Here is a 60,948-nt window from a genome sequence, read left to right as displayed (position 1 = left end):
TTATATTAAGGTTCACTCTGTGTTGTATGGTAGCAGGGGTTTTGCCAAGTGCATAGTTATGTATCCACCACTAGTGTCATACAGAATAGCTACACTGCTTTAAAAATCCTGTTTCAACTACTCATCCTCTTCCTGTGCTCTATAAAATCCTAGCAACCACTGATCTTTTTCATCATCTCTACAGTTTTTCTTTCACCAGAATGTAAAATAGTTGGAATCATGAAGTATGTACCTTTTTCAGACTGACTTTCTCACATCTCTACTTAACATTCGTCCATGTCTTTTGTGTGTGTGTGTGTGTGTGTGGCTTGGTAGCTCACCTATTTTTATTACAGAATAGTAGTCATTGTATGGATGTATCAAAGTTTCTTTATCCAGTCACCTGTTGAAGGACAGCTTGGTTGCTTCTAGTTTTGGTGGTTACAAATAAAAGTTGTTATAAGCTTACTTCCCATTGTCCACCAAAGAAGGTGACCCAGCGGCCGTTCACTGCCATACACTCTCTCCCCATGTCTGTATCACTAATGATTCCCGAGTAATTCCTGAGCAGCACCGCCAACTGGCTGACATTTTCTCTGGGCCCTAGATCTCTCTGAGAGCCAGGACAAGGAGCTTCCTGTGGACGGAGCAGAGGAAGAGTCTCCACTTGATTCTGAGGTAAGTTTGCAGGTCTTTGCCTGAGATAGAAATGTTGCTTTCTTGGTTCCCTTCTTTTTGAGTTTGGTTCAGATACAAAAACATGACAGTGTACATTCTAGATGTTAGATACTGTGTTTTTGGTGTGGTGGAAGGGGAGGTTGTAAACTGTATGGTAGGGGCCCTTTTACTCAAAAAGCATTTTTTTGTCCATGGATTAAGAGTTCTGCAATTGCTGCCTTAATGGACTTGACATATACATCCTCCAGGAAAAGCTCATGCCTTTTTCCATGGGTGTGCTCTATGCTTCTTTTGGGGGTCTTTGACTTACTACTGTTTCTCATTTGGATTGCCGTAGTCGCCAAAGAACCAATGACACAGTACACACATAATGTGATACCACCGTGTTTTCTGTCATTGCAGGTGGCCTCTAGAAGGGGTGGAAACAGTTAAGTATTCTGAGAGTACTCACTTGCTAAGACAGGTGGTGTGCCCTTGCTATCTCCAATATGGAGAACTATGCCGATTCCATTTTCCTGGTAGGAATAAGGATCAGGAGTGTGGTGGTGTGGAAATGGATTGCCCAGGTGAAAAACCATGCCCTTGTTTCTTCAGCACTTGGAGGCAACAGTGTTCCTTTTATGCGGTGTGGGGTTGTGTGCACAAGGCTGGGGGGTGGGGTGTTTTATATGACTCTACATAGTATGATTGTGAATGAGTGGGTGTGTGGGTGAGAGAGAAAGAGAGACAGACAGCGGGATGGGGATTGTCTGTTTCCCCAGGGGATGTGTCCCACCTACACTTAAATTGCCAGCATCAACTTTCTCAAAAAAAAAAAAGTCCCCCCACACTGCACATTTTACAGCCATATTGTCAAGTATGGCCCAATAGCAGTGGTTCAGTCATGCTTGATAACCACCTGCCTCTGTACATTCTAGCCCTGTGTCCATATCAAGCATCCCTCCCTGAGTTATTCTTGAGCAGCACCACCAATGGACTGACAGCTACTCTGTGTCTTTTGAGATATCCCTGTGGAAGTAACCAAGGTGCTTCCTATGCACCAGGCAGAGGAGACCGTGCCTGTTGCCAAGGAAAATTTCCTTGTGTCTGAGGTAGAAATGTTGCTTTCTTGGTGTCTTTCCTTTTGTTAAAAAGCAAAATTCATCCAAGTAAATTTGAAGATCTAATTGACTTCATTAAGCAATTCATGAATTGGGCAGCATCCCTTGTAGCAAGTACATAGATGCTCCCAAGGGCTACGGAAAGGGAGAGGATTTTACAAGCAGGACAAGAAAGTCATAGAGAGAAAAAAAGAGACTACTTCAGATGAGGACACCTTCATGTGGGGTCAAAAGGGTCCTACTGGATGGATTCCTTTGGGGAATGGAGAGGACACATGTGACATTACCATATCGGTGCTGACCAGAAAATTCCTGACTTGACTACATTTTGCAGGGAGGTTGAAACTGCCATCAAGTTCGGTATAAAACTCTGGTTTGGTGACCTGAACTGGCAGAAGTTACACCATGTTTGGCCTGTGTCTTTTTAACACTTTTCAATCAAATTCAGTAGAAAATCTCACAGTGTACATTACAGATGATACATCCAATTTCCTTGGTGGGGAGAGTGTTGGGTGGATGTCTCTTGCCAACTGACACCTGATTCAAGAGGACATTTGCCATGGGTCACACCAAACCTGCTTAGAAATGGTGTGGTTAGGGATCCTTTTCCTCAGCAGCAATTTCTCCTCCTTGGAATTAGAATTTTGTCATTGCCAATCTCAATGGACTTGAGAGACAGCCTCCAGGAAAAACAGCTTTCCACCTGCTGTGGGGGCTTTTGACTCAGCCTTGGTGTCCTATCTGGTTTCCTAAAGTCACCTAGAGAACAAAAGAGCTGTGCAAACTCTGTGTGGGGTGAAATGATTCTCATGGTTTTCTTTTCTGTAATTGCAGATGGCTTCAGGAACAAGGGAAAGTGGTACGTATTCTGAAGTCACTCGCTTGCTGGGGAAAACCCTTGCTGTCTTTAGTTAGTGGAGCCATCTGACTCTGGGATCCCATTGGAATGAGGATTAGAGGTGAAGAAAACAAAAAATAGGATTTTTCCAGGCAGAGAACTATGGTCATGTTTCTAGAAGCAGTGGTATAGTCTCCAGGTAGTGGGTTTGGGTGCATGGAAATGAGGTGTGTCTGTATGTCAGTCGATAAGGTGGGATTCTGAGTGTGTACGTGTGTGTGCTTCTGTTTCCCTAGATTTATAGCCCCCTGAGCAACACAGTTACCAGTATGAACTTTCCCAATAACAAAAAAGTCCCATCACCTTGCTTCATGATGTTTGTCAAAATATATAAAACTGTAAGATTTCAATATGTGTAGTTCATTATATGCCAGATATACCTCAAGTAATCTGAAAAAACAAACAAAAAATCCCATCCCCACCCAGGAAAGTGTTGGCAGGACTTTCAAAAGAAAACAAATTGTGTTTTGGAATCGCCATGACTCGGTCAATAACAACTTCATTTAATAATAAATCTCACCACTGTGTAGGCTGTTTAATTCTCCTCAAGGCAGTTTGAGTGATGGCAGTTAAAGACAAGCAGCCATAGTGGTATTTAATTGGCCTGTGGGAAATGGTGAAATAGGGTCTTGGTTTCCTCTGAAGGCCTTTGCCTGGAAATAAGTCAAGAGGAGTGCTTTAAGTCAGTAGAAATGTAAAACAAGGTAACTTATGGTTTTCGTTTCCTTTTGAATAATGACTCCTGTGTGAAGTACATTGTAGTTTAGTAGAATTTCATTGTCCCGTAAGTGTTCACCACATGGAGAGAACATCTCCATCGTCCCAGAATGCTCACTGAGTATTTCCTGTGAACCTGCCTCAGCGCTGTCCATTGAACTCATCCAATCTAAAGCATGCCCATTACAGCTCGACCTTTGGGATGATAGGTGTGCAGGTGAAAGCGAGGATACAGTAGAAACGGGCCAAGTGGCAAGTTGAAGGGGGATCCTCGCTCTCATTTAAAGCTTTGCATCTGTGATCAATGTCTTGTTGAAGGGCTCTGTTCCCACGGAGCCCAGGGAAGGTCTGAGGACCCAGGGAGAAAGCAGGGCGATACTGTGAGCCGGTGTGGTCTCACAGGAGGAGGAAGAGTGGGAGCCCCTCTCTCTAACAATCTTTCTGTTTGCGTTTGTGTCTTTAAAGATTGCATTCTGGAGTGCATCCACAGGTACAGCAGTGACGACGAGGACTCCTCAGGTAGGGAACTACCTTGGGCCGGAGCCAACGGAGGGAAGTTACACCTGCTGCTCTGGAGAGTGGGGGTGGGAAGCATGACATCCAAAAGGCAAAGGAAACACGTGTGGAGGATCATTTTGTTCTCATATTTTAATGACACAATAGGAAGGGCTACGATGTCTCTGGATCTTGAGAGTGCTGTATGTGCAATCAGCTTTTCTTGCTTTCCTAATTAAAGATAATTTTTCCTAGACCAAGTCTTGTTGGCTTTGCCTCTGCAGAGCACCAAAGCTTTTTGGTCCTGGGGTGGCATCTGCTGGGAACTGAGCAGGAGGCTATTGGGTTGGATGTTCCTCTGTGATGGAGGCAATCTGGGGGGACACAGCTCTGTCACTTGCACTTGAGCCTGGAGACAAGTTCTCCTGTGGGTGCCAGGAGGGTGGGAAACGGAACCTTCCCCTGTACTTTCAGGGCCCAGTGGGCACCTTCCTGTCCTGTCCTCATGTTCCTCATCAAAAGAGTGCTCCCAGGGCTGGTGGCAGAAACATTTCCTCTCAGCCTCCTGCATGTGCTCCCAGATCCTCATGGAGAAGTCAGGTAGAAGCACATCCTGGGCGTGTTTCTCCTCTCCTGCCCCAAATTCCACCCTACACCTGCTTCCCTGGGAGAGATGCACTTGCCCTGGGGGCCCCCAGGGCAGCAGGGATGCTAAAGGGCTTTGGGAAGGGGCTGCCAGGTGGCACCCACACCTGCTCTCACAGCCCCACTGACCTGGCTTCAGGTGACCAGGCCCAGGACAGAGCCTGGGGCAGCAGGGCAGGGGGGCCACTGCTCCTCTTAGATCTCACCACTCTGGCCACACAGTGCCACCTTGCCTCCAGACCCCAGCCATACCCTTCATCCTGTGACCTTCCCTCAGACCTCCAGAGGCTCCTCCCTCCAGGTCTTTCCAGGGCCCAGGGCAAACCCCAGTGGGTACCCTGTGTTTATGCCACCATGTTGGCTGTAGGACTCCTGTTGCTTCACTTACAGACTAGGGGTATTTGGACAAGTTCCTTTACCTCTAATCTTGTGTTCATTTTCAAAAAATGTATGGGGTTGTGAGGTTTAAATGTCCTTCAAGAATCTAAGGTCATTCCAGACACAGGGGTCTCCCCACAGGGCCCAGCACACCTTGGCAGGTGTTCCCCATATAGGATGAATTGGAGAAGGTGGGGTGCATCGCTGGACTCCTTCCAGTAGAACAATATGAGCTGTGGAGGCTGACAAGGAGGAAGGAAATGAGTGCTACTCAGGAGAGATGGGAAAGGAAGGCAGCAGGGAAGAGAAGGAGGATTGAAGGCAATGACAGGTCCAGAAATTCAGGGACACAGGGACAGGGTGACAAAGGCCTTCCTTCATGGTCATTTATCGAATCTGAGGTCTGGGACTGGCCTGGAGATCAGGGACCTACTCTTCTTGGCAGTGGCAAAGCAACTGCAGCCTGGCAGGGGAACTGCAGAGTTGGGGAAGGAACTGAGTCTGGGGTGGGGCCACACAATCTCAAGAACAGTGGGGCCCAGGTTCTCTCCTTAGCCTTGACACTTCCTTTTCCTTCCCTAAGCCACAGCATCCTAGATCTTGCCTTTGCACACATAGGAGGTCATTTGGGGGATGTGGAAGACTACAATGCATAGATCCACAATCTGCACATAATTTTTCTTTTCTTATGTGATGGTCATCCTGAAGGACTAAATGCCTATAAAATCTCTCCAGCCCTGATCACGTATTTGCTTAGCATTCACCTGGTTTCTGACCACCAGTCTACAGTGAGACACTAAACATTCTAATGATCCATAGCCATCACATGTAAAAATAGGTCCCTTGACCTGCAGCAGTCAACCCAAGAACCAACCCACTATCAATAGTTTTCAGCCCAGGAGGTTGGCCTACTCCACGTACGTCAGGCTTGTAAGAAGTCTGACCACAGTATTTAGTACCCAGCTAAGGACTTTAAATAACCCTTGTAACAATTGGCCCCAAATGACCATATTTATAACTGAGAGCTTCCCTATTGGTCCCCATTCCCAACTTAGGACCAACAAGAGTAAGCCAAATATATACCCCTGACAACAACAGATGATGCCCTGCACCTAGACAGCTCACTACAGCTTCCCACTGCGAATGGCCTCTAATCAGAGCAGAGCTGAGGCCTTCCTGCTCCCTGTGAGGACGGCTTCCCACTCCTCTGCCTGATTTTGCATCTCTGCCAGAACCCAAGTGATGGCAGTTGACTTCCTTTCTCCAACAAGCTCTGAATAAATATCCTTTGCTTATTCTCACTTGGTTGGCCTTTGTTTACCAACAGTTCATCGTGGAGACCTCCCAAGACCCAGTGTGAGCTGCTCGTTGCCGCAAACCCCAGCCCTCAGGCGAGTGTGTCCCCACCAAGGCCCCCTGTGTGTTGCAGCCTGCAGCTTGTTGAGGCTGGGATGATGTGGTAAGTCAGCACTGGGGGTCCCAACTGTGTTCTATGTGTGAGAGTTTTCAGGCTATTTGTTCTCAGTTTAGGGCCTGGGTTTTGTTCTTGGTCCCCAGGTGTTTGACCTCCTTGGTGGGATCCGGACATTCCTTTTGGCTGTCTTTGGTGTTATAGCTTTGTGTTGTGCTGGGCAAAGGTGTTGTGTCATGAGGAGAATCAGAGGGTAGAACAAGGAATGGGCCTTATGAGTCTTGTTTGAGCTGATCTCTAGGACCAGTGAGTTTGACTGACATCTACCTGGATGAACTTTGCTGAAGGCCACCAATCAAGCCTTCAGTCCAGGTCTCCTTCCATCTAGATGCTGTATCCTGAGAGAGAATTCTCTCTGGTTTTCCACTGGCTGAGGACACTGTAGTGTCTGTGTTCAGAGAGGCAGCCAACTTCATTTTGGGGCCCCAAAACACAAGGTGCATAAATGTTACATTTCTACCAACCATCACCAGCTCTTTTGGGGTCATCTAAACCTAAATCCTCTCCTCTAGCAGGAAAAATCCCTACTTCTCCTGTGTACACACTGCAGTCCTAATTCTTGTGCCCTTTGTAAATGGCACACTTCACCAAGGATGATTTGGGTCTTCAGTGCCAACTCCTGAGAACACTTGATTTCATCAAAATTTTTATTTGAGAGATTCCTTGGAAAAGTAGAGAAATAAGGATTGATAATACTGAGGTCTCCAAAAGAAATTGTTTTTCTTTTTTTCCATTGGTATATTCTTTTAATTAAAAAATGTTTGACTTGATTCTTCTATTGTTCAAAAAAGAGTCTGAATCAAAAATTGTTTCTATAACAGATTGGCCACAGCAAATGAACAATTTGACAAACTTAAGCATGGATAAACTAGACTCATTTCCCCATTGAACCCTTCTCTCTTGTCCTTCAGTTGTTCCCTCTATGCACTTCTCCTTATTATCTTTATCCTTCTGATGTTCCTCCTTCCATACTTCTTCCCTCTTCTTCCCTTTGTCCAAGTCCCTTACCTTTCCCAACAATTCTCCTAAAACATCAAATGCCAGCTACCTCCAAGGATCCATCCCTCCCATCACCAGCCATGCAGGCAAATGTAGAACTTAAACCTTGAAACTGAGCTTAATTAAGGGTTAAAAATAATTAAAGGTTTCTTTCATTTTAGGAGACTTCAACACACCACTCACTCCAAAGGACAGATCAACCAGACAGAAAATAAGTAAGGAGACAGAGGCACTGAACAACACATTAAAACAGAAGGACCTAAGAGACATCTACAGAACACTGTACCCAAAAGCAACAGGATACACATTTTTCTCAAGTGCAAATGGAACATTTCCCAGAATAGATCACATACCAGGCCATAAAAAGAGCTTCAACAAATTCAAAAAGATTCAAATTGTACCAACCAACTTCTCAGATCACAAAGGTATGAAACTAGAAATAAACTGTACAAAGAAAACAAAAAGGCTCACAAACACATGGAGGCTTAACAACATGCTCCTAAATTATCAATGGATCAATGACCAAATTAAAACAGAGATCAAGCAATATCTGGAGACAAATGAAAACAACAGCTCAATGCCCCAACTTCTGCAGGATGCAGCGAGGGCAGTTCTAAGAGGAAAGCATATAACAATTCAGGCCTATTTAAAGAAGGAAGAACAATTCCAAATGAACAGTCTAAATTCACAATTATTGAAACTGGAAAAAAGAAGAACAAATGAGGCCCAAAGAGAGTAGAAGGAGGTACATAATAAAGATCAGAGAATAAATAAAATTGAAAACAATAAAACAATAGAAAGAATTAATGACACCAAGAGCTTGTTCTTTAAGAAAATAAACAGAATAGATAAACCTCTAGGCAGACTTATCAAGAAAAAAAGAATCACTGAATTCAAGAGTAAGATAAATATCATTCTCATCACTACCCTTTAGCAGTGCAGGGAAATCTCAAGCAATACAATCCCATAAGAAAAAAGGATTGGATAGGGAAAAACAAACCTCTCATGATTTTCAAAGTGTCCATCAATAGAGGAATGGAGAAAGAAGAAAAAAAAGGCAGAGAAAAAAAGAGAATCTACACACATGAGAATCAGAAATGAGAAAGGAAAAATCACTATGGACACCACTGAAATACAAGGAATTATTAGAGAACACTGTGAAAAATTATATACTAACAAACTGGATAACCTAGAAGAAATGGACAACTTTCTAAGAAAACACAACCTTCCAAGACTGACCCAGGAAGAAACAGAAAATCTGAACAGACCAATTACCACCAATGAAATTGAACTGGTAATCATAAAACTACCCAAGAACAAGATACCAGGACCTGATGGCTTCACCACTGAATTTTACCAGACATTTAGAGAAGACAGCATACCCATTCTTGTTAAAGTTTTCCAAAAAATAAAGAGGAGGGAATACTTACGAACTCATTCTATGAAGCCAGCATCACTCTACTATCAAAACCAGGAAAAAACACCACAAAAAAAGAAAACTACAGACCAATATCCCTGATGAACATAGATGCAAAAATACTCAACAAAATATTAGCAAACCATATTCAAAAATACATCAGAGGATCATACATCATGATCAACTGGGATTCATCCCAGGGATGCAAGGATGGTACAACATTCTAAAATCCATCACCATCATCCACCACATCAACAAAAAGAAGGACAAAAATCACATGACCATCTCCATAGATGCTGAAAAAGCATTTTGACAAAATTCAACATCCATTCATTATAAAAACTCTCTCAACAAAATGGGTATAGAATACAAGTACCTCAACATAATAAAGGCCATATATTACAAACCCACAGCCAACATCATACTTAACAGTGAAAAGCTGAAAGTTTTTCCTCTAAGACTGGGAACAAGACAAGGATATCCACTCTATCTGGGTTTCACAAGAGAAACAATGTGGTTACTACATTCACTCAGATTATTGAGTTTCCCCCTATACTCCATTGCAGTCACTGTCCATCACTGTAGTAAGATGCCACAGAGTCACTACTTGTCTTCCCTGTGCTACTTCCCCATGATCCCCCCCACACCATGTGTACTAATCATAATACCCCTCAATCCCTTCTCCCTCCCTCACTCCCCACCATCCCATCACCACCCCTCCCCTTTGGTAACCACTAGTCCCTTCTTGGAGTGTGTGACTCTGCTGCTGTGTTCCTTCAGTTTTGCTTTGATGTTATACTCCACAAATGAGGGAAATCATTTGGTACTTGTCTTTCTCTGCCTGGCTTATTTCACTGAGCGTAATACCCTCCAGCTCCATGCATGTTGTTGCAAATGGTAGGATTTGTTTTATGGTTGAATAGTATTCCATTGTGTATATGTACCACATCTTCATTCCTATCCATGGCAATCAGACAACACAAAGAAATAAAGGGCATCCGGATTGGTAAAGAAGTTGTTAAACTGTCACTATTTGCAGATGACAAGATGTTGTATGTAAAAAGCCCTAAAGAATCCACTCAAAACTACTACATCTAATATCTGAATTCAGCAAAGTTGCAGGATACAAAATTTATACACAGAAATCTGTTGCATTCCTATACACTAACGATGAACTAGCAGAAAGAGAAATCAGGGAAAAAATTCCATTTACAATTGCATCGAAAAGAATAAGATACCTAGGAATAAGCCTAACGAAGGAAGTGAAAGACCTATGCCCTGAAAACTACAAGACACTCATGAGAGAAAGTAGAAGACACCAATAAATGGAAATACAACCCGTGCTCATGGATAGGAATAATTAATAGTGTCAAAATGGCCATCCTGCCTAAAGCAATCTACAGATTCAATGCAATCCCTATCAAAATACCAACAGCATTTTTCAACAAACTAGAACAAATAGTTGTAAAATTCATATGTAACCGCAAAAGACCCTGAGTAGCCAAAGCAATCCTGAAAAGGAAGAATAAAGCCGGGAGATTACATGCCCCAACGTCAAGATCTACTACAAATGCTGGTGAGGATGTGGAGAAAAGGGAACCCTTCTACACTGCTGGTAGGAATATAAACTAGTTCAACCACTGTGGAAAGCAATGTGGAGGTTCCTAAAAATTTTTTAAATAGAAATAACATTTGACCTAGGAATTCCACTCCTAGGAATTTACCCAAGAATACAAGTTCTCAGATTCAAAAAGGCATATGCACCCCTGTGTTTAGTGTAGCACTTACCTTGAGAAGAGTACATATCAATAATATCTTAATAAAAAAATTGTAATAAAAAAAATAAATGCAAGTTGTTGTGCCAGCAGTCATTACAGCAGTGGGAATTTGGTACCTGCTGGGTAACTGAATGAATTCATGAGTCATCTACACTGAGGCATTGAGGTGATAGCTGAAATCAAAAAGAAATGAGCCATCCAGGGGGGAGAAGGCAGAGAACAGCTACGGACTGAAATCTGGAGGAGACAACCATGTGCCCTAATGCATACTTGGATGGTGCTCAACGTGGAAGTGACTGTTCTCATAACCTGCAGCTGAAGCAAATGTTTCTTCCAGGACTCAGAGTTTGGTTCTCTTTAAAACTGTTTCTCCCACTTTATTTCAAAGCCTTGTCTTCCCTTTCAAAACATTTGCAAAATGGCAAACCCTACTGCTAAAGAGTCCATTGTTGTAGGCTCCCTATGTGTTGCAAACATAAGTGCTTTTGTCTGCTAAAGAGTAAGATGTTTCTGATATGGACAGTTCTGGTTAATACCTGTTGAAACTGCTGAGCTGAATTGTCAAAGCTGGGAAATGAACTCTTAAATGTACTTAAAAGACAAGAGGCTGTGTATCCTTGAACATAATCCAATCAAAGACACTGCAAAGGAAAACAAAAGAGCCAGTATTAAATTCATGATGAGGTGAAAGATCCTTCTTTTGTTTGTATAAAAAACTAACCAGGGGGGGCGGGAGCCAAGATGGCGGCGTGAGTAGAGCAGTGGAAATCTCCTCCCAAAAACACATAGAGCTATGAAAATATAACAAAGAAAAATCTTCCTAAAATAGAGACCACAGGACACAGGACAACATCCAGACCACATCCACACCTGCAAGAACCCAGCACCTTGTGAAGGGGGTAAGATACAAGCCCCAGCCCGGCGGGACCCGAGCGCCCCTCCCCCCGGCTCCCGGCGGGTGGAGAGAAACCGGAGCAGTTTTTTTTTTTTGGCGAGCGCTTTTTGGAAGCCTTAGAGGGACGGGCCCCCGTTGCTGGGGAGGCAGGGTGGCGGGACCGGTGAGGAGGTGCCTGGGAACGGCGCCGGAGGACAAAGAATATCCCGCGTTTCTCCCTGCGAGACCTGGGGGCGGGTGCCTGAGACCGGTGCCTGAGGACGGAGGAGGTCGCGCGTTTTTCCCCTTTTTTTTTTTTCTCTTTTTGGCAAGCGCTTTTTGGAAGCCTTGAAGGGACGGGGACCCCAGTGCTAGGGAGGCACGGTGGCGGGACTGGTGAGCGGGTGGCTGGGACCGGCGCCTGAGGACAAAGAATATCCCCCGTTTTTCCCTGCGGGACCGGTGGGCGGGTGCCTGAGACCGGCACTTGAGGACAGAGGAAATCGCGCGTTTTTCCCCTTTTTTTTTTCTCTTTTCTGCGAGTGCTTTTTGGAAGCCTAAAAGGGACAGGGACCCCGGTGCTAGGGAGGCAGGGCGGCGGGACTGGTGAGCGGGTGCCTGGGACCGGCACCTGAGGACAAAGAATATCCCGCATTTTTCCCTGTGGGACCGGTGGGTGGGTGCCTGAGACCAGCACCTGAGGACGGAAGAAATCGCGCGTTTTTCCCCTTTTTTTTTCTCTCTTTTTGCCAAGTGCTTTTTGGAAGCCTTGAAGGGACAGGGACCCCGGTGCTAGGGAGGCAGGGCGGCGGGACTGGTGAGCGGGTGCGTGGGACCAGTGCCTGAGGACCAAGAATATTGAGCGTTCCTTCCCTGCGGGACCGGTGGGTGGGTGCTTTTTGGAAGCCTTGAAAGGACAGGGACCCTGGTGCTAGGGAGACAGGGCAGCAGGACCAGTGCGCGGGTGCCTGGGACCGGCACCTGAGGAAAAAAAAAAAAAATCGCGTGTTTTTTCTTTTTTTTTTCCTTTCTGTTCCCTCTCTCATTGTTGCTGTTGTTGTTTTGGTTTGGAGAGTGCTTTTTGGAAATCTTAAAGGGGCAGGACAGGTCACTTAGACCAGAAGCAGGGAATCTGGGGATCTCTGGACACTCTAACCCCCTGGGCAGCAGGGAGCACAGAGGCCCCTTACGGAGATAAATAGTCTCCTGGCTGCTCCCCCTCTAACGGGGCTCCACCATTTTGGAGGAACAGCCCCAGCCAGGCCAAGCCCACAGCAACAGTGGAGATAAACCCCAAAGCAACTGGGCAGGAAGCAGAAGCCCTGTCTGCGCACAGCTGCCCAGCACAAGCCACTAGAGGTCGCTATTCTCCCAGGAAAAGGCTACAAACCAACAAGAAGGGAAGCTCTTCCAGCGGTCACTTGTACCAGCTCTGCAGACTATCTCTATCACCATGAAAAGGCAAAACTACAGGCAGACAAAGATCACAGAGACAACACCTGAGAAGGAGACAGACCTAACTAGTCCTCCTGAAAAAGAATTCAAAATAAAAATCATGAACATGCTGACAGAGATGCAGAAAAAAATGCAAGAGCAATGGGATGAGATGCAGAGAAAAATGCAAGAGCAGTGGGATGAGATGCAGAGAAAAATGCAAGAGCAGTGGGATGAAGTCCGGAAGGAGATCACAGATGTCAGGAAAGAGATCACAGAAGTGAAACAATCCCTGGAAGGATTTATAAGCAGAATGGATAAGATGCAAGAGGCCATTGAAGGAATAGAAGCCAGAGAACAGGAACGTATAGAAGCTGACATAGAGAGAGATAAAAGGATCTCCAGGAATGAAACAACACTAAGAGAAATATGTGACCAATACAAAAGGAAAAACATTCGTATTATAGGGATACCAGAAGAGGAAGAAAGAGGAAAAGGGATAGAAAGTGTCTTTGAAGAAATAATTGCTGAAAACTTCCCCAAACTGGGGGAGGAAATAATCGAACAGACCATGGAATTATACAGAACCCCCAACAGAAAGGATCCAAGGAGGACAACACCAAGACACATAATAATTAAAATGGCAAGGATCAAGGACAAGGAAAGAGTTTTAAAGGCAGCTAGAGAGAAAAAGGTCACCTATAAAGGAAAACCAATCAGGCTAACATCAGACTTCTCAACAGAAACCCTACAGGCCAGAAGAGAATGGCATGATATACTTAATGCAATGAAACAGAAGGGCCTTGAACCAAGGATACTGTATCCAGCACGACTATCATTTAAATATGATGGTGGGATCAAACAATTCCCAGACAAGCAAAAGCTGAGGGAATTTGCTTCCCACAAACCACCTCTACAGGGCATCCTACAGGGACTGCTCTAGGTGGGAGCACCCCTAAAAAGAGCACAGAACAAAACACACAACATATGAAGAAGGGAGGAGGAGGAATAAGAAGGGAGAGAAGAAAAGACTCTCCAGACAGTGTATATAACAGCTCAATAAGCGAGCTAAGTTAGGCAGTAAGATACTAAAGAAGCTAACCTTGAACCTTTGGTAACCACGAATCTAAAGCCTGCAATGGCAATAAGTACATATCTTTCAATAGTCACCCTAAATGTAAATGGACTTAATGCACCAATCAAAAGACATAGAGTAATAGAATGGATAAAAAAGCAAGACCCATCTATATGCTGCTTACAAGAAACTCACCTTAAACCCAAAGATAAGCATAGACTAAAAGTCAAGGGATGGAAAAACATATTTCAGGCAAACAACAGTGAGAAGAAAGCAGGGGTTGCAGTACTAATATCAGACAAAATAGACTTCAAAACAAAGAAAGTAACAAGAGATAAAGAAGGCCACTACATAATGATAAAGGGCTTAGTCCAACAAGAGGATATAACCATTCTAAATATATATGCACCCAATACAGGAGCACCAGCATATGTGAAGCAAATACTAACAGAACTAAAGAGGGAAATAGACTGCAATGCATTCATTGTAGGAGACTTCAACACACCACTCACCCCAAAGGATAGATCCACCGGGCAGAAAATAAGTAAAGACACACAGGCACTGAACAACACACTAGAACAGATAGACCTAATAGACATCTATAGAACTTTACATCCAAAAGCAACAGGATATACATTCTTCTCAAGTGCACATGGAACATTCTCCAGAATAGACCACATACTAGCTCACAAAAAGAGCCTCAGTAAATTCCACAATATTGAAATTCTACCAACCAATTTTTCAGACCACAAAGGTATGAAAGTAGAAATAAATTCTACAAAGAAAACAAAAAGGCTCACAAACACATGGAGGCTTAACAACATGCTACTAAATAATCAATGGATCAATGAACAAATCAAAATAGAGATCAAGGAATATATAGAAACAAATGACAACAACAACACTAAGCCCCAACTTCTGTGGGACGCAGCGAAAGCAGTCTTAAGAGGAAAGTATATAGCAATCCAGGCACACTTGAAGAAGGAAGAACAATCCCAAATGAATAGTCTAACATCACAATTATTAAAACTGGAAAAAGAAGAACAAATGAGGCCTAAAGTCAGCAGAAGGAGGGACATAATAAAGATCAGAGAAGAAATAAACAAAATTGAGAAGAATAAAACAATAGCAAAAATCAACGAAACCAAGAGCTGGTTCTTTGAGAAAATAAACAAAATAGATAAGCCTCTAGCCCAACTTATTAAGAGAAAAAGAGAGTCAACACAAATCAACATAATCAGAAATGAGAATGGAAAAATCACGACAGACTCCACAGAAATACAAAGAATTATTAAAGACTACTATGAAAACCTATATGCCAACAAGCTGGAAAACCTAGAAGAAATGGACAACTTCCTAGAAAAATACAACCTCCCAAGACTGACCAAGGAAGAAACACAAAAGTTAAACAAACCAATTACAAGCAAAGAAATTGAAACAGTAATCAAAAAACTACCCAAGAACAAAACCCCGGGGCCGGACGGATTTACCTCGGAATTTTATCAGACACACAGAGAAGACATAATACCCATTCTCCTTAAAGTGTTCCACAAAATAGAAGAAGAGGGAATACTCCCAAACTCATTCTATGAAGCCAACATCACCCTAATACCAAAACCAGGCAAAGACCCCACCAAAAAAGAAAATTACAGACCAATATCCCTGATGAACGTAGATGCAAAAATACTCAATAAAATATTAGCAAACAGAATTCAACAGTATATCAAAAGGATCATACACCATGACCAAGTGGGGTTCATCCCAGGGATGCAAGGATGGTACAACATTCGAAAATCCATCAACATCATCCACCACATCAACAAAAAGAAAGAGAAAAACCACATGATCATCTCCATAGATGCTGAAAAAGCATTTGACAAAATTCAACATCCATTCATGATAAAAACTCTCAGCAAAATGGGAATAGAGGGCAAGTACCTCAACATAATAAAGGCCATATATGATAAACCCACAGCCAGCATTATACTGAACAGCGAGAAGCTGAAAGCATTTCCACTGAGATCGGGAACCAGACAGGGATGCCCACTCTCCCCACTGTTATTTAACATAGTACTGGAGGTCCTAGCCACGGCAATCAGACAAAACAAAGAAATACAAGGAATCCAGATTGGTAAAGAAGAAGTTAAACTGTCACTATTTGCAGATGATATGATACTGTACATAAAAAACCCTAAAGACTCCACTCCAAAACTACTAGAACTGATATCGGAATACAGCAAAGTTGCAGGATACAAAATCAACACACAGAAATCTGTAGCTTTCCTATACACTAACAACGAATCAATAGAAAGAGAAATCAGGAAAACAATTCCATTCACCATTGCATCAAAAAGAATAAAATACCTAGGAATAAACCTAACCAAGGAAGTGAAAGACTTATACTCTGAAAACTACAAGTCACTCTTAAGAGAAATTAAAGGGGACACTAATAAATGGAAACTCATCCCATGCTCATGGCTAGGAAGAATTAATATCGTCAAAATGGCCATCCTGCCGAAAGCAATATACAAATTTGATGCAATCCCTCTCAAATTACCAGCAACATTCTTCAATGAATTGGAACAAATAATTCAAAAATTCATATGGAAACACCAAAGACCCCGAATAGCCAAAGCAATCCTGAAAAAGAAGAATAAAGTAGGGGGGATCTCACTCCCCAACTTCAAGCTCTACTACAAAGCCATAGTAATCAAGACAATTTGGTACTGGCACAAGAACAGAGCCACAGACCAGTGGAACAGATTAGAGACCCCAGAAATTAACCCAAACATATATGGTCAATTAATATTTGATAAAGGAGCCATGGACATACAATGGCAAAATGACAGTCTCTTCAACAGATGGTGCTGGCAAAACTGGACAGCTACATGTAGGAGAATGAAACTGGACCATTGTCTAACCCCATATACAAAGGTAAACTCAAAATGGATCAAAGACCTGAATGTAAGTCACGAAACCATTAAACTCTTGGAAAAAAACATAGGCAAAAACCTCTTAGACATAAACATGAGTGATCTCTTCTTGAACATATCTCCCCGGGCAAGGAAAACAACAGCAAAAATGAGCAAGTGGGACTACATTAAGCTGAAAAGCTTCTGTACAGCGAAAGACACCATCAATAGAACAAAAAGGAACCCTACAGTATGGGAGAATATATTTGAAAATGACAGATCTGATAAAGGCTTGACGTCCAGAATATATAAAGAGCTCACACGCCTCAACAAACAAAAAACAAATAACCCAATTAAAAAATGGGCAGAGGAACTGAACAGACAGTTCTCCAAAAAAGAAATACAGATGGCCAAGAGACACATGAAAAGATGCTCCACATCGCTAATTATCAGAGAAATGCAAATTAAAACTACAATGAGGTATCACCTCACACCAGTAAGGATAGCTGCCATCCAAAAGACAAACAACAACAAATGTTGGCGAGGCTGTGGAGAACACTGCTGGTGGGAATGTAAATTAGTTCAACCATTGTGGAAAGCAGTATGGAGGTGCATCAAAATGCTCAAAACAGACCTACCATTTGACCCAGGAATTCCACTCCTAGGAATTTACCCTAAGAACGCAGCAATCAAGTTTGAGAAAGACAGATGCACTCCTATGTTTATTGCAGCACTATTTACAATAGCCAAGAATTGGAAGCAACCTAAATGTCCATCTGTAGATGAATGGATAAAGAAGATGTGGTACATATACACAATGGAATACTACTCAGCCATAAGAAGTGGAAAAATCCAACCATTTGCAGCAACATGGATGGAGCTGGAGAGTATTATGCTCAGTGAAATAAGCCAAGCGGAGAAAGAGAAATACCAAATGATTTCACTCATCTGAGGAGTATAGGAACAAAGGAAAAACTGAAGGAACAAAACAGCAGCAGAATTACAGAACCCAAAAATGGACTAACAGGTACCAAAGGGAAAGGAACTGGGGAGGATGGGTGGGCAGGGAGGGATAAGGCAGGGGAAGAAGAAGTGGGGTATTAAGATTAGCATGCATGGGGGGGAGGGAGAAAGGGGAGGGTGGGCTGCACAACACAGAGAGGACAAGTAGTGACTCTACAACATTTTGCTAAGCTGATGGACAGTAACCGTAATGTGGTTGTTAGGGGGGACCTGATATAGGGGAGAGCATAGTAAACATAGTATTCTTCAGGTAAGTGTAGATTAAAAATTAAAAAAAAAAAAAAGAAAGAAAGAAAAGGGGGATTACTCCTTAACAGGATAAAACTATTGGTAAATCAAAGATCAACGCATGCTTTAAATATCCTTAATGTTGATCACTTAAAGGGTGTCAGATGATCAGCTATGGAGGTACTCTTTTCTGATAATATTCCTTTCTCTTAATTAAAAAAAAAAAAAAAAAGCAGTTACTGTGTGCTGACCTCCAATGAGTTCTGCACAGTGGTATAGAGGGCATGTCAAAATGTGGGCAAAGGGTCTGTTTGTTTCTACGCAGAAGATCAAGGCCTAGCTTGGATACCCAGAAAATGAACTAAGATACGATATGAGGAGGAGCTTCCGGCATCAGCACTCTCTGGAGGACTCGTGCCGGGGGATGATCATCAAAAAGCCTCCACAGGGATCCGGACGATGCTGCGGTTGTGGCTGCATCCAGCCCACCATCTCCTGGACTTGCCATAAGAAGGAGGAGGGAGATGTCTAGGCTGGCATGTGCATACAGTGAGACAACGAATTTGACTGGATCTGTACTGTTGGAACTCAACCAGGAGTTGGGAGGGGTGCAAGTTGTAGCACCCCAAAATCTCATGACTATAGACTATCTATGGTTAAAAGAACATATGGGATGTGAACAGATCCCAGAAATGGGCTGCTTTAATTTGTCTGATGGTTCAAGTACAGTTGGAAAATATCCATCATATCATAGATAAATTTTCACAAATGCCTAGGGTGCCTAAATGGTTTTCTTGGCTTCACTGGAGATGGCTGGTAATTATAGATTTGCTTTGTTTATGTCACCGTATTCCTATTATGTCAATATGTGTGTGCAAATTAGTTAGTAGTTTAAAACCTATACATACTTAAGGTACTATACAAGAAGATATGTCAAAGAAATAATCAATCCTCCCAAGTTTCCTTCATATGCTACATCTATAGCTTTTCTTCTTCCTTCCTAATTACAAACTTTAAATAGAATTCGTGCCTCATATCGAATTTACCGAGTATCATAATTCCTCCAGGTGGTAAAGATACCTCGAGACAAGTGCTGGGCATAGAAGCCACAGGGCATAAATCTGCAAAGAAGTAAAAAGCTAACCTTTGCAAACAATATGGCTTCTCTCTCACTTACCAACTTTACATTTCCCTGTATGGCCCCGGAAGATGACTGGTTAGCCAGAGACGGGTAAGATTCCTCAAGGGAGGAACAACCTAAGACAGGCACAGTCGCAGGGGGGCCATCAGGTGAGAATTTGGGGATCAACAGAGGTGAGGCTCAGAACCTCACCCCCCCCTGCTTTGAGAGAAATCTTCTGCATCCGTGGATGTCTTGCTGCCCTTGTCTAGCCTGGATTAATACTTAGTCCATAGGCACACACCTGATCATCTGATCATCTACATTTGCCTTCTTACAGCACTAAACTATGTTTTCTACCTTTATCTTGCATCTACCTACCACTTCAGCATTTTATTAAAAATAAAAATAATAATAATAATAGGAGAAATGTGGGACAACATATAAATCAAGTACAAAAATCAAATGAATATTCATATTTGACCTGATGGTTTATAGGTCATATTGCATGATCAAAACCGAAAGTTTCTGTGATGACTGCCCTTGTACTGTTCACCATGTAAGAATTTATTCACTCTGTAAGAATTCGTTCACCATGTAAGAACTTGTTCGTTATGCTTCAGAAGATTGGAGACTGACGAGAATTAGGCTTGAGATGGATTAATGATTGTACATTGAGCATTGACCCCCCTATACTGAATTTTATTGTTGTTAACAACCATTTGATCAATAAATATGAGAGATGCCCTCAAAAAAAAAAAAAAAAAAAAAAAAAAAAAAAAAAAAAAAAAAAACTAACCAGGTCATCATTCTCTAGGAGACTTTCCCTTGATACTGACCTGCCTGAACTGTGAAAAACAGTCTGAAACATAACTTTTAACTGCACTCATTGAAACATTTGTCAGTCCTCCAAAATTTTTCGTTTGCAAATCTTGATGTTTGGTCATATTAAAAGAACCAAATAAAAACAAAATCCAGTCCATTAAAAAAAAACAAGAAAAAAACTAAAGGTTAAAGCCAAATAGCCAAATTCTTCCAAGAGTACAAGTTCTCAGATTCAAAAAGACATATGCACCCCTGTGTTTAGTGCAGCACTTACCTTCAGAAGAGTGCATATCAATAATACCTTAATAAAAAAATTGTAATAAAAAAATAAATGCAAGTGGTTGTGCCCTAATGCACACTTGGATGGTGTGCACATGAGGAAGTGTGCCACAGACCAGGTGATCAAATGGCAAAAAAATATCACATCCTTTGTATCCAATAATGGTTGCTTGAATTTTATTGAAGAAAATGAAGTTCTGATTGCTGGATTTGACTGAAAAGGTCATGCTGTTGCTGACCTTCCTGGACTCTGCTTTAAGGTTGCCAAAGTAGCCAGTGTCTCTCTTTTGGCCTTATACTAAGTCGTATGTTTTTTCACGTGTAGATCATTTATCAGGTCAACCACTAAAGCCCCCCTGCATCCTGCCCTCGTGCCTACCGAAGATTATTTTGCAGACTGGGAGACAGATGCATTAATTAAAATATGGCACACTCCCTTCCGGCCAGAGTGCACTGGGCAGGCGCAGCATGGAGCAAACGGCCCCTACCAACCGCTGAGCAGGATTTCCTATAAAGAATTCTACTTGAAATAAATTTGGAAAACACTGCATATTATAACTTCACCTTCCTCCACCGTGCACCAGTCACAGTTAATGTTAAAAACTTGAGAATACATACGAGAAAGAGAAGCAGGTGTTAATACCACTGGAATTTGGCCTTACAAATTATTTACATAATCTGGAAAGTTCCAAACTAATGAGGACCGTAATGAGGCACTGCAGTATAAAGTAATTATCATCTTAGTGGTACAGATATGACTCACTGCTCTTGGTGTAATCTCCAAGAACCAGAAGCTCTACTGTAAAGAGAAAAAAGAATAAGAAAAAAACTTAAGTATGGGAATCTTTTCAACTGTTACAATGCTTGCAGACTAAGATGCTTAGTGAAGCAGCTGCAAAAAGGTGATGTTAATGTCATAGACTTAAAGAAGAACACTGAATATGCAGCATGTGTTGGAAGCTGTTCATATTGATGAAACAAGGATGTACAGAAAGTCCTATCACATGGTTGGTTTGGCATGCCGGAAGCTGTCATAATTACATTAAAGGATGTTGATAAATGGTCTTTTGATATACTTGCCTTAAATGAAGCAGGTGGAGAACACAGTCTGAAGCTTATGATTTATGAGCTGTTTACCAGATATGATCTTATCATTTCAAGATTCCTATTTCTTGCCTAATTTCCTTTGCAGAAGCTTTAGAAGTTGGTTATAGCAAGTACAAAAATCCTTATCACAATTTGATTCATGCAGCTGTCACTCAAACTGTACATTACATAATGTACTTCATACAGCACTGGAATTTTTCCTACTGGAAATTTTAGCAATGGCCTTTGCTGCTACCACCCATGATTACAAACATACAGGAACCACAAACAACTTTCATATTCAAAAAAGGTCAGATATTGACATTTTGTACAATGATCACTCTGACCTTGAGAATCACCATGTAAGTGCAGCTTATCATAATGCAAGAAAAAGAACTGATTGTCCTGATAAATGTATCCAAAGATGACCAGAGGGATCTTCGGAATCTAGTGATTGAAATGGTTTTGTCTACAGACAGGTTGGGTCATTTCCAGCAAATTAAAAACGTAAGAAATAGTTTGCAGCAGCCTGAAGGGATTGACAAAGCCAAAACTACATCCCTGATTCTCCATGCAGCAGACATCAGCAACCCAGTCAAATCCTGGAGGCTGCACCACTGGTGGACCATGGCCCTGATGGAGGAGTTTTTCCTACAGAGAGCTAAAGAAGCTGAATTAGAGCTTCCATTTTCTCCACTTTGTGATCAGAAGTCAACATTGGTGGCCCAGTCACAAATAGATTTCATTGATTTTATAGTAGAGCCAACATTTTCTCTTCTGACAGACTCAACAGAGAAAATTATTATTGCTCTTCTAGAGGAAGCCTCAAAAGCAGAAACTTCTTCCTATGTGGCAAGCAGACTATCCAATATGAAAGGCCCCATGAACAATGGAACCTATGTTCCAGACTACTCCCTTCAAAGTAGGACCTGAAGAGCTTCAAAAACAACCTGGTGGACATCATCCAGCAAAACAGAGGTGGAACGAGTTAGCTGCACAAGGTGAACCTGATCTTCGTAAGAACTCAGAGGATGTAAAAGCTGAAGAAAAACATGCTGATACACAGTCCAAGGTTTGAAATACCTTAAAGGCTTCTGTCCTTTTAAACATGAGAGGTAATTTTATTTTCCAGATTCTAGTTGGTGAAGTGAATGTTTTGTAGAGTATCATTAGAGAGAAAGTTTTATTTCAATGCCCTCCTGATCCTTTAAAAAAAAATCTGTCTTCCATTTTGAAGCAAAATCTTAAATATTTACCTTTTCAACGAGTTCTTATTTTTCTCACCAATAAAAATTATACTTCATGAGACATTTTAGTCCTTTAAAATAAAGCTGCAGTCCTTAGGGAGGTTTAATACTGACTTATTTTCCCATTTTATCTAAGAAATATGAATGTTTACACTGGGTGATAATAAAACAAGTATATATCATGAAAAAAATGTGCATGTAATTTCTCTATTTTTGTGTGACGCTCATCCTGAAGGACCTGGACTCATCATGGCAGATGTCATCAATGTCTATGATCCTGATTCTATCAGCTATGGCAAAGCAACTGCAGCCCTGGGAGCGATGAGGGGCTGAAAACAGAATTGAGTCTGAGAACCCCATCCTGGGAGCTCTGCCTGCCAGGTCACTTCCCTCGTTGCAAGCACTGACTGTTCACCAGGGCTGGTTGCTGAGGGCCCAGCTAATAATTCATTACAGAGGACCATGGGTTGCAGGGTGGGGTGATGGCTTGGAAAGGCTAGATGCCCATTTTGATGATGCTCAACTGCTAACTTCAGACCGCCTAGAGGTTTTCTTGATCACAGATGATTTTTTTGTGAATCCTGATTGTACCCCTTTTGGTCTTCCTTTTCATTTTGCAACCTCAGGTTTCACATGAGCTAACACTGTGGTTAGTACATTCTCCCCTATTATCAAATAGTGACTCTATAGCATCTTACTATGCTATAGAATCAAATGCTAGAGGGGCAGGTGATGGGGGCAGGGGCATCTGTTTGGACCCCAACCCCAGTCCATTAGGAGGTGTTCATTTGGAGGAAGGGCATTGCATTTTGGAGTCAGGAATTGAAACCTAGAGCCAGGTGTTCAGTATTTGAGCCATTCTGAGACCAGGCCCCTCCTCAGGGCACCAGCTGCTGTCTCCCCGCAGCAGCCCTGGGACAGAAGAATGTGGGGAAGGGCATGAGGAGAGGGCTTGGTTTGGGTGCCCAGGGAGTGATCTCATGTCCAGGCGTGCAGGGCTCTCGGCCCAGGGAACCATCTGTGCCTCCTGCCTCACATCCATCACCCCTCAGTGTGTGACTCTGGACAAGTCACTTAATCTCTCTAAGTTTGGTGCCCCAAACCATAAAACATGTGTCACAGCCCCTACTCTACCCACCCCACAGGGCTAAAGAAATAACAGATTCTATCCACTGTTGAAAACTGAATACTGAAGTCATCAACTATTATTGTTGATGGGTCTCTTTTCAATTCTGTCAGTTTGTCCCATGTATTTTGGAGCTTTCTTGTTAAGAGCAAAATGTTTCTGATTATCTCCTTAAAGGTTGGACCCATTTTCCTTTCATTTTTTTTTATTAAGGTATCATTGATATACAATCTTATGCTCAGGTTTCATATGAGTAACACTGTGGTTACTACATTCACCCCTATTATCAAGTTCCCACCACATACCCCATTACAGTCAATGTCCATCAGCATTGTAAGATGCTATAGAGTCACTACTTGTCTTCTCTGTGCTGTACTACCTTCCCTGCATCCCCATGTGTGCTAATCGTAATACCCCTTAATCCCTCTCTCCCTCCCTTCCCACCCATCCTTCCCAGTCCCTTTCCCTTTGGAAACCACTAGTCCATTCTTGGGTTTTGTGAGTCTGCTGCTGTTTTCTTCCTTCAGGTTTTGCTTTGTTCTTATACTCCACAGATGAGTGAAATCATCTTTCTTTCTCTGCCTGGCTCATTTCACTGAGCATAATACCCTCTAGCTCCATCCATGTTGCTGCAAATGGTAGGATTTGTTTTCTTTTTTGGCTGAATAATATTCCATTGTGTATATGTACTACATCTTTTTTATCCATTCATCTACTGATGGACACTTAAGTTGCTTCTGTATCTTGGCTGTTGTAAATAGTGCTGCAATAAACATAGGGGTGCATCTGTCTTTTTGAATCTGAGATCTTGCTTTGTTTGGATAAATTTCTAGGAGTGGAATTCCTGGGTTAAATGGTATTTCTATTTTCAATCTCCTGTCCTGTAATGCCTGTGGCTGGGGTGACACCAATATCCTACTGACCTGATGAAAGCAGGGGACTGCCCCTCTGTGTCTGCTCTCTGGAAGAGTATGTACAAAATTGGCACCAGGAAATGGTAGATTTTCCAAATTTAATTTCTTAATTTATCAGGAAACCTTGATGTAAGCTGTGGTTGGTAAGCGTTGTTCTTCAAAAGCTCATTAAGTAATAATGAAAAGAGTGAACTGCTGATACAGCCGCGACTCAGATGCATCTCAGGGAATTAGGCTCAGTGCTAAAAACCAGTCTGAGAAGGTTGTCCACTATAGGGATCTCCCTACAGCACGGTTTCGAAATGACAAATCCCTGGAGATGGAGAAACCGAGGACACCAGGGGGAAGGGGCAGAGGGTGGCTGTGACCATGAAGAGGCAGCAGGTGGGAGGGCAGGTAGTAGGGGCTTAACAGCACTACCTGCAGGATAAAAACCGTGCACATGTGCGGGTAAAGCTAGTGAGTAAACACCAGGCCATCATAGATGGAACACGTGTCCAGGCAACACTGAGGTCAGCGTCTGCATCCAGTATTATGCTGACGTGCAGCATGTCCCACTGGGGGAGGGATGCATGGGACCTCCGTGTATGTTTCTCTGCAACTTCCTGTGAATCTATTATGATTTCAAAATGAAAAGTCAATCAATTCCAAAGAAAGGGAATTGAAACTTCATCAAAGAACTCACAGCCGATGAACTTTTGGAAATATAATCACCCATTTATTGATCAAATAAATGCCCGCAGTATATTCCTTTCTACCTATCCCATGGGAAGGGATTTGAAAAGACCTAGCAGGCTAGGGGGTGATGCACCTGAGGGATGTTTCCACCTGAGCACATATCCACCACCAGCAATTCCATTCCCAGAAACTGGCCCCAAGGGCACAACAGCACGCACCCCTGAGGACCCAGAGTCCTCTTCAAAGACAGACTGTGTGTCAGATTTTTGACCTGGACATGTGTTCCATCTATGATGGCACAAATCCAGACAGCTTGGGAGAAATTAAAAATAGGAAGGCGCTTCCTTTGCACTGTCAGTGAGCACTTCCTGACCATTCCTGTGACCCAGGCCTGGCAGAGGGTGTCACTTGGCGATTTGTACCACAGGGGTTCCCAGCGGCAGGGGGTGGTGGTGGGAGGGATTATTCTCATCTTAAAGGCTCCCAGCCCAGGTAACAATCAGAAAACCTGTCTTGCGCTGCATCATCCGCCTTTGTTTTCAAAAAATGGTGTCAGAGAGGCATCAGTGACAGTCTAGGCAGACCATCAGGCCAGACTGCCTGCAAAGCCCCCCTGCTTGGTGGAGACCCCTCCTGCTGCGTGTGGCCTGGGCTGATTTTCTTGTAGAAAGTGCCCTCTGGAATGAACTTAAGAGAAACCCAGTTGACTTACAGGAATATTAAACACTAGACACCAAGACGTTCCAGGAGGCGTGGGGCAGATCATGGCGGCAGCCACCAGCGCTGATAAATGGCGGTGCCTCCAGGAGTCAACACGGCCCATCTGGGAAGAGGGTGACCCACCTTACTGATGAAGAAACTGAAGCTCAAGCTCAGAAAGGGGTTGATTACCCAGGCCTGTCCTGATGACAGACCACCAAACCCACCATAGTCCTGCAGTTTCCAGTTCCACCAGGGAGGAGGTGGTGAACAGAGCTCAGAGCTGGGAGATGCCCCCGAGGAGGCGATCCCAGGAGCTATGGCTCCTGGGTCTGGGTCTGGGACCCTTCCCCCAAGAGCCCAAGGCTGTGCTCACACACCCACGAGTCTGAATCCTCTGCCCATGGGGCAACACCCATTTTGAAGACGGGGAAACTGAGACTCACATTCATGCCTGTCACAACTGAACAGCCTGCCTCGTGCCTGGGGTGGCATCAAAGAGGCCTTTCAGCTCAGGTCTTAGGACTCCCAGCACCTTAGCCACACCCTACTCCTGGCATTAACTGAACTGGGGGAGGGATTCCCCAGCTGTGTGTTCAGGACAGGGGCTCCCAAGCTGGACCAACTGCACTGTGTCCCTCATGGACAAGAAAACCCAGCTCAACACAGGCGGACAAGGCAAAATCCTCCCCATCCAAAGTGGTCAGGGCAAGGCCAAAGGGGCAGGCTAGAGCTGCAGAAACCACAGGAAATCAGTGTGCAAATGTTCACTGGGGTCCCACTCAGGCCAAGTCAGGCACACACGTGTCCTCAAGAGGCACATTTCCTGGGACCACAGCTTTAACTACTTGGGGCTGCTGGCCCCATATGGACACTGGTCAATGAAGGACAACTCCAGTCAAAGGCCCAGGGGTAGACAAAGACATGCCATGCCACCTCCTCCATTAAGCCCCCCAGGGCCTGACCCTCCACCTGAGGCAAGAAGTGGCAGTGCCCGTGCTCTAGGGCCTGTCTCCAGAGTATGTGCACGTGTGTGTCAGTGCCCCTCTGGGGCCTGTCTCTGTGTGTGTGTGTGTGTGTGTGTGTGTGTGTGTGTGTGCACAGGTGTGCACATGCAGGGTGGCCAGTGGGGATTTCCACACCTCAGGAAGGACTGTAGCCAGTCCTGTAGCCAGTCCCTCAGGCAGAAGAGAAGGCCAGCACAGGACAGCAGTGGGGGGACACCTCCAAAGAGGAGCAGGGGTGCATGAGCACAAGCCATCCAGAGCCCACTGGGTACCCTGACGGAACTCAGACGCTGACTCCAAGGCAGAACCTTCCATCCCAGATCCCAGAGTCACAGGGACCCCAGAAACATGCCAAAGTCCACACAGAGCACCGGGAGGACCTGGAGACTCTAAACCAGCTAGTCTCCCCAAGGGGCTCCCTTCAAATCCTACCAACGGCCAGGGTAGATGCCCCGACGTGCACATGGCACAGAACCTCTCTCTGCCCACAGGTCTGCAGGTTCCACCTCCCTCAGAGTCAAAGCCCAGGTCCTCCCTGCTGCCCACAAGGCCCTGCGTGACCTGTCCCATTCCCACCCTGGCTCCTTTCCCCCCTCCCCCCCTTCCTCACTCTGCTGCAGCCACACAGGCCCCCATTCTGCTCCAGGGCCTTCTCGGGGGCTCCCCCAGGTGTCTGCCTCCTTTTGAGCCCCTTGGCTCTGCTCAAGCCTGCCCTCTCCTCATCCTTGTGAGCGACAGACTCCCCCACTCCCAGGCCCAGTCCTCACACGGGAAGTATACCATCCCAGGCCCCTTACCCACTCCCACCCACTTGGACTGTGTGCTGCCTCCCAAACACCTCTTCCCCTGGTGCCCAGTCCGCAAGCCTGCATCCAGCTGTCGGCCCCACCCCACCTTTTAGCTCCCCAGCATGCAGCCCAAGGCAGCGGGTCCTACCTGAGCCTCCAAACTGGGCTCCTACCAGGGAGGCCGGCCGGCCCTTCCCATTGGCCACCGGCAGAGGGAACATCTGTGTGAAGGAAGAGAAGGCAGTGAGTGTGAGACACAGGCTCCTGTGCCATCAGAGGCCCCAGATGCTGCACCAGCCTGCCATGCCGTGCAGCCCTCCTGGTGCCCACCAGCCACCAGCCCTGAGCGAGCCCCCTCATGCAGTCCTAGCATGGGGAGCGGACTAGGCACGCAATGCAACTTACGTGCCTTTAGGAGCCATACAAAGTTACCTTTAAATTCCAGCTTATAAAAAATGAATTTATTTATATTCAACAGGTGGATGACAGGCCAGCCTGAAACCACCTGTCCTGGGCCAGGCCTTGAGGGACAGGGACGAGGACAGACCACACTCTGTGCTCAGCGGCTGCCTGGACCGCCCTCACCATACCCCACAAGGGGCAGACATCGGCCTGTCCAACAGAAGGGGAAACTGAGGATCAGAGAGGTAGAAGGCTAAGGGGAACAGGGAGAGGCTGCACCCCCCACACCTCACTGGGAAGTTCTCTGGGGTGCTGAGATACAGATTCAGCTTGGGGACCCAGTGATTGGAAATGGATGCAATCAAGGCTGGACGCTCACTGGGGAGCAGCTGACAGCCCCCAAAAACCTTCCCTCAGTCAGCCAGGTGGTGAGGGCACAGTGTCTATGGGTGTGACCTGGAGTGGCATCATGAGCCCTGAGAAAGACCCAAGAGGTAGGGCCTTGTTCCTATGCCCCATTCTCCAAGTGGGAAAACTGAGGCCCTATGCTCAACTGGGCCTGGCAGGTGTGTGAGCAGAGGCTCTCAGGAGGCACAGAGCCCAGGCGGGAGGCAGGATCTCTCAGGGGTGCGGCTGTGCTCATTCAACTGGTCCAGCCCCCCAAGGGCCCCATCTCTCAGGTGGGCCTCTCTCCCACTGGGGAAATGGAGGACGGCACTAGGGGAGGGACTGGGTGAGCCAAGGCGAGGACTGAGGGGCCCCGGGCTGGGGCTTAGTAGCCAAGCCTCTGCCCATCATCTGTTTTGTCCTGTACTGCATCAGGGCTCTGCTGACATGGCACTTGCCGCCGGGGACACTGGGCCATGTCCTGTGGATGCCATGGGCCTCGTGTCAGCCAGACCGGCCGTGAACCCCCCACCCCCAAGCCTCAGTTTTCTAGAAATGGGCTCAGGGTCCTGACCACATGGGCTTCTCAGGTAGACAAGGCTTCCACACGTACTCAGCTGAGGGGTGCCAGGACCATGGCCCAGCTGGGTTGGCTGGGTCACAGTAAGTGCCCACCCACAGCATTCTCCATGCACCCCTGGTCCCACAACTCAGGGAACTGGTGCCCACCACACCTTTTTGACCCCAGGGCCAGGCCAGATAGGGCTTCACCAGTAGGTGAAGTTTGCTCTGCTTGTTCTGACACTTGCCTCTTCTACTTTACCTGAGTTTGGCCCACAGAGGGCCTGCCCACCCCGAAAAAAGCAAGTTGTTTTAAAGAAACAAAGGAACTCTGTTTTTCTGCAGCAGGTGGGAAGAGGCAAAGGACAGATGGGGGCTGAAACAGGGGATGCCTCTGAGCCCCTGACTTGGCCAGGCCTCTCTGCTAGAAATAACAAAAGGGGAATGGAAATCTCCAAGGGGAGACCCTGGGCATGTCACCTCTCAGCCTCTGGTTCCTCATCTGGGAAATGGGTCACTAGCTCTGAGCTGGGGAGACGTTGGAAGCCTCTGGACAGAAGGGGGAAGCAGAGAAGGGATCGGGGGCTCTGGGATGGCAGAGGCTGAGGTGCCAGGTCTGAACCTGCGCCCACTGCAGGCCATCCCTGTCCTACAAGTCGGTCTGTTCCAGCCCAGTAGTCTGTGACTTGTCAGTTTAACAAAAAAACAATGGAGCCATGGCCCTGGCTACTCACCTAAGGCAGAAAAAATAAAACAGGCTTAAAAATACCAGCATGGCCCTTCCGGAGCTGCAGCCCTGCTGTCCCATGGGCTGTTTCTCTGCAGGGTAGCTCTGAGGTCATTTCAGTCTGGAGACTTGTTTTCGATAGACTTGGGCCTCATACCAATGGAGGATCAATCAGACTGAAAGCACTCTCCCCCAACCTGTTTCAGCCAAACTGGGGCTTGCTGGGGAGTGTGGGGGCAGGATGTAGGGACTCATCCACACACGTAGTCCTGGGGCTGTGAGGAAAGGCTGACAACCCAACACAATGACAGGTGGCCCAGGGCACAGGTGGGCCTTCTGCCCCTTGGGGCATGCCCCAGCTTCCTGGGGGACCATGCTTCTGGCCTCACTGGGCCCGTCTGAGCTGACTGGCCTCTAGAAACCAGCACACTCTCTGAACCTCCCTCTGCCCAGCTGGGACACAGAGACTGGATCAAACTGCCTGTCAAACACACGGAACCCCTCCTCCATGGCCCACCTCCCCCAGCAGTAACTCTGCCAGTTACAGGGTGGTGGCTGAGTGTTGCCCACAGTGGATGCCCACCCTCCTCCTGCCCCCAGAGCTGCATAACTGAGGCATCAGACTTCCCCCATCAGTGTCTCTGCTCTGCTCGCTGAGAGTCCCTGCACAGGTTGGTGTGGCACTGGGCACCCTTTTGCGTTCACCCTGGAGCAAGTAACCCTCATCATATGCACTTCACAGATCAGGAGAGCTGCAGCTGCCCAGAGCCAAGCTGGGGAGGAAGGGTGGGAGGCTCCGGGCAGCCTCAGGTACCCCATCTGTAAAGGGGGAGACTGAACCCATTCTGCACCTGGGCAAACACTCAGGGTGACAGATGCCTTTGCAAGCTGATGAGGGCCTGACACTGCACACTGCCACGGGGGTGTCGGTCTGCCTGGCAGAGCACACCCCAAGCCCTACTTGGGGACCCCTCCCATACAGCTGTTCGGGGATGAGCTGTTTTCAGCAGATGCGCCTTTTCCAGGAATCCTGGGCATCTCCAGGCCTGCGGTGGGTGAACACGGAGAGTGGAGACAGGCCACTAAGAAATAGGCATAGAGCTTTGACTGGCTGTGGCAAAGGTGGACAGACGGGCAGTGGGGGAGCTGGCTAAAAGGCCCCTCTAGAACCACCATGAGGGTCTGGGTCTGCCCAGACTAAGCCCCTTCCTGACCCTGGCGGGGTGGGGGCAGAGCAGCCAAGATTCAGGGGCTTGGGTCCCTGTTGACCCTCTCCTCTGAGCCCTCAGAGTTTGAATAATAGGAGGGGCATATATTGTGCATGCATATAGATTCCCTAACTCCCTCTGTAACCAGCAGGGAATCAAGTTGCAAATTTTAAACTGTGTGCAGGGCAGGAGCAGCCCTCCTTTATTACTCCAGCAACCGCCCCTCTCCCTGCCGCATTTCCCATTTCCAACCACCCAGGGCATCCCACTGGCTCTGCCCTCAGGAAGACCAATGGGCAGCCTAGGCCCCACCCCAAGAGAAATTTGGAGACCCCTCCACACACCCCCTGCAGCTGTCACAGCACGTTGAAGGCCTGGGCACCCCCAAATTCAAAGCTAAAGAAACACTCAAGGGGAAACCCCTTCCCTGCTTCACAACTGTGGGGGTGGGGAGGTGCCCCACACAGGGACCCACCCACCAAGCTCCCTTTCACCCCCTCCCCCACAAAAAACAACCCAACTCAAGAGAAATCAGGAAAACAATTCCATTCACAATTGCATCAAAAAGAATAAAATACCTAGGAATAAATCTAACGAAGGCGTGAAAGACCTATACCCTGAAAACTATAAGACATTTTAAACAGAAATTAAAGAGGACACAAATAAATGGAAATTCATCCCATGCTTTTGGCTAGGAAAAATTAATATTGTCAAAATGGTCATCCTGACTAAAGCAGCCTATAGATTCAATGCAATCCCTATCAAAATACCTACAGCAGTCTTCAATGAACTAGAGCAAATATTATTAAAATTCAAATGGAATGACAAAAGACCCCGAATAGCCAAAGCAATCCTGAGAAGGAAGAATAAAGCAGGGGGAATTAAGCTCCCTGACTTCAAGCTCTACTACAAAGCCACAGTAATCAAGATAATTTGGTACTGTCACAAGAACAGACCCATAGACCAGTGGAACAGAATAAAGAGCCCAGATATAAACCCAGCATATGCAGTCAATTAATATATGATAAAGGAGTCATGGATATACAATGAGAAAATGACAGCCTCTTCAACAGCTGGTGTTGGCAAAACTGGATGGCTACATGTAAGAGAATGTTGGCAAAACTGGATGGCTACATGTAAGAGAATGAAACTGGATTACTGTCTAACCTCATACACAAAAGTAAACTCGAAATGGATCAAAGACCTGAATGTAAGTCATGAAACCATAAAACTCTTAGAAAAAAATATAGGCAAAAATCTCTTGGACGTGAGCAACTTCTTCATGAACATATCTCCCCAAACAAGGGAAACTAAAGCAAAAATGAACAAGTGGGACTATATCAAACTAAAAAGCTTCTGTAGAGCAAAGGACACCTATAGTTCTATTTGTCAATAGAACAAAAAGACATCCTATAGTATGAAAGAATATATTCATAAATGACATATCCAATAAGGGGTTGACATCCAAATTATATAAAGAGCTCACACACCTCAACAAACAAAAAGCAAATAATCCAATTAAAAAATGGGCAGAGGACCTGAACAGACACTTATCCAAAGAAGAAATTCATATGGCCAACAGGCACATGAAAAGATGCTCCACATCTCTAATCATCAAAGAAATGCAAATTAAAACCATAATGAGATATCACCACCTCTCACCAGTTAGGATGGCCACCATCCAAAAGACAAACAACAACAAATGTTGACGAGGATGTGGAGAAAGGGGAACCCTCCTACACTGCTGATGGGAATGTAAACTAGTTCAACCATTGTGGAAAGTAGTATGGAGGTTCCTCAAAAAACTCAAAATAGAAATACCATTTAACCCAGGAATTCCACTCCTAGGAATTTACCCTAAGAATGCAGGAGCCCGGTTTGAAAAAGACATATACACCCCTATGTTTATTGCAGCACTATTTACAATAGCCAAGAAATGGAAGCAACCTTAGTGTCCATTAGCAGATGAATGGATAAAGATGTGGTACATATTCACAATGGAATATTATTCAACCATAAGAAGAAAACAAATCCTACCATTTGCAACAACATGGATGGAGCTAGAGAGTATTATGCTCAGTGAAATAAGCCAGGCAGAGAAAGGCAAGTATCAAATGATTTCATTCATCAGTGGAGTATAAGAACAAAGAAAAAACTAAAGGAACAAAACAGCATCAGACTCACAGAACCCAAGAATGGACTAACAGTTACCAAAGGGAATGGGACTGGGGAGGATGGGTGGGAAGGGAGGGATAAGGGTGAAAACGGGGCATTACGATGTAGCGGGGATGGGGTGGGGTGGGGAACACAGGAAAGGCAGTATATACAGAGAAGACAAGTAATGATTCTATAGCACCTTTCTATTCTGATGGACAGTGACTGTAATGGGGTATGTGGGGGGGGGACTTGATAATAGGGGGAGTCTAGTAACCATAATGTTGTTCAAGTAATTGTACATTAATGATATCAAAATAAAACAAAGAAACCCAACCCAACTCAGAAAGGTACAAAACAACCCCAAGTTGTCTTATTGTTGCAGTGTATCCAGGAATTATTTTTAAGCAACTTTGAAAACATCCCTTGCCTCCCACCCCTAAGGAGGCATGTGTGTGTGTGAGAGACAGGGCCTGTGGGTTTAGCCAGGGTTGGGTGAGGGCCTCTGGAAAAAAAAAAGCAAAGCAAGATAATTACAGACAGAACAATGTAACAATATGCAAAGAAGTCCCTATGGAAACTCTGATAAGCATTATGCAAAGTCAAGGTCACATTAATTCTCTAAGGTAAAGATATCAGACTAGGAATAGAGACATCTTAAGTGAGATCAGTTAAAGCTCAGAAGGCCAGGAGCCACTTGGCCTGGAATGTTTGAGTCTTCTGCTAATAAAGAAGGGTATCTCAGCATAACCCGTGACTTCACTGTAAACAGCCCTACCAAACAAACAACTCAGCCCATCCTGGGGGCTGGGCAGGTGGTACAAGTCTGCACCCCTAGTCCTTTACCCACTTTCCTGAAAATCCTCAACCTACTAAAAATCTTCTAGACAATGCACCATCAGGGACTCTCCTGTTCCCGGAGCTCTGTCCTCTCACTTTCTAAATAAAAGCCTCTACCTTGCCCTCCTACCTTGAGTGTTGCGAAGTTCATTCTTCCGCTCCGTGAACAAGAACCCCGGCACCAACTTGGGGGGTTCCTCCAAACCAGGTTTTCCCTCGCGTGGGCCCAGCGGCCTCCATCCCAGATTGGGGTTGGGGAATCCACCTGTCAGACCCAGGCCACCCTCAGATGCGCGCGCAGAGCACTGGGTCCTACACACCCCGCGCAGCCGCTCCAGCCCCCAGGGACCCCCAGCGGGTGGGGGCGGGGGGGCGGCCAAGGAGAAACGCCGGAAGCTGCCAGAGAAAGCGTTTCCGAGGTCAGGGAAAACCCCACTTCGGAAGCGGAGGAAGCACCCGATTTGCCCACGAGAGGCAGGAGGGGTGTGAAGCGGTTGCCCGGCGCGTCCCTCTCCCGCCGAGTTTTTCTTGTTTGGAGGGCATGTTTCCAGGCCAAGTGGCTTTTTTAGGTACAAAACCTAACTTTTTTGTGGGGTATTTGAAACCGAATTGAAGACAGACTTGGAGCAGGGTGGGAGTCTCTGAAACGGGCTTTTTAAGAGACTTGGGAGACTCGCGGGGCGTCACGAGGACTTCGTAGGACTCAGAGGGTGTCTGAAGCCACTTCGAGCTCGGGGAGAGGGGGCCCGGGGCCTCTGAAGCTGGGGCGCCGTGCGCTGCAGACCCCGCCGCCGCGGCGCAGATGTTCCCTCCGCGCCCGGCCCCAGCCGCCCCGCGCAGACAGAGGCCTCTGCCTCTCCCCGCGCGAGCCCAGCTCCGCGCCTACGGCCCTCCCGCGGGGGGCACACCGGGACCCCCGCCCCAGCTTCCTGGCTCTCGCGGCCGGCCCGGCTAGCTTCGCACAAAGCTGCGGCCGCCCCGCCCGGCCCGCTCACCTGCTTGGCGCGGCCCAGCCCGCAGCGCCTGGGGCACCGCGGTATCGACAACGGGCGTCCGCCGGCCCCGGGGTGCGTGGGCGCGCCTACCTCCCGTCCCACCGCAGGGCCGTGCGAGGAGGTGGCGTGCGTGGGGCCGCGGTGCCCGCGCCCGCGTCTGGGCTCGTCCGGCCCGCTTCGCCCGCAGCCGCAGCCGCTGCTGCCTCATCTTTCTGCAGCGAGGAAGGAGGAACTCTCCGAGCGTGGGAGGCCGCGAGAAGCGGTGAGGGTGCGCTTTGGAGTTTGATTCTCCGGTTCCCGTGGCCGCCCGCGCGGTCTCTGCGGCTTGGTCGTGTCTGGAGTTCCCGGGGCGGTGCCCGGTGCTGGGTGTTGAGGGTGGGCATCCCTAGCCCGGAGGGATCAGGGCCATTGTGCCCGCGGGACTATGGTGGCTGGCCCTGTTTCAGGGTCCGAGAGCTCCGCGTGGAGCCCACGCTGAGCATCTGACTTGCTGGATGCCTTTGCCTATCTGGGCCTCAGTTTTCTTATCTAGACCTGAGTTTGGACGGAACTTGTCATTTGCAGTCCCTGTCTCTACTTAGGTCCAGAGGTACCCCCGCTGCCAGGGCTCCTTAGCTTCCAAAAACCACAGACCCTGCTGAAGGGGAATAATAACAATTACTTAGGAAAATAGCACCACCTTTCATATGTTCCTGCATCCGAGGTGTCCCCACAAAGCCACGGTCCCTTCCAGGCCTGAAGGGAGACCGGCATTCCCCCTGGCCCTAGGCACTCAGGCCTCGGGGCCTCCTCCTTGTTCAGGAACCTGCCAGGCACACTCCCTGCTCCGGGCCCTCCTCCGTCCTCCTCCTCCATTCCATCCTGGGGCTCACACCTGCCAGCAGGCCCTCCTGGCACCCACAAGCCACCATTGTCCTCCCTGGGGAGGCCTGGCGTGGGGCTGAGTCATCGGGCAGAGCAGCCTCTGAGGATCCCCACTGGCCGCCAGCTCTGCCCAGCCCCGAGGCCTGGGTGCACCCCGTAGGGCCCTGGCATGGGGGCAGGCAGCCAGTGGCTAGTGCCAGGGGCCCCTCCAGGGCAGCCCACAAGCCACCCACCCCACCTGCCTGACTGTGGCCTTTGTTGTCACGGGGCTGGGCAGGCAAGAGCCACAGGCCTGCCTCCCAGCCTGTTGCTTCCTCCTTCCACTGAAGCCACACCTACTGTGTGCCGCCGGCTGGCTCCCCCCCCCCCCAGGAGGGAGAACACCCCATTTCTGGTGCCAGGGACAGACTTCCAACAGAAGGTGGGGATGGTGGTGGAAGCTTCTGGAAGACAAATACGGTAGATGTGGAAGGCACAGCTGTCCGGAGAGAATGTAATGGGCCTAGTACTTCAGGGGCACACACCTGATGCCCATCTGCATTTGTCTCAAAGTGGTGCCTTCTCTGAGGGTGTGAACAGACCCCCCCCCACCTCCCAGCTCCTCCCCACTTTCCAGAAGCCCCGGCAGGAGGGAGAGCCCTAATCACCTGAGTCAGACCCCCACACAACCATATTTTAGCCACATGGAGCCAGGGGCCTCTTGGTCTGTTCAGCACCACCATGGAGGGGCCTGACCCCTACTTGTACTTGCTCATCAGGACCATTTCCCCTGCTCCCCTGCTGCCTGGGTGGGTCGTTCTTCCTGGCTTCTGGGAGGGAGGTTTCTATGGAGCCTGCTGATTGCCCTGGGGTGGGGGGTCTCCCTAGTTATGGAACTGGGGTTCATCGCCCTCCCTAGAGGTGGGCATGATGCAGGAGCTGAAGTAGCTGTACCACTGGCCGCTCCCCAGGCCTGACCTCTTGGCTCTTGAAGCTGTAAGGCAAGGATGGGAGGGGACCTGAATGGGCTCTGTCCCTGTCCCTCTACCCCGACTTGTCCTGGGGAGCCAGTGGGACAGGATAGCTGGGTGGGGACTCTGAGAGTGACTGGAACCCCAGCTCCTGCATGTTTCCTATTGCCTGGGCAGCAGGTAGGGATCCAGAAGGGGCTCTGAACACATTCCACTGGACCCCGACCTCACTGGGGTGGGTCCCTGGGGCAGTGACTCTTGGGTGTGACCAGTGGGATGAGTCCAGTCAGTGAACAAAGAGGGACAGAACTCTGAGTGGGGGGCTGTGGGGGTGTATTTACAGACCAGGGAGGCCCAGGCAACCAGAACCCTGAGAAGGAGGGGAGGGAGCCAAGGTCAGGGTGAGGGGCGGGGCCTTCGTGCTGCCGGCACTGAGGAGCCATGGCAGGGATCTGAGCAGGAGAGAGACACGATCCCTGTGGCCGCAGAGCTGGGTGGTTGAGGGGAGGGGTCATCAGGGGAGAGACGGGCTGGCTGTGGGGACACTGAGCCAGTGGGCTGGGGTCAGGCTTGTGGGACAGTTGGAGGCTCACCTACCCAGTGGGGTGAGGAGAAGCCCCCTATTGCTCTGGGTGTGGGGCTGTGGACGGGGGCATCAGTGGTGGTGCCCTTCTCCAAACAGTGACGTCTTAGGGCTAGTGATGGGAATGAGTAGGGCCCAGGCCCCAAGGGACAGAGCCAGGAGGAGCTGAGTGACAGGGGCAGCAGTTGAGTGAATGGAAGGAGCCCCAAGCCCAGGCTGAGCCCCCGGCCCTGGACTAAGCCCAACCACACTGAACCTCTGTCCACCGGCCCCACCCCTCCTGCCCTGTGCCATCCGCCCCCAGGGCTGGTGCCACCTGCCGAGGATGGCCCTTCCGCCCTTGACCAAATGCCCAAAGCTCCTGACTCAGGGCCCTTAGGGCCTGCCCCACCGCATTCTGGGGCAGCCTGTGCAAACATGGGGTGCCTCCCCAATGGGCCCCACTGGCACTGTCCAGCCCAGTTCCTGAGGTGGGGGCAAGGGACAGGGATCCTGGCCAGATTCCCGCTGCCCTCTAACCCACCCACAGGACAGGCCCACTGACCTCTAACCACCCTGGGCACCCTGGGGCAACCCCCTCCTCCTCAGGACCCCAGCACCCCTAAGCAGGAGGCAGCAGGAATCACCCCATTGTTCAGACAGGGAGACTGAGATCTGAGGCCAGCTAGGACCTATCCGTGGTTGGCCCACCCTCCTAAGAGCCTTCACCTGCTTCCTGGTACCTTCCAGAAGTTGGGGAAGGGAATTCTGGGCTATCAGCACCTTGCCACACTTAGGAGTTTGGGTTTTAGTCAACGGTGTGGGGAAAAGCCAGTAGGGTGACATGGTCTCCTTGGGGTCCTAGCGGCTGAGCCTGAAACTCTCCAGGCTAGAGCGGGTGGTCAGGAAGAGGGCACAGCAGGGGCCGAGGCTGGGGGTTGGCACAAGGGATCGCAGGCCATTGCCTGGCTATGTGCTGAGGGCTGCTTGCAGTGGCAATGGCATGGATGCCAATCCTGGACACCCTGTCTGGAGCCAGGACCCTGAGCCCAACCCCCTTGCAGCTTCACCAGCCTTTGTGTGCCCACCACCCACCACTATTTCTCCCCTTACCTGTGAGTTTCCAGGCCTTTGCCCTGGCTGTGCCCTCCTCCTGGGGCTCCCTTCCTCTCATTGTACCTGGCTATCCCCTCCTCATTTTCCTACAGCCCTCAGCTTGGGTGCTGCCTCCTCCAGGAAGCCCCCCCAGCCCTCTGAGCAGGCTAGAGTCTGCTGTGCATCTGGTAGCTCCTCACTTCTCACCATTTCTGGTCACCCTCTCACACGTACCAGATAAACAACCGCCACCCTCCCTACCGCCCTGCCAGGGCAGGGACCTCAGCTTTCTCATTCACAGTTACTCCACAGGCGTGGCCTGTAACTGTAGGCCTGGAGCCTGGCACTGAAGTCAAGGAAGGTGTGGCTGGGCTCCTGGTTCTCAGGGACAGGTTTGGGGTCTGAGAGGTGGGGGCTCCAGGAGAGGAAACAGAGCATGAGCCCCATTCCCAGCCCCTTGGCCCAGCTTGTTGACACCTGGGGTAAAGCCCACATCTCAGCTGTATAACCCTACACACAGGCTGCCCCTCTTAGGCCTCAGTTTCCCTTTCTAAAATTCAAGGACTGGGCTAGATCATCTTCCAGGATCCTACAGCTGCTGACATCTTGCTTTCCTGTGTATCTCACTGGTTCTGTGAGGCCATTATGACGCCTGTTTTGCAGATGGGGAAACTGAGGCACCCATTCGACCAAAGCCACATGACTGGGCTGTAGACCCAGGCAGGGTTCTGTGCTGGGACCACTGCAAGGCAGGGTGTTTTCACCTGCTTTGCAGAAAGGGCAGGTGGATGGGGATCACCTGTGCACTGGTTTTGTGCCTGACACCATGATGTACTTTTAATGTTCAGCATCTCCTATGACCTTACTTCATCCCGGCAAGTGGGAGGCTCTGACTGGCCTCATTTCTTAGAGGAGGAAACTGAGGCCCTAAAGAGTCAGCTGTACGGGTTCCCTCCTGGCTGGCACTTGATGTGGCTCTGCTGTGTGTTTGCAGAGCATATTTTCAATAAACAGGTTGCACAAATAGATCATCCGAGAGGCCTAGGGAGGAAGACAGGCTCTGTTCGTCCTCTCAGGGCTGAGGGCCAGCCCTCTCTGGGTCCTCAAATGTCTAGGCTCAGGCCTGGCCCCAATTTGTCCATGTGAAGGTGGGAGTTTCCAAACAGCTGGTGAGGAGTGTGTGTGAGGCAGGATCCGTGGGCAGGAGGTACCTAGACTTAACTGAACTCCCTATACTCCTGGGATTAGAGGAGTCTCCCAAAAGGCTGGTCTTACATCCTCCACACACCTCCTTGTACTCTCTGTGGGTAGAAAAGGCACAAAGCCTGGAGGTATAAACGGAAAAAAATATTCTAAGTAGACTACATGAAAAGTACATGCTTCTGAATTGTGACAGACCTACCTATGAGGTTTGATAAGATAGGACAGCTGGGGAGAAAAATATTTACAACATTGTAACAGAAGAATTTGTATCCTTCACATAGGAAGAGTTTCTGTAAATCAATAAAAACAACCAAACAGAAAACCAGGCAGAGAAATGAACATTCAAGAAGAAATACAAATAGTGATTGGAAAGAACAGAGAAAAAGAAGCTTAAAGTCACTCGTGACAAAAGGAATGTAAAATCTGCAAATAAGAAGCCACATTTTGTCCTAATAGTTGGCAAAACAGTAAGATTGGTCACGTCCTGTGATGGTAGATATGGGACATTTATTACCATAAAGAAATTCTGCATGCCTCAACTCCACTCCAATTCCAGTCTTTCTGCAAATAAATATAATAAAAAGTGTAGTGCAAGAAGGGGTGCTTATTAGAACGTGGTTTGTGACAGCAAACACTCAGAAACAACCCATGTCCAGCAAGAGGGATGTCTAAAAGGATTCCAACATGGCTTTCCAAAGAATACTGTCCTTGTCTTACAGCAAATGGGTTTGCATGTGCATTCTGAATGAGAAAGACGTCTGAGGTGTGCTGTTCAGATTAATAGAAGTTGGGGACCTATGGTGCCATTTTGGGGATAAAGTTTTTTTTTAAATAAAATTTTTAAAAAATTTTGTTATCATTAATCTACAATTACATGAATAACACTATGTTTACCAGGCTCCCCCCCTCACCAAGTACCCCCCCACCCCACTACAGTCACTGTCCATCAGCGTAGCAAAATGTTGAATCACCTCCTGTCTTCTCGGTGTTGTACAGCCCTCCCTGTACCCCCCCACAACACTGTTCATGCTAATTGTAATGCCCCCTTTCTTTTTCCCCACCCTTATCCCTCCCTTCCCACCCAACATCCCCAATCCCTTTCCCTTTGGTAACTGTTAGTCCATTCTTGGGTTCTGTGATTCTGCTGCTGGTTTTTTTTTTTTTTTGAGAGGGTATCTCATATTTATTGATCAAATGGTTGTTAACAACAATAAAATTCTGTATAGGGGACTCAGTGCACAATCATTAATCAACCCCAAGCCTAATTCTCAACAGTCTCCAATCTTCTAAAGCATAACGAACAAGTTCTTACATGGTGAACAAATTCTTACATAGTGAATAAGTTCTTACATGGTGAACAGTGCAAGGGCAGTCATCACAAACTTTTGGTTTTGATCACGCATTATGAACTATAAACAATCAGGTCAAATATGAATATTTGTTTGATTTTTATACTTGATTTATATGTGAATCCCACATTTCTCCCTTATTATTATTATTATTTTTTTAAATAAAATGCTGAAGTGGTAGGCAGATGCAAGATAAAGGTAGAAAACATAGTTTAGTGCTGTAAGAGGGCAAATGTAGATGATCAGGTGTGTGCCTATAGACCAAGTATTAATCCAAGCTAGACAAGGGCAACAAAACATCCACGGATGCAGAAGATTTCTCTCAAAACACGGGGGCGGGGGGGTGAGGTTCTGAGCCTCACCTCTGTTGATCCCCAATTTCTCACCTGATGGCCCCCCTGTGACTGTGCCTGTCTTAGGTTGTTCCTCCCTTGAGGAATCTTACCTGTCTCTGGCTAACCAGTCATCTTCTGAGGCCATACAGGGAAATGTAAAGTTGGTAAGTGAGAGAGAAGCAATATTGTTTGAAAAGATTAGCTTTTTACTTCTTTGCAGATTTATGCCCTGTGGCTTCTATGCCCAGCATTTGTCTTGAGGTATCTTTACCACTTGGAAGAGTTATGATACACAGTAATTTCAATATGAGGCATGAATTCTACTTAAGGGTTGTAATTAGGAAGGAAGAAGAAAAGCTATAGAAGTAGCAGACGGAAGAAAACATGGGAAGATTGATTATTTCTTTGAGATATTTTCTTGTAGAGTAACATGAGCATGTATAGGTTTTAAACTACTAATTAAATTGCGTACACACATTAACATAATAGGAATACAGCTACATAACCAAAGCAGACCTACAATTACCAGCCATCTCCAGTGAAACCAAAAAAACCAGTTAGGCACCCTAGGCCTTTGTGAAAACTTATCAATGATGTGATGGATATTGTCTAACTGAGTTTGAAAAGTTTGAGAAAAATCAGACAAATTAAAACAACACATTCCTGAGAACTGTTCACATCCCATATGTTCTATTAACAGTAGGTAGTCTACAGTCGCAAGATTTTGGAGCGCTGCAACTTGCACTTATCCTAATTCTTGGTTGAGTTCTGACAGAATAGATCCAGTCAAATTTGTTGTTTTACTGTATGCACAGGCCAGCTTAGATATCTCCTTCTTCATTCCAATGGAAAGTCCAGGAACTGGTGGGATGAATGCAGCTACAACTGCAACAGTGCCAGTATCTTTGTTGAAGTTTTTTGATGATCATCTTCTGGAATGACTCTTCCAGAGAATGTTGATGTTGGAAGTTCTTCTTCATATCATATCTTATTTCATTTTCTGGGTAGCCAAATTAGGCTTTGATCCTCTGTATAAACACAAACAAACCCTTTGCCCACACTTTGATATGCCCTTTATACCATTGTGAAGAACTTATTGGAGATCACCACACAGGAACTGCTTTTTTTTTTTTTTAAGAGAAAGGAATATTATCAGAAAAATGTATTTCCTTAGCTGATCATCTGACACCCTTTAAATGATCAAAATTAAGGATATTTAAAGCATGCATTAATCTTTGATTTACAGTTAGTTTTATCCTATCAGGGAGTAATCCCCCTTTTCTTTTTTTTTTTGTTATCATTAATCTACAATTACATGAAGAATATTATGTTTACTAGGCTCTCCCCTATACCAGGTCCCCCCCCCCCATAAACCCCTTTACAGTCACTGTCCATCAGCATAGCAAAATGTTGTAGAATCACTACTTGTCTTCTCTGTGTTGTACAGCCCTCCTCTTTCTCCCCTCCCCCATTATGCATGCTAATCATAATACCCCCTTTCTTTTTCCCCCCTTCCCCTGTCCCATCCTCCCCAGTCCCTTCCCCTTTGGTACCTGTTAGTCCATTCTTGGGTTCTGTGATTCTGCTGCTGTTTTGTTCCTTCAGTTTTTCCTTTGGTCTTATACTCCACATATGAGTGAAATTATTTGGTACTTGTCTTTCTCTGCCTGGCTTATTTCACTGAGCATAATACCCTCTAGCTCCATCCAGGTTGTTGCAAATGGTAAGATTTGTTTTCTTCTTATGGCTGAATAATATTCCATTGTGTATGTGTACCACATCTTCTTTATCCATTCATCTGCTGATGGACATTTAGGTTGCTTCCATTTCTTGGCTATTGTAAATAGCTGTGATAAACATAGGGGTGCATCTGTCTTTTTCGAACTGGGCTCCTGCATTCTTAAGGTAAATTCCTAAAAGTGGAATTCCTGGGTCAAATGGTATTTCTATTTTGAGCATTCTGAGGAACCTCCATACTGCTTTCCACAATGGTTGAACTAGTTTACATTCCCACCAGAAGTGTAGGAGGGTTCCCCTTTCTCCACAACCTCGCCAACATTTATTGTTGTTTGTCTTTTTGATGATGGCGATCCTTACTGGTGTGAGGTGATATCTCATTGTGGTTTTAATTTGCATTCCTATGATGATTAGTGATGTGGAGCATCTTTTCATGTGCCTGTTGGCCATCTGGATTTCTTCTTTAGAGAACTGTCTATTCTGCTCCTCTGCCCATTTTTTAATTGTATTATTTGCTTTTTGTTTGTTGAGGCATGTGAGCTCTTTATATATTTTGGATGTCAAGCCTTTATCGGATCTGTCATTTTTGAATATGTTCTCCCATACTGTAGGATACCTTTTTGTTCTATTGATGGTGTTCTTTGCTGTACAGAAGCTTTTCAGCTTGATGTAGTCCCACTTGTTCATTTTTGCCTTTGTTTTCCTTGCCCATGGAGATATGTTCATAAAGAAGTCACTCATGTTTATGTCCATGAGTTTTTTACCCATATTTTTTTCTAAGAGTTTTATCGTTTCATGACTTACATTCAGGTCTTTGATCCATTTGGAGTTTACTTTTGTGTATGGGGTTAGACAGTGATCCAGTTTCATTCTCTTACATGTAGCCATCCAGTTTTGCCAGCACCATCTGTTGAAGAGACTGTCATTTCCCCATTGATGTCCATGGCTCCTTTATCATATATTAATTGGCCATATATGTTTGGGTTAATGTCTGGAGTCTCTATTCTGTTCTACTGGTCTGTGGCTCTGTTCTTGTGCCAGTACCAAATTGTCTTGATTACTGTGACTTTGTAGTAGAGCTTGAAGTTGGGGAGCGAGATCCCCCCCACTTTATTCTTCCTTCTCAGGATTACTTTAGCTATTCAGGGTCTTTGATGTTTCCATATGAATTTTTGAACTATTTGTTCCAGTTCATTGAAGAATGCTGTTGGTAATTTGATAGGGATTGCATCGAATCTGTATATTGCTTTGGGCAGGATGGCCATTTTGACAATATTAATTCTTCCTAGTCAGGAGCATGGGATGAGTTTCCATTTGTTAGTGACCTCTTTAATTTCTCTTAAGAGTCTCTTGTAGTTTTCAGGTTATAGGTCTTTCACTTCCTTGGTTCAGTTTATTCCTAGGTATTTTATTCTTTTTGATGCTATTGTGTATGGTATTGTTTTCCCGATTTCTCTTTCTATTAGTTCATTGTTAGTGTATAGGAAAGCTACAGATTTCTGTATGTTAATTTTGTATCCTGCAACTTTGCTGAATTCCGATATTAGTTCTAGTAGTTTTGCAGTGGAGTCTTTAGGGTTTTTTTGTACAATATCATGTCATCTGCAAATAGTGACAGTTTGACTTCTTCTTTACCAATCTGGATTCCTTGTATTTCTTTGTTTTGTCTGATTGCCGTGGCTAGGACCTCCAGTACTAGGTTGAATAACAGTGGGGAGAGTGGGTATCCCTGTCTTGTTCCCGATCTCAGTGGAAAAGGTTTCAGCCTCTCACTATTCAGTATGATGTTGGCTGTGGGTTTATCATATATGGCCTTTATTATGTTGAGGTACTTGCCCTCTATGCCCATTTTGTTGAGAGTTTTTATCATGAATGGATGTTGAATTTTGTCGAATGCTTTTTCAGCATCTATGGAGATGATCATGTGGTTTTTGTCCTTCTTTTTGTTGATGTGGTGGATGATGTTGCTGGATTTTCAAATGTACCACCCTTGCATCCCTGGGATGAATCCCACTTGGTCATGCTGTATGATCCTTTTGATGTATTTTTGAATTCGGTTTGCTAATATTTTGTTGAGTATTTTTGCATTTATGTTCATCAGGGATATTGGTCTGTAGCTTTCTTTTTTGGTGGGGTCTTTGGGGGATAAAGTTTTTGCAAAGGAAAAAATCGTGTATCGAAAAAGAGCAGGAGGAAATGCCCCATGGGTTCAGCTGTTACTCGGGGTGTGTGGAGGACTTTCAATTCTTATTTTATATTTAAGAGATGGGATTAGCTAAGATGTTGGCCCTTATTTTCTGTGTGTGTATGTATGTGTTTTGGTAGGTATTTCTTTAAAAGAAAGTTTGGTCTAGTGACTGTAATGGGGTTTGTGGGGGGGGGGAACTTGGTCTAGTAACCATAATGTTCTTCATGTAATTGTAGATTAATGATAATAAAATGAATAAAATAAAAAGAAAGAAAGTTCAGTTTTCCCACACATGGCTGAAGCTGTGTGACCCTGCAGAGGCACGGGATGGGGTGCATTTCCACTGGGGGTGTTCACAACCCCTTCTGAGGTAACCCTCACCAGGCATCCCTAGAGGGTCAAGCTTCCAGCTGCCCTGGGTGCCCTGGGAGAAGCCCTGGGGAGGCCCCCCCAGGTGATCCTGAGAGTGTGAAGGCACAAGGGAACCTGCAGGCAGAGAGATCAGTGTGGTGGCCACCCGACTCAGAGCCTAAGTTCTCAGTTCAAGGGGATTGGTGGGGATGCCACCCATCTGGGTCAAGGCTGGGCCCCCTGGTCTACAGGCAAGTGCTAGGTGATGGAGAGAGGGTTCTTTCCCTGAGGGCAGGTACAGCCCCAAATGCTGCCTGGGAAGGACCTGGTCACATGGGATCACACAGCCTCCCCTCTGAAGGTCAGCCTGTTTATCCATTTGTTTCTGGGCCAGAGAGTCAAGGCGGTGCCCTGGACCTTGTAGCCTCCCTGGCCCTTGGATTCTGGGACCTGGTCTCCCTTTGCTTTCACTGTCTGGGTGGAGGGCTGTCCAGCCTCTCATGGCTTCTGGGTTTCCTCCCTGCCCCCAGCCAGCCCCCAAATGCTGGCTCCCAGGTTAGCCTGGGGCTGCTCTGTGCCTTACTTATAAGATCTATTAAAAGGGGCCCAGAGAAGAACAAGAAATTCACTGGCCAGCCCCTTATTCCTTTCCTACCTGCAGTGTGCTGTGTTGGCAATGCAGGGACTCAGACACCCCCAGCCAGAGCTGGGGTACAGGCAGTTCCTGGAGAGGGAAGAATCTGGAGAGGAGTAAACGCCAGGTGCCCTGCAGCCACACAGGCCCTTCCTCACCACTCCTCAGACATGTCTTACTCCACCTCTGGGCCTCTGCATGGCTGCCTGCTCTGCCAGGACACCCTCTCTCCCTCACCATTACAGGGTTCCATACCTTGCCCTTTTGCACTACCTGATCTGCTTGTTCAGCACCCTCCACCCCAGTTCTGCTAGGGCAGCCCCTGATCCTGGCACACAGTTGGCTCTCCATGGATGGAGAAGATGGCAGTCTCTATGTCGCCACGAGGAAACTGAAGCTCAGAGGGGAGGCCTGAAGTCCACAGAGAATGGCTTGGAAGCCTGGCCAGGCAAAGGCATTTCCTGAGACCTGGGGGTGCTCAGGTTCTAGGGCAGCTGGTGGGGCTGCCACAGGGCCTGTGAGCCTGGTGTGTGGCAGCAGCAGCTGGCGTTCCTGGGGCCCAGCCCCCATCTGGCTGCAGGAGGCAGGAGGGCAGGAAGGGAGGGAGGGAGGCAGCAGTGATGGCTGGCCCTTCTGGCATCTTGGGGGAAAGGCCTGGAAGCTAACCTCATGTGTATTCCTGGAGTAACAGCAGAGTGGTCCCCAAAGATCATGGTAGTGTACCCAAGACATCCAGGAGGTAAGAGCATCTTACAGGGAAGTTTTGTTTTATCCTTAGGGCCAGTGCATGTACCTCCTGTAGCCCTGTATATCAACCCATCTGTAACTCCCACAGGGAGGAAGGTGAAGGTCTGCTATACTAGACCAGGACGAGATCCCATTCCTGCCACTGTTTTATCACAGGACCACTCTCTTGTATGTATCTTACCTGATGGATAAAATTTGCCTATGCTGGTGTCATTAAAACATGTATCTTAACGCTCTTAAGGTTATTTTCTCCTACAGTCCTTGTGGCCTGAATGCGCCCCCTGGCTGCAGCTGCCACGTGATGAGTGCTCTGAACCCTCAGCTACTGCCTGCCTATGGAATGGGCGAGCTATGGACCCAATCTGCATAAGACTTTGAACCTAGTTAAATCCTCCAGCTTGAGGATTATCATGATATTATTGCTGTTGCTGTTGTTATGTCATTAGTCTGGTCACAATGCTCCAGTTTTCTCTCTCAGGGACCATTGTGGAAGAGGGGGAATGCGCAGATTGTAGGGCAAGGTTTCTGGAGGGGTGGCCTGTGGGTAAAATTGTAATATTTCCAGAATGTCTCCCCTGGCTTTAGTGTATTTGCATATCCTCAGGGGTGGAGAGAAGTTCATCTCCATGTCAGTGGGTAATTACCTGGGCAACTGAGGACTTATCTGAACCTGAGAGGTGAGGGGAAGGTCCTTGCTTGCTTCTGCAGGAGCAGGAGAGAGAGACAGCCCCGGAATGCAGTTTGTAAGCAATAAACAGGTTATAAACTTTTTTTCTCTTTTTGGCTGATTTCAGTTTCAGCTAGGTATTTTGCCCCAGGATTTCCTCTCCCAGGAGTTACAGGGTCCCTTGGGAGAGGACTATGCTGTAAGCCTGGAGGGGGGAAGATGAGATTAAGTGGGGGTATCACTTCCTTCCCCTTCAGCCCAGAGAGACTGGGCTTCAGTGACGGCTTGAGAGCTCGATGTGGGCTCTTTGTAGTTGGGGGCCTCCGTGGACCAGGCCAGACTCATTCCTGCCTGTGAGCTGAAGTGGCCTGAGGCCAGGCACTGGGAGGGAAAGACCTGCCCTCCACCCAAGCAGAGCAAGGGGAATGTCACCATTTCTTGTGGATCAAGGAAAGTCTCTGCAGTGGCCGTTGTGGGTACATCTTTGATCCCATCCTGTATGGCCGGTGAGGGGGGAGGGCATGCTGCAAGGTGATGTCAGCCATAGGGAAGTGGGAGGTGAACCCCCAGATTCTGGGGGCAGGCAAGCCCCCAGTTTGGGGATCTCTGAGTGACACCCAGAGTGCTCATGAGCACAAGCTTCATCTTTACCCAGCTGGTCTTCCTGGTGCTTGGAGATGAAGGTAGCACCTCGCATTTTGTCATTTCTCCCTGTGGGCAGGGACCCTGTCAACCTGCTGGTGGGAAAGGGGAATGGGGAGGGCAAAAAGCCACCCTACCCTATGCCCTTCTCAGGCAGCCAGGCAGATGGCAGAAAATACAATGCCAAACCAAGCTCCAAATTCAAGGTCAAGTTCAGAAGTTCAATTTTGATTACTATATGAGAGTGAACATTCTACTGACAGGAGACATGGCTGTGTCTGAAAGGGGCTAAGGCCTGTAAGACTACCATTTCTTGAGAGTCACAAGGCAGTCCATGGGCCTGCTGGGGTTTTCATCAGTAGCAGACAGAGCTGTCCTTCTGACTGTTAATACATCATGTTTGCTTAAAATACCACACACACACCACCTATATTATCTTTTTCTCTTTCTCATTATGATACAAACTCCTTGATATCATGGCTTATTTGTGGCCCTTTGGTGCCTGGCACCATACCTGGCATACACTAGACAGACATGACAGGCATCTGTCCATTTATTCCTTTATCCTTTCACTCTATGTTTATTGAGAACCCACGCTGGTTCCTAGCAATAGAGCGGGGAAATGACATGGATGTGTCTCTTGTCTCCCGGGGTCTTGCTGTCTGCGGGGGCGGTGTACGAGAAACTTCTGTAGAACTCAAAGCTCTCCAGTGGGAACAACTTTGAATCCCCACAAGGACAGGTGGGTGACATGAACAAGCGCAGTGGGTGAGTCTACGACTGCAGGAGAGCTGGCAGCGGCAGCCAAACAGGACAAGAAGGCAGCAGCTGCTCTTTATCGCCTTCTGAGAATCCAAAGTTGCCACATTGCCCACTTGTTCAAAAGGAGTAAGAAACCTGGGTTTTCATGTGAAATGTCCCCAAGAAAACCCACCTGTGGACTGGTTCAGTCCAGCGGTTGCCTTTGGGTCCCTGGAGCTCTTGTTGCCTCTCTTCCTGGTCATCTCACGAACAAGAAGGGACTGCCAGTAATCAAGAGTCATGAGCTACTTTAGGAATGAATTAGTCAGGTTTGGAGAAGCTTTCTACAAAGAGTTTAGTTTTCTTGAAATGATCCTTTGGCCTGAAGAATAAATATTTTTTAAATCCTAACCTTAAGTGTTTGATGTGCTAAAATGTGCCACAAGTAAAATGAACTCTGAAAAGAGATTGCTTCCTGTTTCAGAAGAGCCCTGGTGACCTCTACAATCTGATTACAAAGAAGTGGCCTTTCCGTCCAGGGGTATGACAAGAAACCACCCACAAACCACGTCACAGTTTGCAAGGAACCAGCCAGCAAGTTGCACAAACTGTAATTTCATTACCTGGAAAAGGATTCCGTCAGTTGGAGACCTAGTGACAGGTTCAGAGCTGTTGTTCCTTCGGGGCCATCCCCTGCTTCTTGCCCTGGCACTGCTGGCATTGCAAGAAGTCAAGCGGTAGGCAATGCGGGGAACTTCTGGGAGATACATACAACATGGCAGGCAGCCCGGGAGACAGCTACTCGAAATGCCTTCTCTCCAAGGCCTATGTCCTGCTCTGGGGGCTAACCCAGGAGTGGCGTTCTTTCAAGTATGATGTGACTCCCTCGAGATACAAATACAGTCATATCTCTTATTATATTACCATTAGTAACTCCCATTTACCTTTATTAGCATGAAATCTAATCATCTACTTCTTGAGACATCCCTTTAAACTTTCTAAGAACCCTAAATTCTTAGTCCAAAGAGGTCAGTATTGCATCTGCAGATGGCTCGCCAGCATTGCTGTTTTGGCTGCCTTCACATAGTGTCACTATTGAAGCCCGGTCTGGGGCAGGCCAGCACACAAATGCAGGTCAGATTGGCAATCCAGGAATGGTAGACGTTGTCCTGTAGGTGATGTCCTTGCTGGTACAAGTCCTTGCCAGCTCACAGTAGTGCCACTTTAAGGTGGCAGTGCTTTAAATTAATACACCTATGTATTCTTAAAGCCTGATGCTGCACCAGGGTGGCTGCCTCTGGATTGCCTTTATGCACTCCTATGAAGGTCACCACCCCTAATTCCCCATTAACCTTTCCCAGACTTCCCCTTTGTAGCCCTGGGTATGTTTTCCTGCCATTAGAATTTGGTCAATGACATCCCAATAAGTTCTTGTAAGTTTACATCTCAGAGAGCTAGGGTTAAGGGGTTGCCTTCCTTTAAGACTCTGAGATGGTTCTGCAAATGTGTCCCCCTCACTCTTCAGAACTCTGTATATTGAGGAGTCTCAGGGGCTGCTTTGTAAAATAAAGCAAAAAGTCCTGTTATTCTTTTTAATTGTCAAAGATAAAGCTCTTATACCTAGGGCAGGGGGTCTGTTTGCAATATATATATATATATATATATATATATATATATATATATATATATAGTATTTTTGTATTATATATTTTACTTTGTTATATGATATATATTTATGCATATAAATGTATATATTCATAATTTATAAAATTACATATTACACATATTCATATATGTATAAATATAACATTTTATATTATATATTTCTATATTTTATATATTTTTGTATTATTTGTAAATTTATCATAAAATATAAAATATTTACATTTATACATTATGTTTATATAATGTTATATATAATATACAATTATATAATATCAATACATATATAATGATAAATATATGTATAGTATATTTTTTTAAGTGAGAGAGGCAAATAACATCTCCTGTCCTAACAAAAAGCCTCGATCCAACATGACTTTCTCCTAACTACACAGAGAAGCAGCTGGTAGCTTCTGAAAAATTAATTCAGACCTTGCCTTGCTATGTTCCCTGCTTCAAGTTGCTGAAGACAAGAAGAGACAACTGGCACTCATGGAAAGTAAGAAAACTGCCCAAGATCACAGGGAGTGGGGCAAGAGCCAAGACAGAACTCGGATCTGCCTGTCTTTGAAGTCTGGGCACTTTCTAGCCTCTGCTTCCTTTTCCAAGAGGTCCTGCTGGCGGAAGCATGGTGGTCCCCATTGGTCAGGGTGGTCAGGAAAGGCTGTGGCAAGGAAGTCCTGTTGACCTTGGCTTCAGAAAAAGGAGTTGGGATTCTCGCAGGGACTGGAGGGGCATCCTCTGATGGATCATATTTAGTAGTCCAGGCCAGACCAGATGGCCGGAGAAGGTTCCCAAGGAAGCCCTGGGTGATGGGGCAGCTCTAGAAGCACCAGAGGATGCTGGTGGCCAATCCCGAGCCAGTTCTATCCTATAGTTAAAGGCTTCCCCAGGTTAATGCTTATTTGTCCCAGTCTCCCTTTCAACTGTGTGTGGGCATGTCACTGGGTTTTGACAGATGAGAAATAAATAGAAGTGCTTTATAGAAACTGCTGGGAAACCTTCTTAAAACAGAATGGGTTTCCCTTTGATCCTTCTTTCTCCCTTCCTCTATCCTGATGCCTGAGAGAGGTATGTGATGACTGGGTCTCGAGACAACATCAAAGACCACAAGGACAAGAGCCACACTTTAAAAATGATGTAATGATCAACCTGGAACCCCCACCACTATGTGAAGCTGCTGTACCATCCCTGGACTGCCAATCTATGACCTCATTTAAGTACTAGGGAAAAGCTTCTATCTTGTTACATCATCATGGTTATTTCGGGTTTCTATCACATGCAGTTAAATCTGTTCCTAACTGCTATAGCCTGCCTAGATTATTCGGAAGATCCTTGAGTGCCAGGCTAAGGAGGCTGGCCTTTACCATATGGGCCAATGGGAAAAGGAGAATGGCATGATGGAAGCTGGGTTTTAGTAATGTCCATGTGGCCACTAGGTACAACATGTGGTTGTGTGAAGAAAGTCCAGGGCTTTAGACCAACTTAGAGGATGTTTATTGTAGCACAATTATTAGTGTGGTGAGGGAGTGGGGGGGTACGTAAACTGATTTCTCAATTGGTCACTCTGAGGTATCAGGCTGACCCCAGAAGTTTTGTTTTCATAAAGATTCTGTAGCTTTCTAGAAGGGCAGCAAAACTTTGGGACTGACAGTCAGGTCCTAGCACAGCAGGGTCAGCCCTCCTGGGCTAAGGGAAGACAATGGGCCCTTGGTAGGAGCACAGTTTTGGAGTCAGATCTACCTTGGGTCAAATTCTGGCCCTTCCTTTAGTAGCTGTATGATTTAGGACAAGTGATTTAATCATTATGGTATTCAGTTTTCTCATCTATAAAATAAGTATGAAAAACACCTGTTTTATAGGATTGAGAACTAAGCCATGTTAAAAGGTTAGCATGGTGTCTGACCATGCCTGGCTCACAGCTGAAATGGCCACATTTATGTGTTTTATTTGGGTCTCAGTTTTCTGGCTATTTTAATCAAAATGAACTTATTATAATTGAATGAATATATTTTAGCTTGAAACTTTTGGAGAAGTTAGATATATTGGATAAGGTTGTGAGCCTGTTTTATGTTCCTATTTTTAATAACATAAATCATAGGAAAACCTTTTATTCTCCAGTCACATGCAGGGATGGCCTTGGGTGGTACTTGACAGAGTGAGTTAAATCACCCTTGTCTGGTTTTTAGGTTTTGTGCTGTCAGAAAACACAAGCACGACAGCCGTGGGAAGGATGCACAGGCACTCTCCCACCTCTGAACTGATATGAACTCAGCTTTGTTTTCTTGCTTCTCCCTCCACAGAGGACCCCCACCTCCTGTTTTGCTAAGAAAATAGAGGCCATTAAGAAGGAGGTTTCTCAGCTTTCTGCTATCAATTCTCAAATTCCCTGTTCCTCTTGTCCAAGTGGGGGGCATCCCTCTCACCACCAAGGCCAGGCCCCTCCACTAGGGCTTGGACCCCTCTTCCTCCTCCCTTCTCAGGGCCCCTGCCTGCCCTTAACCATCACCTTGAATCATTGTTGCTTTCAACTTCTTTCTCCTGGCTTCTTCTGACTGACCCTGGAACATGTTCCAAGTTCATTAAAAGCAAAAAACTGAAGAACCATCTTATCACCTGTATTAATTAGAAAGTAGGTTTGACTGCTATAAAGACCCAAAATAACAGAAGCTTAAAAGATGAAAGGTTGCTTGTCTCTCACGTTGTGTCCAGGCCTAAGCAGCCCAGGGCTGGCAGGTTGGCAGGCACCATGTGTCAGGGACCTCGGCCTCTTCAGTCTCCTTGCTCCACCATTCCCAGGGGAGGGTCCTTGTCTGCACAGCATGTGGTAGCTCACATTCCTGCCAGCAGAATGGGGAAAGAGTGACAGGGAGGAAGGGGAGCCCTTCCCTATATGGTATAACTTCCACTCACATCCCAATGGCCAGATTCTAGCAGCATGGCATGCCTGCTGGGAAATGAGCCTTTATGCTGGTACCCAGCTAAATACAGAGGCTCTATTACTATAGAAGAAGGAAGGATTGATAGTGGGGTACAATGAGCATCTTCTACCACCCCATGCTACATCCCCTCCAAGTACAGAACAATCCCCATTTTCTTTCTTGGTCTAACTTTTCAAAGGAGTTGTTCACATGCATTATCTCTATTTTGCCCCTGTGTGTGTTGTCCATATGGATGAGGGCTTGCAAAAGTATTTTACAGAAAGAAAGGGAGAATATTACCCTTCAAGTCATTCCTTGAAGGTGGGTCGGGTGGGCTACTTGAGAATGTGTGGGAAGGTGAGTCGGGGGGGCCAGGTCAAGCTAGGAGAGGCACAAGTGTCCAGGAATGTGCTGAGCCAAATAACAGGCTCAAAAGCATGAGCAGGAGGGAAAGCAGGCTGGAGGCTGAGAAATGGGATCCTGTGTCAAACTGAAGGAAGGAGGTGAGGGCCTAAATGGTGGAAAGTCAATGTGGTTGGCAGCCAAGAGTGGGTGGAAGAAGGGTTAGCTGAAGAGACAGGAGACAGTGAGCGTGTGCCTTTCAAATTCCTGATTTCCCAGTTCCCTTGGTATGTGGGTGAGGGTCCTTTCCATGTGGTAGCAGCTGCGCATTCCTGGAATGGGGTATGGTGTGCAAAGGTCATAAAGAGTAGGACAAAAGTCACTTATGCAGAGTGACTCTTTTCTGCTTATGTCTGTTCATGCTTAAAGTGTTTCACAAGGTAACACGTGTTTGGAGAATTGCAGGCAAAATCTGTGAAAAAATAGTATTTGATATAAATGCAAAGCATATGTTAAGATTAATCTGGATCGTTTCTGGAGTCACACCACCTGAGACCAAATCCTGGCTCCTACACTGATTAGCAATGTGTCTTTGGGCAAGTGACTTACCCCTCTGCTCTTAATCTGTACAGTGGGGATAATGATAGTACATTTAGTTTCAATTGGTTGAAGGCAGAAAACTTAATCTAAACTGGCTTTAATGGTAAAGGGGAATTTGTAAGTTTATGTAACTATGAAAAAAAAATCTGGTGTATGGCTCAGGTGTGGTTGAATAAGTGTCTAGCTCAGCTTCTCTAAGATTTCCTTTGGCTTTGATCAGGGTGGTAAATTGTAGGAATTCAGATTCACCTTTGCACACCATGCCTCCCAGGGGAGAATGTTTGCACCCCATAATTCCTTGCAGAAGTTCTAAGACTGACTCTATGGATTGGAATGATGATTGGTGGGGGTTGGGGGGTGTTAATCCCTGCAGCCAGGGAAGATGGGCTTAGAGTAGGTCTTGTGTGGCTCCCCTGGACTTAGGTGAGGAATAGGCTCCCCTGGAACCTAATGGGTTCCTCAAAGTCAAAGGCTGTTGAGAAGGAGGAAGGGAAAAGGCAAGCATGGCAGGCAAGCTGGAGGGATGTGCATGGCTATGTGCATTGTTTTGATCCAGGATCCTCCCCCTAGCACTTAGGGCTTTCAGGGGGTCCCGAGATAACCTTAAAAGGCAAAGACTAAGCCAGTTCTTGTGACTAGGGAAACCTGAACATACTCAGAAAGGAAGAAGACAGTCCAGGTGATGGCAATTCCATAGTCATTTTCATCTCTAAGAAGGACACTGTCACCCAGATGAGCACCACTTATGAAACCCTTTCTTTGGGGCTACAGTCTGATTTTTCATGGGTCCCAGATACCTTTGCCTCCATCGTCCCCTTCCTCCACAAAAATGTTAAAATTTATATTTTATTACTGAGTTGGTATAAAGATGACCATATTAATATCATGTATTAAAACATTTTGCTTAACTTGAAAATTCTTTTTTTGGTCCTAATTTAAAAAAGAAATTAAGACATTTTCATGGGCTCCTAGCTGTCCTGGGCCCTGGGCACTTAGCCATTGGGCACCATACCCATCACACGTAACAGGTAAATAGGCTTCGCCCTAATCCCCTGTGCACCTCAGGAGGAAAACTTTTGATATTCATCTTTCCAAGAATTTTGTCTTCTCTATGTCGCCTATCTCAGCCCTTCTGGAGCTCAATCTGCCATCTTGTTTTTGAAAACTCCAAGCTGTCGAATGCTTCCATGGCAGAATGGGGGATTCAGATCCCCACCAGGGCCATAAAATTTTACAGCAAGATGGAGGCCTGGCAGAGACGTTCTGCAAATAATTAACTAGACTTGCTCAGGGGTAGAAAGGAAAGTGTTCCGTGCAGTGTCCAAGCATTAAAGCTATTCTGTTTTAAGGCACTAGTAACCCCTGTCAGTGAGTGAGGCATGGGGAAGACCCTTAAAGGGGCCTGACTACCTGCATACTTTCCTCTCTTCTATTTTAATATTAAGCCTCCGTAACCTTGAGTAGGTTCATCCTTTTTAAAAAAATTAATCAGTTAGGGTAGATCAGGTTATGCTGTGGTAACAAAGCATATGCAAATCTCAGTGGTTAAAGCAATGAAGGTCTATTTTATATTCATTCTGAATGTCCGCCTTGGGGTGGTTGGGGGCTCTCCTCCGTGGTCCTCACTCAGGAACCCAAGCTGATGGAGTAGCCGCCCTGTGGAATGGTGACAGCAGCAGTGGCAGGAAGTTAGAAAATGTGACAAATTATGAACTGGCTCATGGAGTCGGCTGCTTCCTCTGTCCACCAGCCCTCACAGGGCCTCACTAGGAGGGCGGGGAGGTGCAATTCTACCATGTTTCCAGAAGAGGGAGAATGAGAACAGGGTGGCCAGCCTTTGTGATTACAATAGTTTTAATCCTTTGTTTCCCCACTGAATCCCCCAAAACCTGTACATAGTAACTAAGAGCTCCATTTAGGGTTGACCAAACAGGCTGCGTCACTGCCATCCCGGGGGACAGGAAATACATCCACTTGCCAAGCTGCTGGTAAGAAGTAGCCGGGTCCCCGGGAGGAGCAGGCCACCTGCTTTGTTGCCTCCAGGTGAGAGTCACCAGAACTGGCCTGACCTGCTGGGCTTAGGTGGCACCTGGGGGGTGGGAAGGTAGGGTTATGACAGGTTATAGGAGGGCCAAGGGCTCCTGTGGAGGGAAGAGAGGGTTTCTCCCTGTAAGTGCAATGGGGAATGGGGTCTTTGAGGAGTGAAAGGAAGGTGACCTCACTTTGCACTCCTGGCCAGTGAAGCAGAACATGTGATGAGTGGCTCTCTACATGATGGGATACTTTGTGGACAGTGTTGGGAAGTATAGACAATGCCATTGCAATATGTCCATAATGTAGCTGAAGTCAAAAACAGCAGAATACAAAATATATGACTGCGGACTAGTTTAAAAAAAATTTGTGTGTGTGTGTGTGTGTGTGTGTGCATGTGGGTAGCAGGTATGAATCTCAGCTTGCAAATTATATGAGTAAGAAATGTTTAATATCTTTAAAAAAGAAAATCAACTTCTTCTCTCAGCCCTCACTCGTCCTGGTGGGAATCGACCTTCAGTGACTCTCAGGGCTCTGTACCAGTTGTGCTGGCTTCCTGGTCCTGTGTTCGCAGTAGAACATGAGCATGCTCCTGTGATCTGGGGTCACATATATAAGCACAGGCCACAAGGACAACCTTACCCCATCCACTTGGCCTCTGTGGGCTTTAGTGTTTGGCCTGGGTAAAGGCATCTTGGGCACTCACTCCCTTACATGCACCCTCTGAGGCATCACGTCTGAAGTCTCGCCCCCTCCCTCCTCCCATACCTACCTTTCCTTCCTCCCTTTACCCCTAATTCTCATTCTGCTGCTTGTTGACCTCTCTCCCTCCTGTTCCATCAACACACAGAATCTCTTCCCTCGGCTTAAGTTTTCCAAAAAGAAGAAGTATATTAGTTCTCCTACAACACTTGAATAAAGAGATAACCAGCAACATGTAAACTAAATAATTTGAATATTTTTTTCTACTACAAACTTCTAGAAATGCTGAGATTTCAAGAAAAAAAGAAAAGGAAAGAACCCTCTAGGTACCAAGTCTAGACCCAAGACTATCTTGCTTGAGGATTCAAGAAACAACAGTGAGTAAAGATATAGGGAAACCAGGGGTTAAATCTAAAAATAAGAAAAATGGTTTCTAAAACTGATAGATAAAAATGCGAAGGGACTAAAATACTAGATAACGATGATATATTAATTAGGAGAGGGATAATCTAATGTTTTTAATGCTGTTGAATTGTTTAGGAGGGGAATAAAGACATTGACTCACTTTATATTTTGTACTATCAAATATGTATGTTCAAAATTTAGCATTTCTAGTAAAAAAATAAAATCTGAATGTACACCTTCCACAGCAGAAGTAGTTAAACAAAGCCTGGATTTTCATCTGAAAAGGGAGATGGAGGAAAAATACAGAGAATATATGAGCTAAGAGACAGGGGAAAAATTTTGGTGCATATATATATATATAATGCATATATACACACACACACACATACACATGCATATGACATAAAGGAATTACCTCTCAGTGCCATGGTGATAGGTTATGCAGAACACGTCCAGGTGAGTTTTATCTTTTTCATACTTGCGATGCCTCCAAAATGGCCCCCAATGCTCTTCCTACCCCTGTCTGGTACTCACACCTTGTGCAGTCCTCTCCCACAATGCAACAGGGTCACTCTGAGTGACAACAGAATGCAGCAGAAGCGATGGTACGTCACTTCATGTTGAGGTTACAAAAGGTTGTAATTTCCATCTTAGGCTCTCTCACTTGCTCTCTCATTTATCTTGAGTGAAACTTTGTCATGAGAAGCCCTCTCAAGAGGCCTCCTGTGGCCTCCTGCCAACAGCCACATGAGTGAGCTTGGAAATGGACCCTTCAGCTTCAGTCAACCTCTCAGAGAATGGCAGCCCGGGCCAACATCTTGACTGCCACCTCCCAGAGTTATGGAGTCAGATCACCCAGCTAAGCTGCTCCTGATAACTGGGAGATAACAAGTGTTCATTGGTTTAAGCTACTAAGTTTTAGAGATAATTTGTGATACAGCAATAACTAATATAATACTTTGAGTGCAATTTTCAAATTCTATATAATGTACATACATTGCTTTACAACCAGAAAACAGATTTCTAAAAATGATCCATCAAGTCAATTCTTCATTCCAGTGTGATAGGTAGAGAACAACCTGTTACAATCAGCTTGTTACCATTGGTGCCTGGCACGCTTCTACCAACTGAAGTCAGCCACATCTCCTGGGCAAAGACACCAGCCACACCAATGAGGCCTGAACAGGTGCTATCTCTTATATAGGTTTTTCCAGGACCCCTGGCCTTGCAAAACATCCCATAAAAGGGGATGCTTCTTTTTGTGTGATCCAGGTCTTGCAATTGTAGCAAAAAAAAATCTGTTGATTTCCCTGGAAGACAGAGAACCTTTAAACTTGGTTAACTGATTCATATATTGTACAAACTAACAAATAACATTTGATTCCAGCTGACCTAGAAGAAAGTATGGAGTGGTGGAAAGAATGCTGAAATAGCTCTGTGGCTCTGGACAAGGTACCTTTGCCCCTCTGGGCCTCAGTTGCCTCATAAGTAAAACAGCAAGGTTGGGGTATATTAATCTCCTATGACTCTGAAAGTCTGTTAATCAATAGTCCTGCTTACCAAGCCATGGAGTTTTGGCTCTTCAGTGAAAGTCATCTCACGAGGGACCCTGATGTGTCCAGTACAGAGACACTATTTAAATTTAAATTAATTGAAACTAACTAAAATTAACGTTTACTCTCAGTCACTAGTGGCCAGTGTGTCAGATAGCAGAGAGTTGGAGCACGTCCATCACCACAGAAAGTACTACTGGACAGCGCTGCTGTAAGGGCTTGCTTCCCGGCCGGGTCCACAAACCAGCATGGGCCCCGCCGAGGAACCCTTAGAAATGCAGAATCTTGGGTCCCTACCCAGATCTGCTGAATCAGAATCTGCATTTTAACAAGCTCTCCGGGCACCGCCTGCACGTGTTGAGTTTAAGAAGCACGGTTCTAAGGAGCCTTGCCCACCAAGTAGGCGGCTGGAAGGATGGAGTGGTGCTTAGCTGTGTGGCCTCTGTATGGACTGCAGGGACGCACAGACTGGCTGTCACTTATGAGCTGTGTGACCTACTCTACCACATAGGAAAATCTGAGGCTACAAAAGATAAAGCAATGGTTATGATGCTAACACTTAATAAATGCTCTTTAAATGGCCGCTGTGCTATGTTTAGGTTTGATGAAGTTTAAGGTCCCTCTCGGCCAACTCCAAGCCCACACGGACTGGGGGTACAAGCGCGGCTCTCTCCCTCAATGCCACAGGGAGGTGCTGTGTCACCGACGTCCTTTTCCTCTCCAACAGGAAGAGAGAATTTCCCCGGGGACTTGCAGGTCTATTTCGGGTTACTGAGCACGACTGGGCAGCTGGGACTCCATTCCAAGCATTCATCGGACAGACAATGGGGAAACAGCCCTCAGCTTTGTGCCCAGTTGGAATACAAGAGTAAGGTCGGCACAGAGTTGAATGAGGACTGTGTGAAAGTTGTACTGGAAGCAAGGGCTTCTGTTGGAAAGCCGGGGGGAGGGAAGTTTTAGGAGTTTGTAAATCAGCTTCTGAATAATCTGGGCTCTTCACCCCACAGATTCAAGCTCCACAGATTCAGTCTATGGCTTTTTGCCAGTCACGTGTTTGTGTGTGTCTGAGAGAAAGAGAATGAGAGGGAGGAGAGAGAATTAGGTGATCGGGGGTGGGATGGTGGGGATATTTTTAAGTAGTGGATTTCTAAAGTTTCCCAAACTTGAGCCGACATCACAATCACGGGTGGAAACACAAATTGCTGGGCTCCACCTCCAGAGTTTCCAATTAGGTGGAAGGTCTGGGATGGTCTGATAATTTGCATTTCAAACAAGGTCCTAGTGGTGCTGAGCCTGTTGACCCAAGGACTGCTCTTTGAGAACCACTACTCTAAACTTCTGAGAAGCTCACATGGAACAAATAATAAAATCCCAGTTCCAGAGAAGGATGTTACTCCGAAGGAAATTACCCCAACCCCCACTCCCTACTGCTCCTTCATTGCCCTGCACCCCACACCCCTGCCCCACATGCTCCCTCTCTCAGGAAACTTTCCTGGCACCCTCAGGCCATGTCAGGTACTTTA

The 60,948-nt window shown here is 46.2% G+C and overlaps 2 long non-coding RNA genes and 1 pseudogene across 2 annotated transcripts; all 3 read left to right on the top strand.

Annotated features, from left to right (window-relative positions):
• Nucleotides 1-369: 369 nt before the first annotated feature.
• Nucleotides 370-11,075, top strand: LOC140843344 (uncharacterized). The gene is made up of 4 exons (XR_012120985.1): nucleotides 370-657; nucleotides 2,592-2,616; nucleotides 3,838-3,891; nucleotides 6,218-11,075. It is a non-coding gene; the product is annotated as an uncharacterized lncRNA (long non-coding RNA).
• Nucleotides 11,076-19,350: 8,275 nt separating this feature from the next.
• LOC108389252 (dual specificity calcium/calmodulin-dependent 3',5'-cyclic nucleotide phosphodiesterase 1A pseudogene) lies at nucleotides 19,351-24,918 on the top strand (annotated as a pseudogene).
• A 10,361-nt stretch (nucleotides 24,919-35,279) lies between these two features.
• On the top strand, nucleotides 35,280-47,702 carry LOC140843342 (uncharacterized). Its single transcript, XR_012120983.1, has 3 exons — nucleotides 35,280-35,406; nucleotides 47,191-47,327; nucleotides 47,418-47,702. It is a non-coding gene; the product is annotated as an uncharacterized lncRNA (long non-coding RNA).
• Nucleotides 47,703-60,948: the final 13,246 nt, after the last annotated feature.

This window comes from Manis javanica, chromosome 1 (assembly GCF_040802235.1).
Source record: "Manis javanica isolate MJ-LG chromosome 1, MJ_LKY, whole genome shotgun sequence".
Lineage (NCBI taxonomy): Eukaryota > Metazoa > Chordata > Mammalia > Pholidota > Manidae > Manis > Manis javanica.
Note: the sequence above shows the minus strand (reverse complement) of the source record. Positions and strands in the feature narration are given on the sequence as shown.